This window comes from Salarias fasciatus, chromosome 20, assembly GCF_902148845.1.
Source record: "Salarias fasciatus chromosome 20, fSalaFa1.1, whole genome shotgun sequence".
Classification (NCBI taxonomy): Eukaryota; Metazoa; Chordata; class Actinopteri; order Blenniiformes; family Blenniidae; genus Salarias; species Salarias fasciatus.
In genome coordinates this window covers 1,960,011-2,021,315 of record NC_043764.1, presented here as the reverse complement: position 1 = coordinate 2,021,315, position 61,305 = coordinate 1,960,011, and the positions used below count along the sequence as shown (strand labels likewise).

The window sequence follows — 61,305 nt, the reverse complement described above, 5'->3', positions numbered from 1 at the left end:
GTGGATCATTGTTTGATGCTGTTTTAGGTTAAAGTCAACCACGGAGAATGTTTTTTAAGTAAATTGTGGAACTTCAGAAGACTGGATAATGTCTGAGTGCTTTGATTCTGCAACTCTAAAAGAAGACACAGTAAATTATTTACATAATTTGACCAAGCAATAACGTAAATTAAAAGCTAAACCTTCGGAACCGTCAATTCAATTTAAATAAAGTATAATGATGTTTTCGCCGCTGAAACTCTGTGATCTGCTGTAATACGCGCCTGTCCCGGAGGAGGCGCTGTGGTTCCATAACGCGCTGTGGCGCTCTAACGGCTGGAACCAGCGAAGAAGAGGAGGAGGAGCACCAAAAAAGCAGGAGGAGAAGAAGAAGAGAGCCGCCGTGGCGCCGGTGTCGGGAATCAGACGCTAAACATCCGGAACGATGAGCTCCGTCCAGGCGTTCAGAGACTTTATCAGCCAGAGGTTAACGGCGGCGGCGGCGGAGATCTTCACCGTGTTCCAGCAGACCGTCGTTCAGTACGAAGAGGAGCTCGAGCGGCAGCGGAGGCTGCTGGAGAACAGCTGGAGAACAGCTGGAACCAAGTCCCGAAGGACAGGTGAGAGACGGCTGGGCGACCCGAGGGGGTCAGGGGTCAGGGGTCAAGGCACGAGGACCGGAGATCAGAAGCTCTACTGACAGTTCCTCTGGTTCTGCTGACTGTTCCTCTGGTTCTGCTGACTGTTCTCTGGTTCTACTGACTGTTCCTCTGGTTCTACTGACTATTCCTCTGGTTCTGCTGACAGTTCCTCTGGTTCTCTGACTGTTCCTCTGGTTCTGCTGACTGTTCCTCTGGTTCTGCTGACTGTTCCTCTGGTTCTCTGACTGTTCCTCTGGTTCTGCTGACTGTTCCTCTGGTTCTGCTGACTGTTCCTCTGGTTCTCTGACTGTTCCTCTGGTTCTGCTGACTGTTCCTCTGGTTCTACTGACTGTTCCTCTGGTTCTGCTGACTGTTCCTCTGGTTCTGCTGACTGTTCCTCTGGTTCTACTGACTGTTCCTCTGGTTCTGCTGACTGTTCCTCTGGTTCTGCTGACTGTTCCTCTGGTTCTGCTGACTGTTCCTCTGGTTCTGCTGACTGTTCCTCTGGTTCTCTGACTGTTCCTCTGGTTCTGCTGACTGTTCCTCTGGTTCTACTGACTGTTCCTCTGGTTCTGCTGACTGTTCCTCTGGTTCTCTGACTGTTCCTCTGGTTCTACTGGTTCTACTGACAGTTCCTCTGGTTCTGCTGACTGTTCATCTGGTTCTCTGACTGTTCCTCTGGTTCTACTGACAGTTCCTCTGGTTCTCTGACTGTTCCTCTGGTTCTGCTGACTGTTCCTCTGGTTCTCTGACTGTTCCTCTGGTTCTGCTGACTGTTCCTCTGGTTCTACTGACTGTTCCTCTGGTTCTGCTGACTGTTCCTCTGGTTCTGCTGACTGTTCCTCTGGTTCTGCTGACTGTTCCTCTGGTTCTCTGACTGTTCCTCTGGTTCTGCTGACTGTTCCTCTGGTTCTGCTGACTGTTCCTCTGGTTCTACTGACAGTTCCTCTGGTTCTCTGACTGTTCCTCTGGTTCTGCTGACTGTTCCTCTGGTTCTCTGACTGTTCCTCTGGTTCTCTGACTGTTCCTCTGGTTCTACTGACTGTTCCTCTGGTTCTGCTGACTGTTCCTCTGGTTCTGCTGACTGTTCCTCTGGTTCTACTGACTGTTCCTCTGGTTCTGCTGACTGTTCCTCTGGTTCTGCTGACAGTTCCTCTGGTTCTGCTGACTGTTCCTCTGGTTCTCTGATTGTTCCTCTGGTTCTGCTGACTGTTCCTCTGGTCCTGCTGAATGTTCCTCTGGTTCTGCTGACTGTTCCTCTGGTTCTGCTGACTGTTCCTCTGGTTCTCTGACTGTTCCTCTGGTTCTGCTGACTGTTCCTCTGGTTCTACTGACAGTTCCTCTGGTTCTGCTGACTGTTCCTCTGATTCTCTGATTGTTCTTCTGGTTCTGCTGACTGTTCCTCTGGTTCTGCTAACTGTTCCTCTGGTTCTCTGACTGTTCCTCTGGTTCTGCTGACTGTTCCTCTGGTTCTCTGACTGTTCCTCTGGTTCTGCTGACAGTAATATGAGTGAAATCATGAAAGACATCAGGAATCTGCTCTTTATTCCCCTGCACTTCTTTAACACTGGTTTATTTCAGCATTAATTCGGTGCAGTCCTCTCCTGTACCATGGAGCAGTGGTTTGCTCTGCCTCCTCACGCTGAGCGGTGCTCCAGTCTGACTCCAGGCTTGGAGATGTTCTCTGCTTCGTTCTCCCTCAGTCCTCCTGGCAGAGCAGTGTGGTCTGAGGTTTTCCTGGTTCTGACAGTGTGTGAGGAACGTTCTCTGTCTTTATCACTGACCTGGTTCCTGCTGTTACTGAGGGACGAAACGCTGGACATCTGTTTCAGGAAAGTTGTTTTCCACCGTTCACACAGAGACGGGGTGTTCTGGAAACGTTGTCATCAGTTTTCTGTTTTCTCTTCAAAGTGTTGAGTAAACGGCATCAACTGATGGTTATTTTGTTAAAGTGATACTTCAACATTCTGGCAAATTGGCCCATTTAGTGCAATTATTTAGTCATTTTGAACAGCATACTTACTTTTCTTGTGAGGGCGAGCTGTTGTTTATCCAGAGGCGAGTCGGGGAAGGTTTTCGGGACGGACACAATGGAAGTGGATGGTATTTTGGTTCCCCCTCGTCAAACTCATCAAATACACAATCCAACAACCCCACAACACTTTGGTGGACACGTTATAATCCGCACATTCACTACGCTGTGGAACACCAACAAATAATATTGTAGCGTTACGACACTGAAGCAAATACTGGGAACTACTTTTTCTTTTGAAATCACTACGCCCAGACAAGTAGTTCCGTCTTAGCAATCTTCGCATAAACAACTCAATTTCGTAATTTTGCATTAATATTTCACAGCGTAGTGAATGTGCGGATTATAATTTGCCCACCAAAGTGTTGTGGGGTTGTTGGATTGTGTATTTGATGAGTTTGACGAGGGGGAACCAAAATACCGTCCACTTCCATTGTGTCCGACCCGAAAACCTTCCCTGACTCAACTCTGAATAAACAACAGCTCGCCCTCACAAGAAAAGTAAGTATGCTGTTTGAAATGAATAGTGAATTGCGCTAAACGGGCCAATTTGCCAAAATGTTGAAGTATCGCTTTAATCTATTAATCTGTTGAGTGTTTTCATGATTATTTGATTAATTAGACTTTTTCAACAAACATTTTATTTTTGCCTTTATTTACTCTGTTAAGTTATCGGGAACTTATTTTGTTGAAGAAGAAGGAAAAAACTGCATTTTTCTGCATTTTGTTGAAATAATCATTTAAAGTTAGGGTAGACGATGTTGTCCTAAAGCTCTTCTTGTCATACTGAGTGAAACGCTCCCTTCCCCCTGGGAGAAGTCAATACATTATGTGGACGGAAAAAGGTGCGGAAAAAGTCTGACCACTGTGGCGGCCACAGGAGTGTAAAAACTCCGACCAATCGTCAGGCGCGGACCGCTCTTCAGGAACCAATCAAATCCCTTCGCCGTTCTACCAGCCCCCTGCGCGTACATTTCAGTGGCGTGCACTGGCCCTGGTTCAGAGCGCGTTGCCAAGGCGCTCTCGGCGCTCGCGGCTCGCGTGAAAAATAGAAGGAAGGGAGCGGCGCGCTGCGCTGCTATGGGCGTTGTGTGCGGCAGTCAGAAAGGTTCATAACATTGGAGGCGATCACAAACTCCGTGCGCGCGGCGCTCCCGCGTCCAGTGCGTTCGCTGCCAGCGGGAGCTCCTCCAATGGGGTGGGAGCTGGGCGGAGCCTTGGGGGATGCTACATTCGTGCTACATGCTAGTTTTCCAAGATCGTCGACCCTCGCTTTAAAGGAACACATTGAGTGTCCCAGCTGTAATTAGGGCTGATTACCGCCACCTGCTGGGGAGATGAGGAAGTTCATTCTGGGTCTGAATAACCCATCGGCACACCGCTTCTGTCTTTCCTCCTCTCTTCTCCGTCTCTTCCTTTGCAGCTGCAGAAAGGCCACAGCATCACGCCGGCAGGGAGCAGCAGGAAGCGGCGCCGCCGGTGAAGGAGGAGGAGGAGGAGGAGGAGGAGGATGAAGCTCAGCCGCCGCAGATCAAAGAGGAGCTGCAGGAGTTCCAGTGTCAGCAGGAGGCCGAGCGCGGTGGCAGCGGCGGCGGCGGCGGCCCCGAGGGGCCGGAGCTCGTCCTGAAGCTGGAAGCTGATGCCGAGAAGCAGAGCAAGGCTGACCCTGAGCCGCCGCCGCCGCCCGGCCACGCCGACGGCTCGCAGAAGAGCATCCGCTGCGACATCTGCGGGAAGGCCTTCCGCTTCTCCTCCCAGGTGCAGCTGCACCGCCGCATCCACACCGGCGAGAAGCCGCACTCCTGCCAGGTCTGCGGCAAGCGCTTCGTCCAGAAGCAGCACCTGAAGAACCACACCAAGATCCACACGGGCGAGAAGCCGTACGGCTGCCAGACCTGCGGCAAGAGCTTCAGCGACCAGGGCAACTTCCTGGTGCACCTGAGGACGCACACGGGCGAGAGGCCCTACTCCTGCCAGACCTGCGACAAGACCTTCACCAAGTCGTCCACGCTCAAGTGCCACGCCATCATCCACACGGGCGAGAAGCCGTTCTGCTGCCCCGTCTGCGGGAAGCGCTTCATCCAGAAGCAGCACCTGAAAAAGCACTCCATCATCCACACTGGCGAGCGGCCGCACGCCTGCCGGGTGTGTGGGCGGAGCTTCACGCAGCAGGGGACTCTGGTTCGCCACATGAAGTCTCACGCCGTCTGAAGCGGAGTTGTGTTGGGGTGAACAGATCCTTCATGCTTCTGGGTAACGAGGCTCACATTCCAGACTGGATCCATGTTTTCAGCGAGCGAACTGTGAAACAGCAGAAGAAAAAAACCTTTTAACCTCAGAAAGCAAACCGAGACCTGGTTTACCAGACGTTTCAGGAGAAAACGTCGTTTTAGGGTTGCTGCCTTCACTCTGCTGTCTGTTTCCATGGAAACAGCAGAAATATTGTAGTTTTCCTGTTGGGGAGAGAACAGTCGCTGTAAACAAAGAACACTATGGACGGGGAGGAAAACCTGTCTGTCCATGACCGAACAGCGGTTTGCTACAGCCGTGGATCGGGACCGGGGTCAGGACCAAGGTCAGGGTCAGGACCAGGACCAGGACCAGCATCAGGACCAGGGTCAGCCTCTCTGCCATCTACGTGGAAACGGGCTGAGCATTTCCAAATAGTTGGATTTACAGCGTTACCGTGGAGACGGAACGTTATCGCGAAGTTCCACCTCGAGCAGAATTCATGATGTGAAACCTGATCTGTCAGAAAACCGAAAGACCTTTTTGGTTTGAAATGTCAGATTTTTTTAATTTAATTGAACAAATGAACATTAATGACAATATCACAAAACGATATCAAACATTTACGTTGCAGATATTGAATGTCAGAACAGACATTGGAGCATTACAGTCGACTGTTTCAGTCATTTAAGATGTAAAACTGGTCAATCTATGTTGTGGGGCTCATTCAGCAGGAGAACAGTTCTGAAAGAACCAAATTCATCACCACACTCTTTCACCGTTTCAGTTCATTAGTTGCTTAGCATTAGCATTAGCATCGGCGGTGGTTCTGCCCTCTGCTCCTCCTGCTCAGTGTTCGGGTTGTTTTCTTCCTCCAGCAGTGATGACGGTAAATGTTTTTAAAGGAATACTCCAAAGATTTTGGACCCACACCCTATCCCTATCATTGACAAAGTGAGACAAGCTCATAAATACCTTTTTTGTGTTTGTGCGTCCAGTGGCTGGATCCCAGCTGTTAGCATCGTGGTTAGCTTAGCTCAATTGCTGGAGGTGAATAGGAGACAGAGCCGGACTGACAAATATACCGGCGCACAGCGGCTGAGTCTACGGCTTCTACTGCTGTGCTCCGGTATATCCTTCCGCGGAGCACTGCGCATGCGCAGGTCTGTGTGTACCAAAACGTTATTTTAACGGATTGAAAAGAAAACACGTCTTTTAAAATGTTTTGTAACGATTCAGATTTACTTGATTTGCTAATACGCCGTCCCCTGGACCACTGGAAGGAGTACCGTATTGGCCCGAATATAAGACGACTCCGATTATAACACGACCCCTATTTTTCAAAGATCATTTTGTGAAAAAAAAAAAAAAAATGCTGAAGACAATAAGGTCACTCATAAAACAACTTTTTATTATACAATTATTATAAACTAAAAAACTCACAACTGAGATAACATTTCATGAGATACAAATGAAACAATATTACTACAGTATTGAATAAAAAATATATTCTCTCTCTCAAAATAACAAACAATAAGCAACAAATAAGAACCTCAAGGGTCCAAACTGCATAAATGATGTAAATAACTTCCCAGTGCCTTCAGCTGAATCAGGCTCTGGTGGTGGACATTCCGTCTTTCTGTTTTTCATTGACCTATTTACTCACCCTTCTATCAGTCTCTCTGAAGCTCAGTTCTTGGGACCACGGAAAGCTTTTCTATTTTTTTCTGTGCTCTCCAATAAGAAGGAGGCTCTGCTCCACCAGACCTCCTGGCAGCTTGGCAGCTGTTTGATGACTCTGCTGCGTTGATCACCATCAGTTTAAAGTTGGTATCATAGCTTCGCCTCTGTTGTTTGCTCAGTTGTCCAGCGTTCAGCCCCTTTGTTCCAGATGATCCGCCATTTTTCATCAGATCATTTGATCTCATTTCATCGCTCCACTCGCTCTCTGCTCAGTGATACTTTGGCTCCATCTAGAGGCGTGGATGCGTATTGACCATCTACCGTAAGTCTGCGATTATAACACCACCCCACTTTTGAGGATGCAATTTCTGGAAAAAAAACATCGTCTTATATTCGGGCCAATACGGTACTTTTGTGCAACAGGCCCCTGTTGATTTCTGCCCGTTGTAGTTTTACACAAACACACACACACACACACACACCCCTCTGCTGTTTCCACAGAAGAAGCCCGTTGTCTGGTTTTCGAATCGAGTTGCAGATCATGAATTCTGGTCGTATTTTCTGTTAAACATATCGTAAGAAACGACGTGAAGACCAGCATCATGTTGGAACATCGTCAGGTTTCCCAAATTGAAAGGACAATCAGGACAGGCCCTCGATGGCGGCTGTTTGCTAGAAGAAGCCTACAGTCGCTGAGCACCGTTGTCGTGGAAACAGACATCCAGAACGCTGCCACACTTCAGCGTTCTCACTGGAAGTGGTTATGGTTTGTTAGCAGTTTTTCAAAAGAGACTCTGAGTTAAAGGGGCTGTATCCTGCTTTTAGTCCAAACCCTAGAAATGGCATTAACATGGTAATAGTTTATTTTTGGCGCTAAGGAAAAGTCATTTTGTGTGAAATAAAAGATTTTCTGGGGCTAATTCTGAAACCCGGAAGAGAAAACGCTCTGTTTCACTGAAAATCCCGCCTCTCCCCCTGTGGACTTTGACTGACAGCGAACTTCAACCAATCAGCGCTTCAAAACAAATACGCTGGCTAGCTTTAGCTCTTTAGCTCTCGCTTCTCTACAGGCACGAAGGAAAAAACCTTTTGGGGTGTTTTTGGTGAGTACATAACTATATAACAAGGTTAAAACATACAAAAAGTGCATTTTGCATGATACAGCCCCTTTAAAGGAGCGGTTAACCCACAGACGCGGTTCTGCTTTTACTTTGAAGGGGTTTTCAGCCGATGTGGCTTCAGGCGTCTTGTCGGAATGTTCATGACCGTCAAAAAGAATTCATTCTGCCAGTGATTTGTTGGATTCCCACGGTTGGGATGCTCTTACGTCTGATGTTCCTGACTTGCTGATTCGCTCAGCCTCCTGCTGAATTTTCATCAAAGTGTTTCACTTTTCACATTAAAAGTCTGCACTCCGGGACAGTCGCTCTCCCAGCCTTTATTTTCCAGGTCCAGCCTTTTACCACAACAGGTTTTATCAGTGAACACAGCTGAACCGTGGTCCATGTCTGAGGAAACACTGGACAGTCTGGACGTGGTTGATGAAGGACTCTTGGTCGAGTTTTCTCCCAAGTAAAATCAACAACCTGCCTTTTAGATCCCATCCCCACCACTTTTTAAATCACTTTATGGATTCCTTGAGGTACAGTTTTTAAATATCATGAATTGCTCCCTTCAGACGGGTGTCTTCAGCACTTCCTTTAAAACGGCGGTGGTGAAGCCCCTTCTGAAGAAGAGCAATTTAGACCCCAATGTTCTTACAGGGTATCTGCGGGGTCTTAGAAAGTATTAAAAGTTGATAAATCAATTGTGGGAAAATTAAGGCCCTTAAAAAGTATTAAAAAGTCTTAATCGCAATTTTGTCAGGTATTAAAAAATATAAATGAATATTTATTTTCCCTCTCGCGACTACGACAAACGTGTCGAGAGCGTGATCGCCTCGCGGCTGCGCACGCGCTGATGCGAAGTGACGTGACGTGACAGTGAATTTTCTGGCGCTCAAACAGAAGACATCAAAAAGCGACATGGGGAAGTGCACGTTCTCGGAGTCCTGGCTCGAGATGCCCGATTTCAAAGAATGGATCAAGTCGGTAGAAAATAACAATCGAGAAGCCTATTGTACATTCTGTCTGAAAAAGGTAAGCGTTGCATCGATGGGCATCAATGCAGTCCGGTCCCATACGCAGGGTGCTAGCCACAAGGCTGCGGTTAGCCGCAGGCAGCTGCAGCAGTCAATGGCATCTTTCTGTGGTCCGCCACCAGCACGACCACCAGGGAACGTGACGCCTGAGCTAGCTAACACGGCTGCAGCAGCGACCTCAGCCTCGTCGTCTGCTGATATAAGAGCAGCTTTGGGCGCGGAGGTAATGTGGTGTCTCAGCACAGCGGTGAATCACCACTCGTTGAACTCAAATGAAGGAATTTCCGACATATTCAGGTCGATGTTTCCCGATTCGGATATTGCTAAGACGTTCACCTGTAGAAAGGACAAAACAGGATACGTCATTAAATTCGGATTAGCACCGCACTTTAAGCAGCAGCTTATTGACAGCGGTAACAACGCTGGCCGATTTGTGTTGATGTTTGACAAGAGTCTGAATCAATCAACAAAAAATAAGCAGCTGGATGTCCATGTGCGTTTCTGGGAGGATGGCTCTGTCCAGTCCAGATATCTGGGCTCTCAATTTTTGGGACATGGAACAGCTCAGGACCTGTTGCATCATATCAAAGTCAGTGTACAGTATGCTAGTCTACGAGGCTAGCATTTATCTTTTCATTTGTTTTAGTCTGTTTGTGTGTGCGGGGCCCGGCCGGGCTCAGCCCGAAGGGGCGACGTGGGCCGACCCTCCGGTGGACCCACCACCCGCCGAGGGAATCGTAGGGGCTGGGTGCAATGTGGATTGGGTGGCAGCCGACGGCAGGGTGCCCGGCGACCCGATCCTCAGACACAGAGACTAGCTCTAGGGACATGGAATGTCACCTCGTTGGGGGGGAAGGAGCCCGAGCTTGTAAGAGAGGTTGAGAGATACCGGCTAGATATAGTCGGGCTCACCTCCACACATAGCCTGGGCTCTGGAACCCAACCTCTCGAGAAGGGCTGGACTCTCCACTTCTCTGGCGTTGCCCGCGGTGAGAGGCGGCGGGCTGGTGTGGGTTTGCTTATAGCCCCGCAGCTCAGCCGCCATGTGTTGGAGTTCACCCCAGTGAACGAGAGGGTCGTATCCTTGCGCCTTCGGGTCGGGGATAGGTGCCTCACTGTTGTTTCGGCTTATGGGCCGAACAGCAGTGCAGAGTACCCGGCCTTCTTGGAGTCCCTGGGAGGGGTGCTAGACAGTGCTCCGACTGGGGACTCCATTGTTCTACTGGGGGACTTCAACGCCCACGTGGGCAGCGACAGTGAGACCTGGAAGGGGGTGATTGGATCGCATGGCCTCTCTGATCTGAACCCGAGTGGTGTTCTGTTATTGGACTTCTGTGCTAGTCACAGTTTGTCCATAACGAACACCATGTTCGAGCACAGGGGTGTCCATAAGTGCACTTGGCACCAGGACACCCTAGGGCGGAGGTCGATGATCGACTTTGTTGTCGTGTCATCTGACCTTCGGCCGCGTGTTTTGGACACTCGGGCGAAGAGAGGAGCAGAGCTGTCGACCGATCACCACCTGGTGGTGAGTTGGATTCGCTGGCGGAGGAGAAAACCGGACAGACTTGGCAGACCCAAACGTGTTGTGAGGGTCTGTTGGGAACGTCTGGTGGAACCCTCTGTCAGCATGGTTTTCAACTCCCACCTCCGGGAGAGCTTCTCTCATGTCCCGAGGGAGGTTGGAGACATTGAGTCCGAGTGGACCATGTTCTCCACCTCCATTGTCGAAGCAGCTGCCCGGAGCTGTGGTCGTAAGGTCTCTGGTGCCTGTCGTGGTGGCAACCCCCGAACCCGGTGGTGGACACCGGAGGTGAGGGCTGCCGTCAAGCTGAAGAAGGAGTCCTATCGAGCCTTGCTGGCTCATGGGACTCCCGAAGCAGCTGACGGGTACCGGCAGGCCAAGCGAACTGCAGCCCGAGCGGTTGTGGAGGCAAAAACTCGGGTCTGGGAGGAGTTCAGGGAGGCCATGGAGGAGGACTATCGGTCAGCCTCGAAGAAATTCTGGCAAACCGTCCGGCGCCTCAGGAGGGGAAAGCAGGTCTCCGCCAACACTGTTTACAGTGGAGGTGGGGAGTTGCTGACCTCAACTGGGGATATCACAGGACGGTGGAAGGAATACTTCGAGGACCTCCTCAATCCCATCGCCACGTCTTCCGTGGAGGAAGCAGAGGCTGAGGTCTCAGAGGTGGACTCGTCCATCACCCAAGCTGAAGTCACCGAGGTGGTTGGTAAGCTTCTCGGTGGCAAGGCACCGGGGTTGGATGAGATTCGCCCTGAGTACCTCAAGTCTCTGGATGTGCAGGGACTGTCTTGGTTGACACGTCTCTGCAACATCGCGTGGCAGTCGGGGACAGTGCCTCTGGATTGGCAGACCGGGGTGGTGGTCCCCCTGTTTAAAAAGGGGGACCGGAGGGTGTGCTCCAACTATAGGGGGATCACACTCCTCAGCCTCCCCGGGAAAGTCTATTCCAGGGTACTGGAGAGGAGGATCCGACCGATAGTCGAACCTCGGATTCAGGAGGAACAATGCGGTTTTCGTCCTGGTCGTGGAACAGTGGACCAGCTCTATACCCTCCATAGGGTGCTCGAGGGTTCATGGGAGTTTGCCCAACCAGTCCACATGTGTTTTGTGGACTTGGAGAAGGCATTCGACCGTGTCCCTCGTGGTGTCTTGTGGGGGGTGCTCCGGGAATACGGAGTCCGGGGCCCCCTGTTAAGGGCCGTCCGTTCTTTGTATGACCGGAGTAGGAGTCTGGTCCGCATTGCCGGCAGTAAGTCGGACCTGTTCCCGGTGCATGTTGGACTCCGGCAGGGCTGCCCTTTGTCACCGGTTCTGTTCATCATTTTTATGGACAGAATTTCTAGGTGCAGCCAGGGGCCGGAGGGGGTCCGGTTCGGGGACCACAGGATTTCATCTCTGCTTTTTGCAGATGATGTTGTCCTGTTGGCTTCATCGAACCAGGACCTACAGCATGCACTGGGGCAGTTCGCAGCCGAGTGTGAAGCGACAGGAATGAGGATCAGCACCTCCAAATCCGAGGCCATGGTCCTCGACCGGAACAAGGTGGCTTGCCCTCTCCAGGTAGGTAGAGAGACCCTAGCCCAGGTGGAGGAGTTTAAGTATCTTGGGGTCTTGTTCACGAGTGGGGGACGGATGGAGCGTGAGATTGATAGGCGGATCGGTGCAGCGGCTGCAGTGATGCAGTCGTTGTATCGGTCCGTCGTGGTGAAGAAGGAGCTGAGCCGAAAGGCGAAGCTCTCGATTTACCGGTCAATCTACGTTCCCACCCTCACCTATGGTCATGAGCTTTGGGTCATGACCGAAAGGACAAGATCCCGGATACAAGCGGCCGAAATGAGCTTCCTCCGTAGGGTGGCTGGGTGCTCCCTTAGAGATAGGGTGAGGAGCTCAGTCACCAGGGAGGAGCTCAGAGTAGAGCCGCTTCTCCTCCACATCGAGAGGGGCCAGCTGAGGTGGCTCGGGCATCTGTTCAGGATGCCTCCTGGACGAGGTTTTCCGGGCATGTCCCACCGGGAGGAGACCCCGGGGAAGACCCAGGACACGCTGGAGAGACTATGTCTCTCGGCTGGCCTGGGAACGCCTTGGGATCCTCCCGGAAGAGCTGGAGGAAGTGTCTGGGGACAGGGAAGTCTGGGCATCCCTGCTGAGACTGCTGCCCCCGCGACCCGGCCCCGGATAAGCGGCTGAAGATGGATGGATGGATGGATGGATGTTTGTGTGTGAATAAGTGTGGGTTAACATTTAGCAAGCATTGGTGGTGCAGTTTCATAAATGAATGTACTGCCATGTCATTTCACAGGAATGTGTTGCAAAACTGAGGCAGCTTGTCTCCATCAGTATGGCTAGAGTTGCCAACCGTTCCTTGAAAAACGGAATCGTTACGTATTTGGATGTTAAAATGTGCGTTCCGTATTGAGCTGAAAAGGAACGCACTTTGTTTTGTATTTTTGTGAGAGTCAAAACGTGAGCAATGGAACATGCGCTTTTTTATGAAAACTTATGGTAAGTTGTTCACCGGCTCTCTGACGTTCTGTGACCAATGAGCTGACAGAGATGGCTCGACAACGCAGAATCACTCTTATCTCATTGGTCAAAAAAAAGACCGTTCCTAGTAGGCTACTGCAGCTCATTGGCCAATAGTCAGTTTCATCAGAGCGCATGGGAAGAAGTAAATCAAAACATGAAAGCAGCAGCATGGCTTCCAGAGACATGTAAGTTTGTGCCATTTCCATATCGGATATATTATGTTTAGTTCATTGATTTGTGTCTGCTGCTGCAGACTGTGGAGTGTTTTCATAGAAACAGCATCTTGTTGGTTTTCTTGTTCAGAAGTTTTTTTAGTTTTGATTTTGCACTTTTTTAGTTGAAAATAAAAAAAGAACATGTTAAAATCCAGAAGAGACAGCAGCTGTTTGATGTTATTTTGCACATTTAGCAATAAATATAGAATGGAATAGAATAAAACAGAATAAAATAGAATAGAAGACCTTTTAATCTCACAGTGGAGAAATGTACAGGTGTATAGGCTCATAGTACCCACAGCGGGGTGCAAAAGTAATGAATGGTGCAATAATTAACAAGTAATAGTGCAAATCATAGATAATAGAAGCTAAAGACAATGAAGATCTAACTGTATGTACAACCTGAATCTTAAAAATATAACAGGAAATATATAATATATACAATACAATATGCAATACTGTATATGATGCAATATATAATTATACAGCATGATATACCGTATTGGCCCGAATATAAGACGACTCCGATTATAACACGACCGCTATTTTTCAAAGATCATTTTGTGAAAAAAAAAATGCTGAAGACAATAAGGTCACTCATAAAACAACTTTTTGTTATACAATTATTATAAACTCAAAAACTCACAACTGAGAACATTTCACGAGATATAAAATGAAAAAATATTACTACAGTATTGAATAAAAAATATATTCTCTTTCTCAAAACAAGAAACAATAAGCAACAAATAAGAACCTCAAGGGGTCCAAACTGCATAAACAATGTAAATTAAAGCCGCAAGCGGCATTGGTCGGGACCGAGCCTCCTGGCCGGCCCGCAACTGAGACATCCACCCATGAACATGCAAGTTGTTAGCATCTCCCTTCGTCTAAGATGTAGCTGTTAGCGTCTGTCAACCACTAACATGTAGCTGTTAGCATCGCCCATCCACTAACATGTAGCTGTTAGCATCTACCACCCACTAACATGGAGCTGTTAGCATTTCCCATCCACTAACATGGAGCTGTTAGCATCTCCCATCCACTAACATTGAGTTGTTAGCATCTCCCATCCACTAACATGGAGTAGTTAGCATCTCCCATCCACTAACATCGAGCTGTTAGCATCTCCCATCCACTAACATGGAGAAGTTAGCATCTCCCATCCACTAACATGGAGAAGTTACCATCTCCCATCCACTAACATGGAGTAGTTAGCATCTCCCATCCACTAACATTGAGTTGTTAGCATCTCCCATCCACTAACATGGAGTAGTTAGCATCTCCCATCCACTAACATGGAGTAGTTAGCATCTCCCATCCACTAACATGGAGTAGTTAGCATGTCCCATCCACTAACATGGTGTTGTTAGCATCTTCCATCCACTAACATGGAGTAGCTAGCATCTCCCATCCACTAACATGGAGTAGTTAGCATGTCCCATCCACTAACATGGAGTAGTTAGCATCTCCCATCCACTAACATGGAGTAGTTAGCATCTCCCATCCACTAACATGGAGTAGTTAGCATCTCCCATCCACTAACATGGAGTAGTTAGCATCTCCCATCCACTAACATGGAGTAGTTAGCATCTCCCATCCACTAACAAGTAGTAGTTAGCTTTTGCCATCTGCTTTTGACAGTCACTGAATGAAGGCACTGAGTGTCAGAGCTTGATTGACAGCTGCTGTCAGCTGTGTAACTGCACTGTATGCCCATATATGGTCATTTCAGTTAGAGTGGAGAGAGGTGAAAATAAAAGTTTCTGTTTGGGAAACAACTGGTCCTTGTTCCTTTGCTGTTTGGCAAAACTGAACAAAAAATATCACGTTTGATAGGAAAATTTGTTGTCTTTCAGGTGGTGGTGATTTCAGAGCAGTCAGACTTTTAGTTTGGACCGTAGAGGCCTCAGTTTGTGAGAAGCGCGAGATTTTTCCCCATCCGGCTCCATTATAACTGAGAGGCAAAAAAATGCAGAGCGCACACCCACTTATACCTGTGAAAACTTACAGATACATGATATTTTCCCCACTTATGTTACATCATCTTGTTCGGGAGAACCTGGTGAAACTTTGCGTGTGCTCGGTTTGTTGATAGGAGTCACGGTTTAGCCGCAGTCGCCACTTGTTCGAGGTGCTGAAAAAAGGCGACTTTTTTCCCTTTTTCCCCATTATAACGGATGAGGGCTGGAGCAAGGCAGGATTTCAGATTTCCAACTTTGAATGCTAATAAAATCCACACCGTTAGACTTTTGACAAAGTTGTGAAGTCGTTTTGTAGAGAAAGTTGTCCTCTTTCACGTCGCGTGACTCTTATGTCTGTACGACAAACGGTCTCGGAGGAGATAATTTTTTCGTGAGGAGTGATTTTGATCAAAATTTTACTTTGAAAGGGAAATAGCGGACTTCCTGTTGGATTTAGGTCAGGGGTGTCAGCGCGTGAAATGTAGATCATGATGAGACGAACGCGTGAGTTTTGGTTTGATCTCTCTGTGACATTCCTGCGGGCCGTAGCGACTGTTTTAGTTCTTTTTTGGGATACAGGTGGCGCTAGAGAGCCGATGGTGTTCGTTTTTGGATTTTCTAAAATTTTTCGCCGGTCATGATATGCGTGCCAAATTTGGTGAGTTTTCGTGCATGTTTAGGGGGTCAAATTTGGGTTCAAACTGTCCAGGTCCTTCAGCTGAATCAGGCTCTGGTGGTGGACATTCCGTCTGTCCGTCTTTCAGAGACGTCTTCACTCTCCCTTCTATCAGTCTCTCTGAAGCGTCTCTCAGGACCACGGAAAGCTTTTCTCATAGCGTTAGCATCTGTAGTGTTTTTTCTGTGCTCTCCAATAAGAACGAGGCTCTGCTCCATCAGATCTCCTGGCGGCTTGGCAGTAGTTTGATGACTCTGCTGCGTTGATCACCATCAGTTTAAAGTTGGTATCATAACTTCTCCTCTGTTGTTTGCTCAGTTGTCCAGCGTTCAGCCCCTTTGTTCCAGATGATCCGCCATTTTTCATCAGATCATTTGATCTCATTTCATCGCTCCACTCGCTCTCTGGTCAGTGATACTTTGGCTCCATCTAGCGGCGCGGATGCGTATTGACCATCTACCGTAAGTCTGCGATTATAACACCACCCCACTTTTTAGGATGCAATTTCTGGAAAAGAACATCGTCTTATATTCGGGCCAATACGGTATATGTACAATATGTTTTAGCGGAGTGAAAGGTGCTGCAGCCAGGAATCAGCATCTCCACCATCTTGCTTCGGGTTACCTAAGCAAGATGGCGATTTGACCCATCTAAGATGGCGATTTGAAACCCAGCACAGCCAATCCTGTCCTGTTTTCTCTGACATCACGCCCTTGCGCAAGTGAAGCCCCTCCCACAAGAACATGTGACGAACGCCCCTCGACCAATCACGGTTAGAGCCTCAGGGGCTCTTCTGATTGGTCAAAGATACCTGGAGCTGTGGAGATTCCTTTTCAGCTCAGAACAGAGACAGATGGAAACGCTGCGCCCTCGCGGTAGAGCAGTTATGCTACACTCCTAAAGGATTATCAATGGATACTCTAACATTTAATCCAAAGAAAACACAGAAAAATTAGCATTGACTAGCAAAATCCTGCCTACAGCACCTTGAATGGATACAGCAGAGTGAATGGATGATAAAGTGTTGCTGAATTTCTTTTGGGGGGGGTGCAGGATATTAGAATGTCCAGGATTATTGCACATATTCTTGTACAGTGTGACAGCGGTGGGGATGAGAGGCCTGTGGTAGCTCCTTCCTGCTCTGAGGGTCTCAGTCTCCTCTGAAGGAGCTGCTGAGCTGCTCTACCGTCCGGTGCAGTGGCTGAGAGCTGCTGTCCATCATGATGATACCTGAATGAAAACTTTCTCACTGTAGGCCTCAAATACAAACTGATCAAGCTGATCATGAGTTATTACAATCTTGCTACTGTAGGTGTAATGCAGTAGCCTAATGTGTTTTAACAGTCTGTAATAGGTATAACTGTGGCAAAATGCTGTTAGATATGTGTTTTTGACCCCCCAAAACCCAGTTTTTTTCAGCTGCCCATGAGAGGCGTCCCTTATTCCAATCTCTGGGAGTTGGCAACCCTAAGTATGGATGGCCCCAATGTCAATCTGAAGTTGGGAGACCTTCTTCAGAAGGAGCATGCAGAGCTGTATGGAGCGCAACTGGTGAAGACTGGAAGCTGTGGCCTTCACACCCTGCACAATGCGGTGAAGGCAGGCTTCACTATGTGGCAGCTGGACAAGCTCCTTCGGGCTCTCCACTTCCTCTTCCACAATGTTCCAGCTCGGAGGGAGGACTTCACTGCCTTGACTGGGTCCACCGCCTTTCCGCTGCCGTTCTGTGGCCACAGATGGGTGGAAAATCTCCCTGTAGCTGAGAGGGCAACTCGAGTATGGCCAATGATTTTGAAGGTATGAGGATTACTTCATGCTTCCCTCAATTTTAGTGCAACAGTTCTTATAAAGAGCTTTTGCGCTAAAATTGACTTGTAAATGTATTTTGTATTGTTGAGTTATGGAGCAAAAATATTTGAATATTTTTCAGGCGCTTGTATGATACTCTAATCAGTGGTGCAGGGGAAAAAGTACTTTGAGTTTCCGGCTAAAATATGTTAATAAAGCTCATGGTTTGGATTCAAATGCACAGGCCAGTGGTTATTTTTCCTACCTTGACATGTTTCGGCTGCCAAGCTGCAGCCTTCTTCACTGTTGTGAGCAGTTACAGGGTAGTTTGGAGATTTGTCCATGTTGTTTTGAAAATGTAATTTCGGTTTCAAGAAATGATCCAAACCAATGGAGAAAAACTTTAATATTATGCTTATTCACTGTTTTTATTTTTACCAACCAATGTAACATCTTGAAGCCTCTGAGGCAGCTGTTGTTGTGATACTGGGCTATACAAAAAATACATTGATTGTTTGATTGATTGATTGAAGGACTGGGCTTAGACAGAAAGGTAGATGAGGAATATTTCAGTGGTCCTCTGCCCTTAAAGACAAAACATCTAAACATTTTGACTGTCAGTGCTCACACGATGTCAAAAGGACAAAGAATTTTGAGGACATTGACCATTTGTTTGAGAAAGAAATTTAGTTTTTCCCCCTGAGTGAGCTGTTTTGGAAGAGATCTGATCTCTGACAGGTGAACCGTGGTTCTGCTGAACCGTCCAGGTTGTTTTTGACAAGAGAACCAAGAGAACTGAGAACGTCCGGTCTGTTTTGAAAAATGAGCCGAAGCTGTTGAGAAGAATCTTTACATTTTGGAGGCTCTGACTGTTTACATGGGAAAGAAATGAAGCTTTGAAACATGTGTGAACAGTTTTGAGAGAGAGATGAGCTTTTGCAAGTGAACTATGGTGTTGAGCTGAATTGTAAGACCATTTTGCCAAATGATCTTTGAGTTTTGAAAATGTAATTTCAGTTTCAAGAAATGAGCCAAACCAGTTGAGAAAAACTGTAATATGTCAAATTCACAGTAACGAGACAAAACGAAGCAACCACCGCCTTAGACCCTCACGTCCGGCAAGAAAAAAACTCCAAAAACCCAGTGGGAAAAGAAGAACTCTTGGAGAACCACAGTATGGAGGGATCCCTCTCCCAGGGACGGACAGCTTTGGCAACAGCTAGCATGAGACAATAAGAAGTAAAGCCTGGGACAATGTTGAGGACAGTCCGTTGGACGGTCCAGCACAAGAACTACGGATCCCAGAAGTAGAACCGAAGCCAGTCCGCGGGCAGCACCGACAGGAGTGTCCTCCCGGTCCGGCTGGAGCTTGTTCGTAGGCCCTCGTAATAGTGGAGTCAGCAACTGAAACTGGAGAAGACTCCCCCTCGAAGGGGGGGACAACAGGTGAAAGCAGCAGGTCCTTCATTCATAATGGTTTCTGTGATAGTTTTTATTTTCTTCTTTGGGTTTTTTAGCTAACAGAAAATGTTGTGTATAAGAAAATGAAGATAAAAAGCATTTTACAGTAAAAAGAACCTTCAAGTTCTGATTCACACATCGCTCTCATACCTCCAAGGAAACTGTTAGAATTTTTATTTACACACAAAGCAACTTCCGTCCATCGGAGTTCAATATCCTGTAAAATAAAAACAAAAAAAAAAACAAAAAAACAAAAAACTAGAATTTGACACTGAGAGAGGCACAGGCGCAGACCTCCGCCACAGCTCCAATCAGTCACCAACAACAATAAGAACACCATATGTGATAAAAAAAAAAAAAAACATTTTATATCTCCCCAACACAAACAACGTCTGGGAGAAAGCTGTTTGCTGCTTGTTCATATCTCAGTGTTTCCTCACAGTGACTGACTCTCTGGAACCCCCCTGTTTTTGTCTGTTCTGGATCCTGGGATCCGGAATACTTCCTGATCTGGATCAGCAGCTGATCTCTCTTAGAGTCCTTGAAGAACTTACTGTAATTTTTTGCTGAGCCTCCTTGTCATTTATTGTTGAGTTATGCCCAGCTATGTCAAAGACTCCCTATCTCTCAATGATAAAGAATCCTTTAAAAAATTCCTGGATCCAGACAGTGATCCAGATCGTCACCAAAATTTAATGGATTCTAAGTTAGCCCAAGACCCACCTTTCCACAAAGTTTCATTGCAATCCGTCTATAACTTGTTCCGTAATGTTGCTAACAAAACAACCAACCAACAAACCAACCAACAAACTGATGTGATTACATAACTTCCTTGGCGGAGGTAACAAAACAAAAAGGAAAATTGTCTGTAGCCCAATGTACTGTAAATGAAGCTGGAGTTTCACAGCTCTCTTCTTCACTGGTCTCCCTCCTCACCCTCCTGACTGTCCTCCTCACCTTCATGCAAACACATCCATGTCTGGTATTCATGGTATTGAAGTGTGTTCTTGACTGATTTTGACAGCTGAACAGATGATTGTGCAGGTGGTGACTGATACAATGAAATTAGGCTGATATGTTTTGGAGAGAACAACCATCAGACTGAGAATCGATCAATCAGTTTAGATCAACATGACCTATTCACTTGGGAATTGTGCTAAATCTATCCTTACTGTGTTTAATCATTTGCAAATATTTTCTGAGACATTGAGACATGGAGTAAGACATTTTAAATGTGATGACATGAATGAAAAATGCCGTTCTGTTGTGAGCAGTTACAGGGTCGTTTGGAGATTTGTCCAAGTTGTTTTGAAAATGTAATTTTGGTTTCAAGAAATGAGCCAAACCACTGGAGAAAAACTGTAAGCTGTAGTTGGCAACACATCTTTAACAGTTGAACTTTGCATTTTAACAGAAATGAGGTAAACGGAGAAGGAATAAAGCTCGAAAAGAATACATTACACTAAAGGCAAGTTTATTGACATTCCCCTCAGGCCACAACAAGTTACATGTTTTTGTGCAGCATTTTCAAAGCTCATTCGATCTGTGGAAAATCACAAACATGAAATTAAGAACATTGTCAGGGCTTGGCTCTGGAGCCCCGACAGAAAAAGACGAGGAAGCGCCGATGAGCGATTTAACGTCAATTTATGAGTGCAAACACAAAGGCCTTGGACGAGGAGGCTGGAGAGAGACGAGGGAGCCGAGGAGACGTGGCAGTGCAGGGCAGGCAGCGTCCACTGGTGAGACTCGTCAGCTTAAATAGCCGAAGGAGGAGGAGGAGCGAGGCGGGACCCAGACAGGAGGAGGAGGACCACAAGACGGGGACCGTCACACCCCCACCCATCAACGACGGGACCCGCAGGGGAGCGGAGCCAGACGTCAGGACACCTGAACAAGAGCAGAGCAGCAGGAACAGGCCAGACAGGACGGGACCACACTGAGACCCAACACAATTACCTGGACACCGGGGAGCAAGCCCACTGATGTACTCCATGAACAGCGCGATGAGGACCGTACAAGGCGCGACCCCCGGCGCACCAGTCTTCAGCCGGCAGAAGGATGAAGAAGCCGAGCCCAAGAACTTGTCCGGTTTGGGCGCTAAAATACCTGGAGAAGCCCAACTGGAAGCAGATGGAATCGCAACACCATTATCGACCATATAACGGACCTCAGTGTCCAGCAACCGGAGCTTCTCCGGGGACATCCGACAAAAGCGCTGCTTAATCGATCGTGCTTCCCCCACATCGATGTCTTGCACCGCCCACGTAGTGCGAGAAGGAACGTCACCAAACAATGATGGAAATCGTCTAATCAGCTCGGTCAACTCTGCACGCTGACTTGAGGACAAATGAGACAGCAAAGAATCCAGCTGATTAAGTGACTCGGAGTTTTTCAACCGGCCAGTCAGCACCCCGTCGTCCGGACCCGGCACGCCATCACTCTCAGACGCCACCATGCACGCATCCAATGCAAGCACCGGACCCACGTCACCCCCAGCCGAACGTTGGTAATAAGGCTTCAGCAGGTTAACGTGGACCAGCTGCGTAGGCTTCCGACGCCCTGGAGTAAACGGCACATAATTCAGGTCAGACACCCTCTCCTTCACAGTGAACGGCCCCGAATACCTCGCCTGAAAAGGAGAAGTCATTTGAGGAGTTAACGCCAGAACCTGATCTCCAGAACTAAACACACGACGCTCCGCATGCTGATCGTACTGAACCTTCATATTCTGCTGGGCTGACCGAAGCCTCTCTCGTGCCAAGCACCCAGCCGCGTACAGTCGGTGACGAAAACCGGTCACGTAGTCTATCAAATTAGCAGGCGCCTCAGCTGAAATGAGGCCACTCTTAAGCACGGTCAATGGCCCCCGCACCGAATGCCCAAACACAAGATCGTTAGGACTAAACCCTGTGCTGTCCTGTACGGCTTCACATGCAGCCAACATTAACCATGGCAGACCTTCCTCCCAGTCCCGAGCCATCTCCACACAAAATGCCCGCAACAGTGACTTCAGGGACTGGTGGAAGCGCTCCAGCGCACCCTGACTCTGCGCGTGATACGGCGTGGACAAATTATGCTTGACTCCCAGCACCTTCAGGACCTGAGCAAAAACATGAGATGTAAAATTAGTTCCACAATCACTTTGAATGACTTTAGGAATGTCAAAGATTAAGATGAACTGTGACAGAGCCTTCACGACCGCCTTGGTTGTAATTGAACGCAAAGGAAACGCCGCCGGGTATCGTGTAGTCTGACACATGACTGTTAGCAAAAATTTGCAACCAGATTTTGAGACCGGCAACGGCCCCACACAGTCAATCAACAAATGCTCAAAGGGCCCGTTGGACACAGCAATCGGCTGGAGCGGAGCTGGCTTAATCTCCTGATTAGGTGTACCAGTCAGCTGGCACACATGACACGACCTAATGTACGTGCCCACATCCTTTTTCATTCGTGGCCAGAAAAAATGCTTGAGAACTCCCAAATACGTTTTCCGCACCCCAAAATGTCCACCCTGATCATGGGCTGCCTTTAACACCTGCGCCCGAAACGCTTCAGGGACCACCAGCTGAAAAGTTGGAGCGCTCACAACATCACCCTGGCAACCAGACCACTTACGCACCAGTAGTGAATTCCGCTCAAAATAACCATGCGCCATGCTGCGTATTTCATCCTCTGACACACCCGACTCAAACAACGGAGCGAGTGTAAGATCAGCCTTCAGTGCTTTAACCCAGTCGTCCCTGTTCACAGCACCAGGTAACAAAGGCGACTGCACCGGCGCCACCGCCGCCTGCTCAGCGTCGCCACTCCGCCGAGCCTGAGTGCGTCACAGCGCAAACTGGGAAAACCCCATCTGAGTCAGTTAGGCTGGGCAGAACCGGCTCCTCCGCTGCCACCGGGGGAGGCGGTCCAGAAGCCCACACCGTGCTTCCACAAATGTCATTACCCAAAGCCATATCGATTCTCTCCAAGGGCAACCCGGGGCGCACAGCGACGGGAAACACACCAGACACAAACTCACACTCCAGCCGCACGTTATGTCGGGGAACCGGCACATGTCCCGACTCCATACCGCGCATAACTATGAAATCCCCGGTCTGGGACTCGTTCGAAAAAGGCAGCACGGACTCCACAAAAAAAGAGTGCTTGGCGCCCGTGTCACGGAGCACCCCCACACCAACGCACTCCGCACCCCCCGCCAGAGAAACACGCTGAGGTTATGAACGGCTCAACAAATTATTTCAGGCTCAATTTGGCCGCCTGACATTATGCACCCCCCCCCCCCCCCCCCCCCCCCATTAAAGAAATGATAAATGGCCCCTACAACAATTAATTACCACTGACCAGCAGGCACACACCCGACTTAAGATAAGATAGTGAACAAAGACCATTTTCTCCTTGGGGTAGGGTGAGATACATTCTTTATATACACATGAGTCAGAACTGTAAAGTATAAAACTAAAACAAATATCAAATAAATTAAATGAAAATAACAGAAACACTCAGCGTGCATAACTTTAGCTACTGCACAAATCCAACCTCAACAACAGGCACAGTTCTTTTATTCACATGCAACACAAAGGCAGCCCTGGTCTGTTGGTGGAACCACCTCAAGCAGGCCTCACACTGAATCTGGAAAAAAAATGCACGTTTGAAATAAGTTCTCCTTTTTTTTTTACAATACATTGCGTTTCATTTTTCTCTTTGACACATTGTCTCACCCAGTTGACTTCTGTCCCCTGCTCTTCCCCCCCACAGGAAAAGCAAATGTCTCTCAGGTTATCTAAGAAATATAATATTTCATTTTTTGGTCACTATTGCATATTTATCCATATTTCTTTACTTTTAGTGTAATTACATAGTTGTTTGAGGACATTTCTTGTAAAAGCCATTGGATAACAACTTCTTCATAACAGTATATTATTTACCAGTCTGTGTGTGCTGACGTCCCATTTTTTGGATGGGAAATCCTCAGCCTGTCCTTTCAAAATGTTTCTGCAAACTGAAAATATATTCAAGCTTTTTCAGGTTCATTCATGCACACCATAAATCAGAGACATACTTCTGCAGTCATTATTTTCCACTTTAAACACCAGAAATTTACACTTTTTAAATTACCTTTAACATTATTTACAGTTTTCCACGGTTCTTAACACACAGCAATCGATAATTTGGCACAGTTTGTAAAACCCTCACTTCAAGGACCAATTGGTTGGCACAATTTGCCACATTTAAACACTCCCTTATCTGCATTACAGTCAGCCTTCCTTCTTTACCTACAATGTCAAACACACATCACCTTGTCAACGCTGACATCCAGGTCTGTTGAGCAATTTTCAGTCATGACAAATGCAGCATAAAATGGCCTCGAGCCTCTGCTTTGTTTGGTGAGCACTGCACAATGGACAACCACCAGAGGAACCGCGGGGGGGGGCTCTGTTCTGATATCTGAGCTGTCTGTATCAACTGACTGCTATTTGTGTGTCACTGGAGAATATGGCTGTGTGTACCAAATGAGAACACGAGTTCCATTTTGTGGACAGTGAAGAGATCTGATGGCAAAGAGTCATCTTGACGAGGGAGTGTCAGGTTTAGCATTTTAGGCTTGTGAGTACAAATTGAAGGAATCCGTTAGTGTTTTGATGAACGTGTGTTAAAAATGATGAAAAACTGTAATACAGTAATGAGTAGAAAAGTGCACAGTTTCACTTACACCAAAAAACATACTTTCAAAACAAACAGTCCACATGAGGCACCGTCTGGCTGGTTCGGATGTGGAACAGTGTCACACTTCCACCTTGACACTTTGCAGCCCTTGCTCCGCATGAAGGCTCTAAATAAAGATAAAGAAGCATTTTAAAGCTGGTGTCCGGAGTTTCCGTTCGTTTCCAATGTATGTGTCATTTTTCAACAGAGCTTAAATGTGTCAGTCTGGTTCGATACTACAATATAATATTAGCATAAAGCAATATAAAGATTTATTTATGAGCTCCACCTTCGTCTCATAGACCCCCATGTTATCCGAAAAAGCGCCGGTCAGCGTCAGCCAATAGATTTCGAGCTTCCGCCTTGTCCTGCTGTCAGTCAACATGTGGAGCAGCCAGAGAGCACGTCGCTCGCCCAGCAGAGGAGAGTTAGCTCTGCAGCAGATATATCCACAGTCTGCTGAACATCCACCGTAAACAGCTCAACACGGAGGATGCTGCAGGACTCAGAGGCTCTCATTTTCACCCGACAGATAATTCACGTGCACAATTAAAGGGGCGTGGCTTGGTCGCTCATGAAAGCAGAGGGAGGCCGGAACCTCCAGACGTTGGATTGAAAAAAACCTCTCTCTTTCAAAACTCCGGACACGAGCTTTAAGTTAGGACAGCAGTTTGGTTTCATCAGTTTTTAAAACACTGAATTTCTCTTATACTTGATCTGTTCATCATAATACTATCATCCATTCATTCTTGGCTTCAAGCTGAAATGTTACAGGCCAACCTTGTTTCCAAACATCTTTGGATGTGTTGCTTTGACTCCCCCATGGGATCAAGGAACAAGGACATCTTTTCTTGTGGGTAGATCGCCTAAATATCCAATTAAAAAAGGACACATTAGTTTACTAAAGTAAATGATTATGTATGAAATTTGTGCATTTGTATTTGTTTGTTTTATGGTTTGATAGTAAATTATATATTTTACTGCAAGACTCCAGTGGTGATGGTCGTTGATAACTCCCCCCATTGTCTTGTAGTCCAGGGGATTTATCTGAATTTGAATGTGTGTGAGGGAATCAGATTTTTAGTGAAGTGTGTATGGAACAGTCCACTCATTTACAACATTTACATGAAGTTGCTGGAGTTATACAAACCTTAACTCTTTGTCACCTACGACTCCAAATTGCTGTCATCGCAAAGGAATCTATGAATGCTGCCTTCTGGGTGTTTTTCACATTGTGATCTCTCACAAGGACTGCAAGGTATGCATTAATGGACTGGGAAAAAAATGTAAAAAACAAAACTGACTAAATGGAAAGCCTTATAGCTGACAAAAGAGTAAAACTTCTATATTTTCTAACATTTATGATTGCACCTCGCTTTCCAACTCCATGTCTGCTACAACTTGATGAATGTCCCAGTAGGACAGCTGGTAGGTCCTATTTTCGACAGATGAACATGAATGTCCTGTCCTGCCAAGGCATCCTGTACGTCTGCGCAAAAGAAAGAAAGTAATAAGATAAGGGTCAACATAGCCAGCAATGTAAACATTGGATATGAGAAATATTTTGGGTTTCAGATTAATCATTGAAGTTTGTTGATTAATGTTTACAATAAATCTTACATTTCTTTGCAACAGCCTCTGTATATTCCAGAAATCCAGTGTATGATGGGTCTGCAGATGTTTCACGTCTGAGCATGACGCTGCTGCTGCTGGGGAGGATGCGGCTGCTGCTGGGGAGGATGCGGATGCTGCTGGGGATGGTGCTGGGGAGGGTGCGGATGCTGCTGGGGAGGGTGCGGCTGCTGCTGGGGAGGATGCTGGGGAGGATGCGGATGGTGCTGGGGAGGGTGCGGCTGCTGCTGGGGAGGATGCTGGGGAGGATGCGGCTGTTGCTGGGGAGGATGCGGCTGCTGCTGGGGAGGATGCGGCTGCTGCTGGGGAGGGTGCGGATGGTGCTGGGGATGGTGCTGGGGAGGATGCGGATGCTGCTGGGGAGGGTGCGGATGCTGCTGGGGAGGACGCTGCTGCTGCTGGGGAGGATGCGGCTGTTGCTGGGGAGGATGCGGCTGCTGCTGGGGAGGGTGCGGATGGTGCTGGGGATGGTGCTGGGGAGGATGCGGATGCTGCTGGGGAGGATGCGGCTGTTGCTGGGGAGGATGCGGCTGCTGCTGGGGAGGATGCGGCTGCTGCTGGGGAGGGTGCGGATGGTGCTGGGGATGGTGCTGGGGAGGATGCGGATGCTGCTGGGGAGGATGCGGCTGTTGCTGGGGAGGATGCGGCTGCTGCTGGGGAGGATGCGGCTGCTGCTGGGGAGGGTGCGGATGGTGCTGGGGATGGTGCTGGGGAGGATGCGGATGCTGCTGGGGAGGATGCGGATGCTGCTGGGGAGGATGCGGATGCTGCTGGGGAGGATGCGGCTGCTGCTGGGGAGAATGGTGCTGGGGAGGATGCGGATGGTGCTGGGGAGGATGCAGCTGCTGCTGGGGAGGATGCGGATGGTGCTGGGGATTTTTTTTGGGTGCCCCAGTGGGGCACTCTGGGGGCATCTTCAACAGATGCTTTTAGTTGGTCCACATTTACTTTTCTGAAAATGGCCCTTTTCTCATTCGTCAGGTCCACATTTTTGCTCTGGATAGCCAAAATGGTGAGTGGACCGAAAAAGTTGGCTTCCAACTTTCCTCCTTTTCTTTGTTGGCTCCGAATGTTTTCCCTGTAGACTTTATCCCCAACTTTGAAGTTTGGTTGCGTATCGGCAACCTGGCTTGTTTTGCTTTGAGTCTTCTGATGGCCTTTGGTAAGATTGCTCCTTACAGCCTCCATTAGCTCCCGCTGGTGCTTTATGTCCTGTGACACATCCTCCTGACCCACAGCAGCTTCAACATTGGCATCAACCTTTGAGTGAAGAGAGATTGCTTTCAGTCAGAGTTAGTGAGTCATGTTGCATGTCAAAATAAACTGCAGAACCTGTACTACAAGACTACATATGCCATTTTTACTAAAGTCCCACAACTTTTGTTCAATTTGAACTTATTAAAGTCAATCTTTACAGAGTCCGAAAAGGGACATTCGCAGAAAAAAATATGAGTATCTGGTGCACAACTAGGGCTGTCACGATATCAAATTTTCTCTTGACGATTATCGTGGGCAAAAAATATCACGATAACGATATTATCACGATATCAGCAAAAATTTAACTAATAATGGTACAAACATTTAGATTCATCTTTAATTTTATTTTTGTTTGTTTTCTCTCTTTTCCCAGATGAATTACATTCAGAATACCTGTCAAATGAGGTGTTGAAACAATATGAGAACAGTGACTGTACAACTGCACACAAAAAGTGTAGTTACACTCAACTAATTAAAATCTGATGAACTGATTAACAGAGGATCCACAGCAGAGGCATCATTTACGTCGGGTTGGTGGGTTATGAAAACCCACGGGCCCTATTGGGGTGAAATCCTGTCCCACTACCACACTGCCGAGGATTTTTGTTTGTTTGTGTGGCAGGATGGGTGTGTTTGTGGTTGGTCTCAGCCTATTGGCTGGGGGCGCTATAAAAACCCCTCCCACGTCTGTGCCGTCCTCTGGTTCTTGCACTTCCGGGTTGGTGCTGGCTGGTAGTGGTGGTTCGTGCGAGCAGGTAAAGGCTAATTCCCCTCATGAAATATATCGTATTGGTTTTGACGAAAGTTACGCTTTGCAGTGTCGCGATGGCTCCGGGGGGAGCGCGTCAAGCGCATGCCGCAGCAGCTGTAGATCGGGCGCGTGGGTTCCGATGGTCCGGTGCTGGTCCGAGCATTTGTCCCGCTAACGGAAGTCGGAAGCGGTATGTTATTGTTAAACTTTCTGGTAATCAACAGGTGTGCAGGCTGTAACAAATCCTCTTCCTATCAGGTTCTGCCCTGTTCGAGCCCCGTTTCCAGCGCAGACACACCACGGCTATCTTTGTTCTTTGTTTTTTTCTCTTTGTCTTTGTCTTTTGTTTCATCCTGAGCTGCTGTCGTGTTAAATGTTGATCCTGCGTCATGTCCTCGGTGCAGTGGCGTGTTGGTGTGGGCCAGCCCAACCGCGCACGGGACTTCGACTGGAATGAAGCGCTCATTTGTAAATTAAGTTTTTGTAAAGATATTTTAACCGAATTTCACAGAGAATAAATTATTTTCAAAAAGGAACCACGGTACTCCTTTTGTCAGCCAGTGAACCTGTGTCCTTCTGTGTGACTGGGGAAGCTGAGGAGATATCATCCAAATTGACCCCACACACCACTCTGTTACATTTGTTTGTTTAAATCCGAGGCGGAATGAGCAGCAGCAGCTTCTCTCCAGCCAGAGGCGCCGCTACTGGCTAGGGCCCCGAGCTGAAGGGGGTCCCGAGGGACGGCTGACATTAGTCAATTTCAATGACAGATTTAAGGCACTAAACTAGACGCTGCAACGACAACGTGTCGAAAATCCCCCGCATGGGGCCCTTTTCAGAGTGCTCACCGGTTAGTTGCTGGAAGGGGGCCGGCGGAGAAGACGGCGGATATCAGCGACACAACTTGAAACCCCCGGACACATTACAATGACACGTCTGGAACCTACCTAATGGGGCCCCACTACTACCCGGCTTGCATCAACGCAGTCAGTGCTGCTAAACACACTTTTTTCGGGGTAGGATAGAGCGTCTCGCTGTCGTTGTCGGCCACCGCCGACAATGTTTAGTTCACTCGTGACGCTCGCTAACTGGGAGCCATGCTAGCTAGGAGCCGTGCCGCTACCGCTGCTCTGCTGTGTTTACATTTGAGGAGAGGGGGAGAGGTGGGAGTGCTGCAGGAGGGAGACGAAGCAGGACGGAAGAACAGGAGCGGATTTTGAAAATACACGTTTCAAGTGGCACTAGATCCTCTTTATGATATTATCATGTGCGCATTTTGAACACGATATTGAAATTTCATTTTTTATTACCACGATTATCGTCAATACCGGTTTACCGCGACAGCCCTATGCACAACATAGTGTTTTGTGTGCACCACAGTATCTGGTGCACACTAGGTAGTTTGCCATCTTCATTCTCTTCTCCGGTGCCACATATTCTCATATTAACACGGACAGACCTCAGAAATGTTCCCTTTTTTGACACCTAAATTATTCAAATACAGCTAGCTGTTTCAGACGTATTATCCATTTGTTATATGGATATGCAGTTTTTGAGGGATAAACTAACCAATTGGGTCATGGTTTTACATCACAGGGAGTTTTCCAATCTTTCTTAATAGTGCTTTCTCTAAGTAAATGTCACTGAAGGAAGAAATAAGCATAAACATACCGTGTAGTGCTCTGGAATCTGTGAAGGATACCGTGCTTCTCAACCAAACATTATAAAGTAGGGGGAGTATTTTGTGGTCATCTGCTTCTTTGTTCTAAGACTGAACATAACCGCATCAAGGTCCTCATCCCATTGGTCTGGTCTGTCTCCCACCAGTCTGCTGAGGGCTCTGAGAACAATAAGACATATAAAATACTGTCATTATAATAATGAAATTGGCTATACGTGATTGGAGTTATATTTTTCCATTTGCAAGCTCAATGTAGCACCAAATACATAAATGTAAAACAAGTTTTCAAGGACAACATTTTACAAACTAAGAATTTTTTCGTTTGATCAAGACTTTTTTAAATCAAAAGTTGCAATCTTTCCGTGAATATGTGTTCCAGTGAAAGCCTTCCACATTAATGTGGGTCGAGTCTTTAGTTACACCTCTAAATACAGGGATATAGTTGAGAGAAAGCACAGCAGGTGCTGTAAAGCAACTTCAAGTATCCTGATATGAACGTTTCAATAGGCTCATAAGGTGGCAAGTTCAAAGGTCAAGCTAAAAAAGAAAATAAACTTTCACCGCTGAACTGTCCCGTTCATCTTCTCAACCAAACCATTTGTGTGGGGGTGGTAAGGTGAGCACAGGCTGCTCTTTATTCCAAGTAGTTCGCACACTCTTGTATTAATCTAAAGGAAAACATAAATAAGGACAATAAACATTTCTTGCATTTTCACAGTCGTCATAATACTGTGAGATATAACAATAAAAAGGACCATGTTCTGTAATTAAACAGTAACAGTCTTAACTGTTGCTTGTAAAAGTAACATGCAGCATTCATGTTGCCAATTTACTATATTACTCACAGAAATGATCAAATCTTTTCCTTGGTCGGTCGGATTCTCTTTGGTGACTCGAACTGGTGCTCAAACTTTATGATGCACTGCGACGCCTCACTGGCTGCCCTGATGCCCACCCTTTGTCAGAGTCAATTTACCGATGAGGTCCATGCTTAACAACTCAAACGGTTCAGTAACCTGAAATGCAGAAAAAGAAATCCCATTACAAATTAATAAACGAATAAACACAAACTGTCCCTCCAACCATGTGGTGTTTTCTAAGACTTAGTTCCATTTTAAACTTGTCAAAATACTATAACTGTCAAGGCTTTGTAACCTTAAAACTGACAAAACACAAGGTGGATGAACCAAGAGCAGATTAAATACAAAATCCTTTATATTAAACCAGCAAAAAAGGATCAAAACTCTAAAAGAGTCCAAAATACAAACCAATTTTTTTCACAAAATAAGACATCCAAACAGTCACTGAGAACTTCTAACAAAATTAAACTCTCACCAGAGAACTCTGTAGAAAACACTGGAGACATAATGACAAAGGAGACAAATCACCCACAGAAGAGACCAGAGAACACAGACACTGAATAAACTAGAGAAATATGACGCACAGGTGAGACAGTCACACAGGTGGAGGGAATAATCATCAGAGGACACAGAGGGGGGGGGGGCAGAAAAGCTCCACGGGGAACAGAAGGGATTCAGAGTCAAACAGGAAACACAAGACAGGACGCATCACGAACACAAAAAGGGTAATTTAATGGAACTCCACGAACACAGTCAAAGCAGCAAACAGAAAGCACAAGAAGTCCAAACAATGAACACAAAATAAAACAACTACATAACTCAAAAGAAAGCGAATCCTGACAATAACCTGGACAATAACAAACCTTTATTGGTACACCCTAAAACATGAATGGTAAGAAAACAACCCAGATTGGTTTATTTTTTAACCCAACAGTGAATCAACATTGGCCCAGCCCAACAGTAGTTTTTACCCAACAAAATGGGTTGGTCTTTTTAACCCAACAGATGGGTTCACAGATTTAATCCAATCTTTGGGTCAAATCAATTCTAGTCTGGGTCGATTCTACCGTATGACTGGGTCGACTGTTGAGCTCATATTTAACCCAAATGTTGCATCAAATTCATTTCAGCCCTGGGTCAATTTTACCATGTATACTGGTTGAATGTGGCCAAATTCTGGGTAAAATTAACTACAATTCTGTGTTAATTCAACTACACATTGGTTTAATCTTCCAAGAAGTGTTGATTCATCCATTTTCTATGCCGCTGCTCCTTCTCAGGGTCGCGGGTTGCTGGAGCCGATTCCAGCTGCTGCAGGCGAGGTGGAGTACAGCCCGGCCAGGGCAGGCCATCAGTCTGACACATCCAGACACCCACTCACACCGAGGGGCGATTTAGGGTGACCAGTTAACCTGACATGCATGTTTTTGGTCTGTGGGAGGAAGCTGGAGTAACCCACACACACACATGGAGAACATGCAAACTCCACACAGAAAGGCCCCGAGTCCCGGCCGGCACCTGAACCCAGGACCTTCTTGCTGTGAGGCAAGCGCGCGAACCACTGTGTCACCGTGCAGTCATGTTTCAAAGGTAAATTAAATACAAAAACAATATGCATAACTTGCAAACAGCTAATTTTCAAACCCTTTTAAAATTCAATCTATACTTGGTCATACAAATAAGACAGTATCCAATGACGCACTTGTCAACAATGTTTAAAGTATTTGTTTTGAATTTCTTTGGACCCGTTGACAACCCAACAGTGGTCAGAACAACCCATGAGCTGAGTTTAAAAGTCTATGTTGACTCTGATGGACTCTAACCCAACACATGAGTTGCAATAAATAACTCCAAACGCATCATAACAGCCCAAACTGGGTTACCGGTTTCATTACCCAGTTATTGGGTTAATAAAATAACCCAACATGTTTTAATGTGCAATACTGAGCTGGCTTCTTAATCGAAATGCCACTTGCCTGGCAGGCAGAACACTGGGAAACCTGGTGGTGAAAAGCAATATGGATATGATAGTTTATCATGAAGCACATGCACTGTTGTTAAAAAGAAGGGGTTTATCTTGTCCTTCAATTGGTATGACTCGAATTACACACCCTTTAAATTGTCTTAACTTAACCATTTGTTTACGTCCACTGACATTCCTGGCCAGTAAAACCTCAGCGATATGGCATCCCGAGTTTTAGTCTGGCCACAGTGGGCCGCAGTAGGGCTGGCATGACAGCTGTCAAAAATCTTGCTGGCTTCCTCTGCCCCTGAGACAACTTTTGTCTTGTGAGATTTAGCAGTCCAGCAACATTCAATCAATCAATCAATCAATCAATTAGTCATTTAGTTACATTATAATTATATATAAAATATATAGATATTACAAAGCTTCTTCCATGTACTACTTAGAAAAACAACATAGCTGGACCACAAAATAGAGATGTAATTAATGGTTTAGATGTCTTTTTGCTAAGTAGTGCATAAAATAAACTTTGTAACAACAACAACAACACACACACACACACACACACACACACACACACACGCACACACACACACACAAAAATATATATGTATGTATGTATGTATGTATATAATACATATATATAATATTATTAAAATGTGTATATCAAAGAACAATTGTATTAATGTACATTTTTATTCCGTCAAAAACAAAACTTCAGCTCTTCATTCAGGAAAAACCTGTGACAGTACACCGGCTGTGATAAGGGAGCCATGCTAATAGACACTTAATCAGCAGTGCAAGTGAATTTAACCTAGGAATAAAAAAGCCACATGTTGTCCACTGCAGTTTTGGCCTTTAGTGTTAATTGAATTTATTTATTTATTTTTTGACAATTGACAAGAAAACAGTTTAAAATAACACTAGGCCAATAGAGAGGCTTATTCAAGATTAATTTGCTTTACAAGACCGACAAAATGACTGCTATGATTTATTGGTACACAGTAGCGTCCATGTTGGCTCATTTGAGCCATGGATTTGTAAAATCATGACAGTCTTACCTTCAACTTCATCAAGGCCAGCCTTTCTGCGAAGAAGAAGTTTATCCCTCTTACTGAAAGAGTGTGGATATATTTGCTTTGTTTTGTAGTCCAGGATTTGGCAGTAATCCCTGGGGTCCATTTTTGGGGGTCAACCAGCTGATGCTCTGCAGCACTATCAGGACTCCACTGTGAGCACCCCTCTTTAGCGCCCCCTGTCGAGCCATAGTTGAATAACTGAACAGCACAGTTTGGAGTCAATAGGTCAAATAACCAGGGAGCTATTGAGAATAAACCCACCGTTTCTCATTAAAATATTAATAAAAAAATTTAGGAGCTTTACCATAGCAAACAACATAATAATGGGATTCACAAGTGAATTGAGATCTATCATTTTGTTGAGTTTCTCAAGAATGCTTTGATTGGCTCAACCTCAGAAAAGAACTGATTTACATAACTGAAGATGAAAGTATGACGTGTCCTATGATAGTGAAATTACGCCTGATGAAAGCTGGAGATTGAGAGGAAAAAGACAAATATACCCATTGACTTGATTTTTATATCTTCGTAAAAAAGAATTTTAAAATAATAGTAGAGGACATTAAGAAGAGGGTTAAGGGTTTGTGCATAGTGTTCATCTAAAATGCCGGCGAAATATGGGCTGAACTACACATCATTTCAGACCATATTGAGCCCGAAATTGTTTGTACCTCCCCTGTAACTTGGGGAGGGAGTGAGCTAGTCCTTTGAAACTCTCCAATATGATCAGTCTTAAACAGAAATAGTCACAAAATGAATGTCATGATGATGGCTTGTGATCTGACCATTCTCAGTGGGGGGATACAGTTTTTTTTGGCGAAATATGGCCTTAAATAAGGCCATGGGGTGGGGGTTTAATAGAAACGTGTTTTTTGCTGGAGTTCCGCCTCTGTCCAGCAGAGGGCGATGGAGACAGTGAGCTCTGTTTGACCCGCTGCTCGGCCTGACAGAAGAAGAAGCAGCAGCTGTCTGGATGTCAACAAGCTCAGCTGTCATCTCTGCTCGTTTCTCCTGCAGCAGCAGGTCAGGGGGCGGATCCCGGATCCCGGATCCCGGATCACCGCCGGTCCACCGACCCACACACACACACACACACACACACCAGCTCCCCACGCCTCTCCGCGCTCTCGTGTGTGTGATGTTCCTCCTGCTGCGGAGACCATGAGTCCCGCGGAGGACCTGAGAGACTTCATCCGCCAGAGACTCGCCGCCGCCGCGGAGGAGATCTGCTCCGAGCTCCAGCAGAGGGTCGCTCAGTACGAGCAGCAGCTGGAGCGCCAGAGGAGGCTGCTGGAGGGCCGCGGGGGGGCCGCCACGCCAGGTGAGGGGGGGCGAGGGGGGCGAGTGGGGGGCGGGGAGGGGGGGCCGCCACGCCAGGTGAGGGGGGGCGAGACCAGGGGAGGGGGGGGGCCGCCACACCAGGTGAGAACGCGGGAGCGGGGGTCCTCATGGGGGCTCCTGATGGTCCAGGTTTGGGGTCCTGGTGGTCCTGATGGGGGCTCTGGATGGGGGGTCTTGGTTTATGCTTTTCTTCTTCTTGAGCAGCGTCCCAAACACTTGATTGGTCAGAATCAGCTGATGGATGTGATGGATGTGCCCCCTCCCTCCCTGCAGCGTCCAGTATGAACCGGTGGATCCTGTCAGCTGGTTCTGAACCGGAGCTTTGCCCCTGCTGGGGTTCTGCAGAACCAGACGGGAACCTGGTGAACAGGGTCTCGTTCTGGAAGCTGCTTGGTCCGGTTCTCACCTCAGTCCTCCATGTGGTTCATTTCTCAGGGTCGAGCTCCGGCCTGGAGGTCAAAGAGGAGCCGGGGGCGCCGGCGGGCCCTGGGGGGCCGGGGCCCCCCCACATCAAGGAGGAGCCAGAGGAAGAGTGCGGCTCGCCGCCGGTGAAGCTGGAGCCCGACACCTTCATGGTGACGGTGACCGACGGGGAGAGCGACCTCAGTGACCCCGAGGCGGACGGCCGGCGGCCCCGCCCCCACGGCTCCGTCCGGAGCTTCGTCAGCGGCCGGCTCGCCGCGGCGGCGGCGGAGATCTTGGCCGCGGTCCAGCAGAGCGTGGAGGGGGGCCGGCGGTGGGACGGCGGCTGGAGGCCCGCAGGAACAGGTACCTGAGAACGGCTCCGGAGCGCCGCCGGAGCGCCGCCGGAACGCCGTCATGATGCTGTGTTGTTCTTACAGGAAGCCCAGCGCCGCGTTTCTACAACGGCATGCCTCTGGGCTCCGGGCCCGACCAGGACCAGATCCAGGACCAGGACCAGGACCAGATCCAAGACCAGGACCAGGACCAGATCCAAGACCAGGACCAGGACCAGATCCTGTCCGTCCAGATTAAAGAGGAGGAGGAGGATGAAGAGGGCGTGTCGTTTGCGCTGAAGGAGGAACCTCAGGCCTTCCTGGTGACTCCCGGTGAGTCGGACCATCCCGGCTCGCCGCTCGCCGCCGCCGTTGAGCAGCGTCCCTTCGTGGTCGTCAGCACCTCCCCCGCCTCGGACTCGCGAAGCGACGCGGACGGGAAGAGCTTCAGCTGTGAGACCTGCGGGAAAGCCTTCGGCCGCGTCCAGCAGCTGAGGAAGCACCGGCGGATCCACAGCGGCGAGAAGCCGCACTGCTGCCAGACCTGCGGGAAGAGATTCATCCAGAAGCAGAACCTGAAGACTCACATGAAGACCCACACGGGCGAGAAGCCCTTCTCCTGCGAGGCCTGCGGGAAGAGCTTCAGCCAGAAGGGACACCTGAAGAGCCACATGAACATCCACACCGGCGAGAAGCCGTTCTTCTGCCAGACCTGCGGCAAAAACTTCAGACACAAGATCTCCTTCATGATCCACGTGAGGAACCACACGGGAGAGAAGCCGTTCGTCTGCGCCGCCTGCGGGACGGGCTTCACCAGCGCCGCCGCGCTGAAGAAGCACGCCCTGGTCCACTCCGGCGAGAAGCCGTTCTCCTGCCAGATGTGCTCCAAGACCTTCCGGGTCCAGAGGAACCTGATCGTCCACATGAAGACTCACTCCGGCGTCAAGTCCTGCTTCTGCGAGACGTGCGGGAAAGGCTTCAGCCGGCAGGGCAACCTGCTGGTCCACATGAGGACGCACACCGGCGAGAAGCCGCACGCCTGCCAGACCTGCGGGAAGAGCTTCAGCCGGCACAGCAACCTGCTGGTCCACATGAGGACCCACACCGGCGCCAAGCCGCACGCCTGCGACGCCTGCGGGAAGAGCTTCAGCCAGCAGAGCTCGCTGGCCGCCCACCGCAGGATCCACACCGGCGAGAAGCCGTACGCCTGCGAGATCTGCGGCCGCGGCTTCACCGAGCACGGAAACATGCTGGTCCATAAGAGGACCCACACCGGCGAGAAGCCGTACTCCTGCGACGTCTGCTGGAAGCGCTTCAGCCAGCAGATCTCGCTGTCGGCCCACATGAAGACGCACTCCGGCCGGACGCTGCCGCCCTGAGCGGCGGCAGCGAGTCCGGACCGCCGCTCCGTCGCTCGCCTCGCCGTGTGACGGCACTGAGGGGAACCGCTGCGCGTCAGACGCCCTGGACGTCTGGACCAGGGGTGTTCAACCTGCGGCTCTGGAGCCTCATGTGGCTCCTCAGTCCCTCTGCAGCGGCTCCATGAAGCTTCACCACGAGATACCTGAAGAAACATTTAACTTATTTTTTAATTATTATATGATTCATCACTCTTGGTTCAAAAAGGATTCAATGAAGGTTCAAGGAAAATTAGGAAAAAAAACCCACAAGAAGTGGAGAAAAAAGTGATAGAGCGGCTTAAAAAATGTGGAACGTCGAGAATTTCTAAAAGAACATGAATATGTTTGGAGGGAGCAGAGCATTCCAAACTGCTTCAAAGGAGGAAAAACAGTTGAAACAGCTGAAATTTCCAAAATGTCAACAAAAAACACTCGAAAATAGAAACAAAACTGTTAAAATCAGGTCAGAAAACTGGTTAAATGTCATAAAATGTTCTGTACTCTGAACCCTAACTTCATAAATACATCATAAGGTATATTCTTTTGTGGAACCTCCTGAGCTGCATTCGCCTCGTTTTAAAGGTTAAATGTTGTTTATGGATCCAGATCAGCTGGACTCGGCTGAAAGTCACTGAAACGGTTCGTTTCCTCATAAAGCCTGCAGAACCCGGGTCTGGACCGACAAAACCCAGGAATGCATGAGCAGTTTTTACAGTTTGACTGAGAAGCTGCAGATGGGAGCCCTCGCCCCTGAATATTATTTATCTTGTTTTTTATGACATTTCTTTATTTCTATTCATCCCTTCTTGTCTTGTGAACAGAAATGCATTTTTTTTTTTATCTTATTATTACTTTAACTTTCCACGTGTGTCAGAATTGATCCGTTCTTCCAAGTGTGATTTTCAGTTTGTGGTTCGAGCCAAATAATCACTCATTTAATAATAAAAATTGTAATGAATTAAAGAATGTTTTGTCTTTCTGAAGCTCGGGGAGGTTACAGGAGAAGCGTTCCCGTTAAAGTCGAACGGAGAGAAAACAGAAGGATGTCTTTTGATTAAAAAACAAAAAACACAAGTGACTGCTGAATGTCTGGAAACTGAATAATGACAACAAATTATAAATTACTGAGCAGAAAACTGAGCAGGGTCGCTCTAAACTCATGCTGAGGGTCAAAGGTCAGTGAGATTTAAATGTGTGAAGCCTGTTGAGCAGCAGTGTGAAGGTGGATCAGTGTTTCCTCTCCGGTGAGCCGTCAGGACGAACATCAGCCTCATCACCGTTTATATTCTGTATTCATGCTGAAAACTCTGACTGCGAGGAATGGAATCCATTCTTTCAATATTTGAATAAAAATCCTTTTCTTTTGCTTGTTTGCGGCTGATTCCTGGAAAACTGCATGAAAGTGAAGAAAGTCTGGTTTGGTTGAAGGAAGACCCTGAAACAGCAGGATTTCTAGATTTATTTTCACGCAGCTTCAGATTAATCCAGTGAAACTGGAACGTCTCCCAACGTCTAGTTTAAAGACTTTTTATACCTTCTTTGTGTCGACAGAAAGTCTGGTTATATAACAGCCACAGTTTGAGAAAGGCTTCCAAGACACTCTAATATGCTTTGAATATTGTCTTCATGCGAAGTGTGTGTGTGTGTGTGTGTGTGTGTGTCTTTTAAGTATGAGCTGAATCATTTTGGCCAGGGCCGGCTCAAGCCTCCCTGTGGCCCTAAGCAAAGTTTGCGTTTGGGGCCCTCTCACTGCCAATATTGATCATTCACATACCTGCTATAACTCATTTCATGTTCTACTCTGTCATTATGAATACACTTGTAAAACTAGATGTCAGATCTTTTTGTTGTAGTTAGATTGTAATCCACAGGCCGTGGAAGCAGACAACAGATTAGCAAACTTGAAGAAAATTCTTTCATTTAATATTTGGCAAAGTCAGCAACTTCCCCTCCTGGCCACACGGGAATCAATGCATCAAACCTCAGAGAGCAGCCTGGCATGTTTTACCTGTGGTTTATAATCTGAAATGACAGGAAATTCAGACAAGAGCAGCCTGGGGCTGATTTACTTGATATTCAAAGTGATATAGTATTAGTGGGGTACTGAAAGTCATCTGTGCCAAATAAAAGCAACAAAATAAATCAGTCATTTACTGTAAACACAATCTGCTTCATTATTTTATTTTTAAATAAACTTCAACAAAAAAAGTATAAAAACAGACAGTATGAAATAAAATGTTCTTTCTGAGTCTGTCAAGAAAGAAGGCCACTCCGCTGGGTCTCCCGGCGGACCTGCTGGTCCCTGCTGCAAACTGGATGTTGCTGAATTAGTCGACGAAACATCAACCTCGATGACCAAAGATGAAGGACCTAGAAGGAAATTGATATTTTTTGACAAAATTATGAATCTCAGAATGTTCTGCAGTACACTGAGTATTTACAAAGGCTGTTTTGTTGTCAACTCACCAGGTAGAGCTGAGGTTGCAGCAGAAACAGAGGGGACAGTGGTCACAGATGAGGCAGAGGATGGAGACGGACCTTTTCGCTAAAAATTTTTAGCAAAAAAAAAAAAGCAGAAATGGTCTCTTGGTTCTATCTTAAAGTCTCCAGTTTCTCTTGATCATCTTTATTATCGACAAATGAAAGCCTGAACAGCCTTTAGTGAATTATTCTTTAATATTCTCTACTCTGGATTTTATTCTGTCTCCATCCCCTCGGAGCTGCTCTGGATGAGAGTCTGTTCTGCTCTGCTCTGCTCTGTTCTGATCTGTTGTGCTCTGTTCTGCTCTGTTCTGTTCTGTTCTGTTCTGTTCTGCTCTGTTCTGTTCTGTTCTGCTCTGCTCTGTTCTGTTCTGTTCTGATCTGTTCTGTTCTGTTCTGTTCTGTTGCGTCCTTCTGGCCGGTGGGGGGCGCTGTGGAACAGCCGGGGGGGGGGCTGGCCTCGCCCGACTTCCGGTCATTTTCCGGTTCGCTTCCGGTTACCTTCCGCGTCAGTGCAGCAGTCCCTGGCCCTCACCTTTCACTGCGAGCCGAACCGGGACTAGAGCCGCCGGACCGGGTCCGCGTCCCGCCGGGTCCATGAGTCCCGCGGAGGACCTGAGAGACTTCATCCGCCAGAGACTCGCCGCCGCCGCGGAGGAGATCTGCTCCGAGCTCCAGCAGAGGGTCGCTCAGTACGAGCAGCAGCTGGAGCGCCAGAGGAGGCTGCTGGAGGGCCGCGGGGGGGCCGCGGGGGGGGCCGCCACGCCAGGTGAGGGGGGCGGGGGGTACAAGACCACCGGGGCGGGGAGGTGCGACGACGAGGTGAGGGGGGGAGGAGACCACCAGGGGAGGGGGAGGAGGGAGGGGTGCTCCTGTTCCTGAGGGGGGTTCAGGTGGTCCAGAGGGTCCTGATTAGACCCCAGATGACAGTCTGACATGTAACAGAAACTACCGTCGGTCTTCCTTTTGGGAGTTGGGGGGTGGGGGGGGAACGTCAGAGATTTGCGATATTTTTCTATAGCAGTTGCGCTCTGTAACCGCTAGAGGGCTCCGTCTCCACTGAAACACAGTTCCTCATTTCCCAGTAAATCAGAGACGTTCCACTAGTTCCAGTTCTCAGACCACAGCGCCACCGTTTCAGCTCTTCAGTTGATGATATGTTCACTAAGCGTTTGGTCACATTTCCCGAATATAGGACGACTCTGATTATAAGACGACCCTATTTTTCAAATATCATTTTGTGAGAATAAAAATGTGTTGAAGACAATAAGGTTACTCTTAAAACAACTTTTTATTCTACAATTATTCTAGGAAAAATCACAACAGAGAAAACATTTCATGTGATTTAAGGTCAAGAAATACTGCAGTAAATATATTCTCTTTCTCAAAATAAGCAACAATTAAGTAGCCTCAAAGGTTCAATAACTGCATTAATGATGTAAATAACTTTATAACCATCAAATTCAAGTTCTGTTCAACTTCATGAACATTAATAATTCAGTCTAATATATCTTGACCACTTGGCAGTTGTTTGTTGACTCTGCTGTTGAACCATCAGTTTAAAGTTAGCATCAAAACTTCGCCTCTGCTGTTTGCTCTCTTGTTGCGTTCGAGCTCCTTCCAGATCCTCACTTCCTCCATTTTTCATCAGATCCTGCTTTAGACCTTTTTAGGAACATACAAGCATACATTCACTGTGACGCTCCATTCGGTTCCTGGTCGCCGGTACTTTGGCTCCCTCTAGTGACGCAGGTGTGTAACGACAATCTAGTCCTCGATTATAACACGACACCATTTTTGAGAAAACAATTTCTGGAATAAAATATCGTCCTATATTCGGGCCAATATGGTAGTTAGCTAAAGTTTTATCTGAAGCTTTCAGGAGACATCATCACCCCGATAAACATGAAATATATGGGTGAAAAAGAACAAAGAAGAGGAAGATGACGTGAACAGGGTTACTGATTTTCCTAAACGGGTATGATTTATTATCTGTGTTCATGTTTACACCTGTAGACGTTGACACTCGTCCTCTGGACCAATAGATTGATGGACAACTGGACCGAATGACTCAAGCCTTAACCAGACCTGGACTGTTATCAATTAATCCTTAAAAATACTTTTCATGAGTTCATGACAGACGTTTTCTTTATGTGTTTGTGATTGTTTGTGTTTTTTCTCACCGTTGCTGTAAGAAAAAAGAAAATAAAGAACTTTATTTCTGGAACGTCCTGAAAGAGTCCAGGATGGATGATCTCTCCTGTCTCCTGTTCTCCCAGAACCCCCCCGGCAGCAAGGCGGCCAGGACCAGGAGACGAGCCCCGGCCTGCAGGTCAAAGAGGAGCCGGGGGGCCCGGGGGGGCCGGGGGGGCCGGGGCCCCCCCACATCAAGGAGGAGCCCGAGGAAGAGTGCGGCTCGCCGCCGGTGAAGCTGGAGCCCGACACCTTCATGGTGACGGTGACCGACGGGGAGAGCGACCTCAGTGACCCCGAGGCGGACCCCCCCCACGGCTCCGTCCGGAGCTTCGTCAGCGGCCGGCTCGCCGCCGCCGCCGCGGAGATCTTGGCCGTGGTCCAGCAGAGCGTGGAGGAGGGCCGGCGGTGGGACGGCGGCTGGAGGCCCGCAGGAACAGGTACCTGAGAACGGCTCCGGAGCGCCGCCGGAGCGCCGCCGGAGCGCTGCCGGAACGCCGTCATGCTGCTGTGTTGTTCTTTCAGGAAGCCCAGCGCCGCGTTTCTACAACGGCATGCCTCTGGGCTCCGGGCCAGACCAGGACCAGGACCAGGACCAAGACCTGTACCAGGACCAGGACCAGATCACAGAGGAGGCCTGCAGCAGTCAGGAGCCGCTGCGCTTCGTCTTCAGGACAGACGACCTCCTGGTGACGCCGTCTAACCAGCTCCGCCGGTCGGATCAGGTCGACCGACGGCTCATCTCCGCGGCGGCGGCGGCGGGCGGCGGCTACGGCGACTCGCCGGCGACTCCCGGCGGCGGGGGGCGTCCCTTCTTCGCTCTGACGTCCACGAACCCGGGGCAGAGCTGCGCCCGGTGCGACGTCTGCGGCGCGGCGTTCAGACTGGCCTCCCAGCTGGAGAAGCACCGCGCCGTGCACGCCGGCGAGAAGCCGCAGTCCTGCCACACCTGCGGCAAGATGTTCGCGCACGTGCGCTCGCTGAGGAATCACATCAGAAACCACACGGGCGAGAAGCCCTACACCTGCGGGGAGTGCGGGAAGAAGTTCAGCCAGAAGGGCCACCTGAAGAGCCACATGAACATCCACACCGGCGAGAAGCCGTTCTTCTGCCAGACCTGCGGCAAACGCTTCTGCCAGAAGAGCAACCTGATCTCCCACAGCAGGATCCACACCGGCGAGAAGCCGTACTCCTGCGAGATCTGCGGCAGGAGCTTCACCGGACGCGGCAACCTGCTGGTCCACCTCAGAACTCACACCGGCGAGAAGCCGTACCCCTGCGCCGTCTGCGGGAAGTGCTTCAGCCGGCAGGACGCTCTGTCCGCACACACCAAGACACACACGGGGCACAAGCTGCACGCTTTAAAACCCGAAACGGCCCAGTCGGCGGGTGTGTGACGGCAGATCTTCACCTTCGAGCGCTGTTCACCTGTATTTCCTTCATGTGTGTGTTCCATGCATGTCAATAAAATGTGGTTTCCATCCAGAGTGAGACTCTGGTCTTCATCCTGTAGACCCGGTTCTGCAGCCTTCAGGACCAGAAGAACCGTTTCAGCGACGTTTCTAGTCCAGCTGTTCTGGAGCCAGAGAGACCATTTAACCTGTAAACCAGGAGGAGCAGCTCAGGAGGCTTCAGACAGAAACCAGGTCTGATGAAGCATCCTGAAGCTTTTACAGCTCAGAACACAGAACTTTTTATTACACTGAACCGGTTTTTGTTCCTGATTTTAACAGTTTTGTTCTTTTCAAGTTTGTTTTTTTTTTTTGTCGACAGTTTTGAAATTTTATCTGTTTTAGTCATTTTACCTCCTTTTAAACAGTTTTCGTTTTTTTTCTGTCATATTTCTTTTTCTTATGTTAGAAATTAGAGAAATTTCAGGTTTTTTAAGCTGTTCTATAATTTTTTTCCCTCATTTCTTGTGGTTTTTGCTGTTTTTCCCAGTTTTCCTTGAACCTCTCTTGAATCCCTTTGGAACCCAGAGTGAAGAATCATGGAATAATATAAAAGTCAGTTAAATGTTTATTCATGTATCATATGTTGAAGGCTTCATGGAGCCGCTACAGAGGGACTGAAGAGCCACGTGTGGCTGCAGAGCCACGGGTTGAACACCCCTGCTGGCGACGGTTCTGGGTTCTGAGCGGCTCCAGGAGCGTCTGGACCGGTTTGTAGAGACGCTGCTGCCGGTTTTCACTGCTGGGAGACCGTTAACACTCACAGCAGCACATCCAGACCCGAGTCAGCCAGACTTTATTCGTTCATTGTGGTTTTGTGGTTCATTGTGGACACAAAGTCCCTGTTTGACAGGAATCTGTCCCCGAGAGCTCAGAGCAAAAGTCACTGGGTCACTGTCCGTGGTGCTGAAGACGGTTTGACGCTTCGTTCAGAATGACCAGCGGGAGATCAACACGTCGCATACAGGGAGACGAAACGTCTGTAAAACAAAATTAAACATCAAGTTACCAGTTTTTCTCCACAACGGAGTAGCAACAGAGAACAACCTGCTTCCAGAGAACATTTTCTACAGTTATGATGAAGAGAACTGATTGTAAACCCAGAGACACGATTCAGAGTGAGGACCGAAGAAAGCAGGCGAGACACACAACCTTAGTGTGGAAAAAACCTCCTCCTCTGGGTCTGGTTCTGCAGGTTTCTCCCCCTGTGGTTCTGGTTCTGCAGGATTCTCCCCCTCTGGGTCTGGTTCTGCAGGTTTCTCCTCTGGTTCTGGTTCTGCAGGTTTCTCCTCTGGGTCTGGTTCTGCAGGGTTCTCCTCCTTGTGGTTCTGGTTCTTCGGGTGTCTTCCTGTTAAAACAGAGTGTCTTTCACAGTGAGGGACTGTCTGTTGTGTTTGATGCATTTGGAGTAAAACTGGATTTGTTGACTTTTCTTCCTGAATCACGTGCAGAGCTGCTGTGGTGTCGGACCGGTGGCCGGTAGGTGGCAGTGTGACCCGGATCCATCCTGAATACAAGAAGAAGACGGTGGATGTGTGTGTGAGTGTGTGTGTGTGTGGCTCTGCGCTGTGCTCGTGTCTCAGGAGAAACCCTCCTCCTGCCGTCTGGAAGCTCTCCAGAGCGGATCGTCCTCTGCTTCCGGTTCCAGCCGCTCCTCGCGCGCTCCGCGGTTCTCACGGCGAGCATCAAAAGACGTTCAGCTCCCAACAGTCTGCAGGAGCAGCGGGACCGGAAGTGGACCACCGGAAGAGAGATGGAGCTTCAACAGCAGCACACTGCCTGTGAGTACACGCTGCGCGCGCGCTCGTGTGTATGTGTGCACACACATCTCTGCTCCGGTCATGATTCTGGAGAAACAAGGTCCTAAACATTCAGTAAGCCCCTCGAGCATCAGCTCTCTGCTACATGTCTGATCTATTGATTCTGATCAGCTGAGTCTGGACTGGAGTTCCTGACAGGATCCAGAAACACACTGCACACTGCACACTACACACTACACACTGCACACTACACACTGCACACTGCACACTGCACACTGCAGAACCAGACTCAGAACCAGACTCAGAACCAGGCTCAGAACCAGGCTCAGAACCAGGCTCAGAACCAGGCTCAGAACCAGACTCAGAACCAGACTCAGAACCAGGCTCAGAGGAGACTTCCTGCAGAAGCAGACTGCATCACATGGTTCGGTGTTCTTCCTGGGCCTCACAGAACCAGAACCAGCAGCTTCCGGGCGTCTCCCATTCAGCTGTGATTGTTTGTGCTTTAGTGGGACTTGAACCGGGGTCCCTTCTGTGTGAGTTGAGAGTTCTCAGATTAATTCATTTCACCGTGTGGCGGTGGACAGCTGATCCGTTCCTCACGCCTTGTTCCGCTGTGTTGTTCTTTCCTCCCCTCCGCCAGACGACCCCCAGCAGCCGGTCTGTAAGGCGGAGCCGCCGTGTGAGCAGACCGCCGCCTCCCCCCTCCACCAGCCTCCACCCCTCCACATCAAAGAGGAACCGGAGGAACCGTGGTCCGTGGAGGACGGAGAGCCCTTCATCCTGAAGGAGGAGAGTGACTTCTTCCCCCGGGACGCCGCCGACCCCCCCGCGGCGGAGGACCCGTGCGACAGCTTCCCCGGAAAGCTTTGTCTGGAGTGCAGCTTCTGTGGAAAGGCCTTCCGGTTCGTGTCCCAGGTGGAGAAACACCACCGGATCCACACGGGGGAGAAGCCGTACTGCTGCCAGGCGTGCGGGAAGCGCTTCGTCCAGAAGCAGCACCTGCAGGCGCACATGCTGATCCACACCGGCGAGAAGCCGCACTCCTGCCAGACCTGCGCCAAACGCTTCAAGCAGAAGAAGTCTCTCCTGATCCACATGAAGATCCACACCGGCGAGAAGCCGTACCTCTGCAACACCTGCGGGAAGAGGTTCACCGATCCGTCCACGCTGAGGAAACACACCGTGATCCACACGGGCGAGAAGCCGCATTCCTGCCAGGTGTGTGGGAAGAGCTTCAGCCGGCACAGTAACGTCTTGGTTCATATGAGAACTCACACCGGCGAGAAGCCCTACCTCTGCACCACCTGCGGGAAAAGCTTCACCGACCCGTCCACACTGAGGAAACACAAGGAGATCCACACCACCGTGCTGGGTCCCGTCAACAAGCCCTACTCCTGCGAAACGTGTGGGAAACGTTTCAGCAAGGAGAGCAACTTCCTGGTGCACATGAGAACTCACACCGGCGAGAAGCCGTACCCCTGCCAGACCTGCGGGAAATGCTTCAGCCGGCACAACCACCTGCTGGTGCACATGAGGACTCACACCGGCGAGAAGCCGCACTCGTGCGACACGTGCGGGAGGCGTTTCAGCCAGCGCGGCAGCCTGCTGCACCACATCCGAACCCACACGGGCGAGAAGCCCTTCTCCTGCGAGGTGTGCAGCAAGACGTTCAGTCGGAACAGCCACATGCTGGTCCACATGAAAACCCACACAGGAGAGAAGCTGCAGGCTTGAAAGACGCGACGAAGTCAGAAACTCACCAGAAACGCCCGTTTGTACCACCAGGCTTCAGGCGAACGCGCATCTCTGGTTTTTGTCTCAGAACACTGGAGCGGTGTAGTTTCCATGTTGGGCCATGAGGTGGTGCTGTAGTTTGTTTTATGAGATGAAACCACACAGTCGCCTGCAGAGAACAATACGCTCTAAACATTAACAGTGAGGCTGTGTCCCAATGTCCACACTCTGTCCTCTACATAGTGGAGACATATTCATTACCAGTACCTCTAACAGCGCTAAATTGTCACTTGACAGTCACAGTGCCGGTCCGGCACCAGCATTTTTTGGGGAGAATTTGAAAGGAATGACGTAATGCGCGCTCCGGCTGGTTAGGTTTCGTTTTGTCCGCCATTACTCCGCCAGATGCTTAGTGAGCAACAACTGAGCAGGATCTTCCAGAAAGTCAGAACAGACTGGCTTCTAGCACTGCCACAGCTCCACACAGACTCCACCAGGGAAAAGAAACTTACATTTTACTGGAGCGCTACTAAACGAGTGAGGAAGGAGTTCCCCTCTTCCGTGCACGCGAGCCACAGGGACGATTTTTTCGCTAAGCTGCATTACGCCCAAGGCCTGCAGGGGGCGCTGTTTAAAACTTGTTCATAAAACTTGCAAACTCCTTAATGCAGCTTTAAAGATTACAAAGATGACAGGAAAGTGAAATGCAGAATAAGAGCACATTAAACAATATATATATTACAAAACGTCTGATTACCATGGTAACGGCCGGGGGTCACGTGATCAGCGCTGAGGGAAAAAATAGGGAGCTGCGAGTCCGAATCGCCAACAGATTCAGGGCTCTAGAAAGTCCACTATGTAGTCCAGCTCTATAGGGACTGAGGAGTTAGGGCAGAGTGTGGACATTCGGACACAGGCAGAGAGAACACGGACGTTCGTATGGACAGATGAACAAGTTGGACTGTGACTGTCAACTCTAAACCTACCAAGACTGGGACCAGGACCAGGATCAGAGCCAGGACCAGCAGGATCTGGACTGGGACCAGGACCAGGAGGATCTGGACTGAGCATGTGCAGAACTGTCGGTACTTCCTCGGCGCAGGCGCTGCAGCAGCGTTTTCTCCCGTCCACTCGGTGCCTCAGCGTTCTTGGAAAGTTCCACCCTGGGACCCGTTTCCATTCGGTCTCAGCGCCGTTGTGTAAACGGACCCCCATAAACATTTTGTAATTTCACTTGAAGTGGTTGCCGTGGCAACGGGCCGCAAAAATAAAACACCAGGCTTCTTTGAGCCACATTACGTGAGATTAGTCTTATTTATTATGTCATCATTCTTACATATCAAATATGTGATTGTCAAACTTGTACATGATGAAATATGTGACGCATGCTGAGATTTTTGAAACCTGCTCGTTACTTAATGCACTCTTTTGAAAACTTGTCACTTTTAAAAACTTGTGTGAACGAATGTAAACCGAGGAAAACAAACTGGTCTCGTCAATTCCATTCTGATTTCAGTGAGTTGCTTGTTTCACCGTGTGCATTGTGAGAAGTAAAACTTCACTGAAGCAACTGCAAGTGTCTTTTCATTCTGTCACATTGGGATTACTGAGATTACAGCTGTTAAATAACAGAAAATGGTATGAAATTCAATCAACAGTCAATCAGCACATCAGGTGAAATTGTATTGCCCTGCAGAAAGATGAAATGGATTTATCTCAGTATTCATTTGTTGTAATAATTTAAACCTTTAACCTTAACAGTCGGCGTGTTTCCCCACACTGTAACTCTTCTCTAGTTACCAGTTGGTTTAAGTTACCTGCTGCTGAGCTTCCATATATTGAACTGTAACTACTTTTTGTTGGATTAAATGTACTAGCTAATAATTTATGTAAAATTGGCTATGGTGGTGACTTGTACGCAGTGGGAATCGAACCTACGAACTCCACATCACAACTCTCCACCAGACGCTGGCATGACGTAACCTTACCGGCAAGCTGAATTCTCATTGTATTTGTTCACACACCCCTCTAGAATTCATCTTGTACCGTTCGCGCTAATGCGCTCGGGCTCGGACTTTTTTTCGGTCGGACCAATCACGTGTCGTTTAGGGCGGGACATGAAGCTTTGACGGAAGCAGGAAGCGAAGGACTGCTAATAGTATTAGCATGGCTAGCTAAAACAATGGATGTCCCGACATTGATTAAATCTGTTTTGGATGAATCCTCTATTGCGTTTTTGAAAAACGATCAGCCAGAGGTTTTTTCTTTGCAGTGATTGGCTGAAACCAAACATGGTTAGGCGGGCGCACTGTGTCCTTCCGTCCAATGAAGGCAAAGAGTTCTGCAGCAAGTCCCTCCTTCCCCGAACGGATTCGCCGAGTGAAATCTCAGATTGACGTGAAGCAATTCGTTGCTGCTCATGTCAGTAAGGCGTCTGCCAGGTTAGGCATGACGTCCCTTCAGCGGATGATGGCGCTCGCGCACAGCTCTCCACCAGCGCCCTTACAAATATGGCGGCGCCCGTTGCTGCCATATTTGGTGCTGCCTGTGCGTGCTGGCCCCGCCCCCTCACGTCATCCTGTCTATAAAAGCCCTCGCAGCGGCGGCCAGCCTCAGAGGAAAGCAGAACCGGAACCCGCTCCGACGTTGGAGGGTCACGTTTACCCGAAACTTATTTTCAAATGGGCCCCGTCGCCTAGCGTTAACCCCCCCCAGCCTCGACCGAGTTGAACCGGGTGCTTCCGAACATCGAGCACGACTGAGCCACTGAAAGGTGAGCGAGACAGCCGGTCCGGGGAGTGTTTACTGAGGAGGGGAGAGAAAATGGAGGGGGCGGGTGGAGACAGACAGGGGATTGTTGTTATGAGGGGGCCGAGGACACAAAGCCCCACAAGATCTCTGGAAATGTATGGAGATATTTTTGTTCATTGCACACAAATTGCACTCCGGGCGCCTTTGTCTGTCCTCTTAACATTAGTAGAGTGTCTAAAGGTCTCCCTGCCCTGAAAGGTCAGTCTATAGATCCCTTCATCTCACGGTTTATATATATTTTATTTCAATTTTGACTTTTAATTCCTGGAGGCAAATTCTTCCAGACGTCTTGACATGTCGGACAGACGTTATTTAAGGTTTATCTTTGCCTTGTTTGCGCCTAAAAATCCGTGATTTCCCCGCAGTTTTTGACAGGGTCCGGTTGTGTCAAAATGTCGGTTGGCGCAGTGGATGTAAACAAGCGCACCTCCGAGTGACGTCACTCTGCAGAAAGCAGCGAAAACGTAAACAAAACGGTGAAAAACGGCGCTGAAAACGAGACTCTGGCACCGGATGGAGGCTTTTGTTTGTGCAGAGAGAAGGTTGTTTTTCTCATCTTAACACCATTTATTCTTGTACGTCGACACATTTTTTTATATTTGAATAATTTTTTTTTCTGAAGTAAAAACCTGGGTTCTTTGGTACTCATTATTTCTTGTTTTTGCTGCAGCAGTTTATTGTTTTGTTAGAACACAGTGATCACTTACTGTTGTGTGCTACGCCATTCAAAGACCGAAAGTCTAAATAAATAGAATCCACAGACATCCTCTGTCTGGATCCATTTTTCATGTTCACTGATCATTAAAGTGTTGTACATACATAAAGTTTATTTACCTTGACAATATATTCTTACAGATCACATTAAAATAACTGAAATAAATATTTTCAAAAGATCACATTTTGAAATGTTGTCAGATTATCGGTTAACAGGAGCATCACAGCTCAGTGTTGGTGACAGCAGTGTGAATATCTTCAACCAGAAGATGTTTCCAGATCGTTTGGGGACGGTGTTTATCTCTCTGTTGAGCTCGTCACTGCAGAGTTTCTCTGTGAGGCTGAAACAGAAGGAAATCCTCCTGTCTGCTGTAACGTTTCTGCTTTTCCTCTGCTCTCCAGGTTTCCATCCAGCACAGACCACCTCGACCAGCGGCAGAAGAATGGCGGCTATTCCAGCAGGCGGTTCTCTCGTGGCGACCACCGACTACTACCGGAGTGAGTTCTCCTGCCGTGAGGCTGAAGCGGAGCGTGTTCCTCCTGAACAGGCTCCATGGAGAACCTCTGTTTTCTCATGAGGCCTTTCAGAGCCTCAGCAGAAACAAACAACACTGTTTATCAGGAAAATCTGCTGGAAATGGTGACACTTGCCAAAAACTGAGTTTCTCTTTTCACACTGTAGCGGTAAATCAGACCGGTACCGGACCATCCCTGATGGCGCCGTTTGGTCTGCAAACCGCTGTATTGATCATCCGAACAGCTGGAAGTGTAGTGCTGGAGCGCCGTGGGCCGCTGGGCCGGGGTGTTTGAGAACAGAAGATCCTTTAAGTGTCCCACAGGGGGGATTTACAGAGAACACGACCGTGAATTAAATAAGTAAGATGTGTTTGGAAAAACTGCCGATCACAGCGGAGGTTTCCAGAGCGCCGCATGGCCCTGTCGCCTGTCTGGGTGCGTTAAATCAAACGCACCCAGAGCGGGAGCGGCCCCACAGCAGGGCTTATATAACCGCAGGGCGGAGGGGAGCAGGAGAACGTGGAGCCTGGGTCAACAGAACCCCCCCCCCCCCCTCCTCCCGCTGATGAAGCTCTGCCTCCTCTTCCTCACAGGGCGCATCGGCTCCACCTCCAGCAGCAGCTCCTGCGGCAGCTCCGAGTTCAGCGGCGAGGTCATCCCTCACCACCCAGGTGAGGCTCCGCCCCCTCCCTTTGTGTTAGCCTGTGGAACCTGTTTCCCGTGCCTGAGGGTTCTAATCCAGCTGCGCTGCGACGGAGGAACGCCCCGGTTCTCCTGTGTTCTCGTCACGTTCTCCACCCGTTTCCTCCGCCACTCGCCTCAGACGTTCGCTCAGCTCCTCCGCCAATAGAATTCAGTCCCTGAAGGGTCGAAATGACACATTTCACTGCTTCATGAGAGTTTTTGCTCATTCCGAGTCTGAAGGCAACAGCAGGGATGCAGAGATCAATATCCCGATCAGCTGATCAGACCAGCTGATCGGAGCAGCTGAGGAAGTAAAGCTCCTTTCTGTGCTTTCAGGGATTGAAGACAAGTAGGTCAGGTGGTGGTATGTGAAGCGGGTTTGAGACGGGGGGCTTTACACACACACACACACTCACACACGTGTGTGACACAGATTCATTAACTTGACCCAGAAGCTAAATGTGTTCATGAGCCGTGGTGTGTAAATGGAGCCGAGCTGAATGTAAAGGCAGCTGTAAACACACACACACACACACTATATGTATGTGTGTGTGTCGGGACTGAGACGGTCTGCTGCGTCTGTCCCTGCAGGTCTCCCTAAGCAGGACTCTGGACACTGGTGGTCCAGCTTCTTCTTCGGGAAGCAGCCGGGGATGACGCCCCTGACCGAGGAGGCGCAGCAGCGGTACGCTCTCTCACACACACACACACCCCAACCCCGGATGTGGTTTCAGGTACTGCCACAGCTCCTCACTCAGATCATCCATGAAATAAAATCCATGCAATCCAAACAGAGTTCAGCCCAGACCAAGAGCTTTAAGAGCAGGATGATTTACACCGGAACGCCTGAACTTTAAAAAGAGAGACAAGAAAAACAGTAAATAACCTGACGGTGAGTAAAGATCACAAACAAAACAAACCAAAAAAAAGGTTCATTAATGGCATTTCCAAATTAAAGTAAAATAGAGAAACAGAAAAAGAGAGAGGATGAACATACACTACGTCTCAAACGGAGAAGTGTCTGGTTCCATCGGCTCACAGCCAGACAGCAGGAGACACGCCTGCCGCCGCTGCAGTCACGTTCTGATCCACAGACGTTCCACAGAATTATTAATCCGGCCCAGGAACGCGCCCCAGGTACTGTCTGGCAAAGACGGTCTAATCTGAGGAAATAAACCTCTTGCATCCAGCGGCGGTGCGGTGGGGCTCTTCAGGTTTCCAGTGTGTTAAAGTGAGTCTCCTGCTGAGCAGAGCAGCTAAAGCGGGACAGTCCTGCTGGGCGGGGACAGCGGCAGTGGTGAGACGCCAAATGAAGCCATCAATGAGTCTGGAGAGTCGCTCCGGTTACTTTAGAACAGGGTTCTTTAACCTCTATGACCAAAAGAACCGTTTAGTGATTTTCCATCAAGTCCAGCTGTTCTGGATCCATAAAGAACATTTAGCCTTTAAAACGAGGAGAAGCAGCTCAGGAAGATTTAAACAGAAACTAGATCTTATGATGCATTCATGAAGTTTTAACTACAGTTCAGAACAGAACGTTTTATTACATTTAATCTGCTTTTGTTCCTGATTTTAAGTTTTGTTCGTTTTTTGAGCTTTTTTGTTGGCAGTTTGGACATTTTAGCCATTTTCTCTGTCTGCTTTTTTCTTTTACTTATGTTAGAAATTGGAGACATTTCAGGTTTTTAAGCTGTTCTATCATTTTTTTCCCCATTACTTGTATTTTATCCTAATTTCACTTCTTTTGAATCCCTTTTGATCCCTGAGTGACGAGTCATATAATCACTTCAAAATCAATTAAAAGTTTATTCAGGTATCATGTGGTGAAGGCTTCATGGAGCCGAAACAGAGGGGCTGAAGAGCCACATGTGGCTGCAGAGCCGCAGGTTGAACACCCCTGTAGTAGATAAAGTGTCAGAACCTGTGACCAGTAGTCGGTCAGTCGTTGGATCGACTGAACAGATCTGGGCGGGCCAGTCTCAGGGTGAGCTCATTTCAACAGAATCGGACTGTCTTTAGCTCAGATGGAAGATTTGTGTATTAATTTAAGGATTTTTGTCCAAATTTCTTCAACTAAATCCTGTCCCACATCCTTTTCCCACAAAGCTGCCAACCTGGATAAGTCTGGAACAATCAGGTTTTGTGGCTCTTCAGACCCTCTGCAGCGGCTCCATGAAGCCTTCACCAGATGATACCTGAATAAACATTTCAGTTACTTCATTCTAGTTACACACCACAGTGCAGTCCAGAAGGATTTGACAATCTGGGTTCAAACAGTGTTAAACAAAAAAGGTAGAAGTAAAATTGGGAAAAATTGCTAAAATCACAAGAAATGGGGGGAAAAGGAAGATAGAGCGACTTAAAACACGGGAAATGTCTAGGTTTCTGAAAAAATAAACATGGATTAAAAAAAAAACATCCAAAACTGATGAAAAGGAGGTAAAATGGTTAAAACGGCTACATTTCAAAAACTGTCGACAAATAAACCTTAAGAGGAACAAAACTGTTAAAATCAGGTAAGAAATAGTTTAAACGTAATAAAATGTTCTCTGTTCTGAGCCGTGGTTAAAACTTGATGAATGCGTCGTTACGTCTAGTTTTTGTTTGTTCATCTAAACCAAGAGTGAAGCTTCCTGAGCTGCGTTCGCCCCGTTTTCAAGGTCAGACGTTCCTTCTGGCTCCAGGCCAGCTGGACGTGGCTCTCTTGGTCCTGAAGGCTGCAGAGCCCGCCCGGGTCCAGATCCTCCCGGTGCTGCTGGAGCGGATTGATGGCGTGTTGCAACGCCGCGCCGGTTGTTGATTGTGTTGTGTCTCCCGGACAGGGACCGGGCGGCGGGGGTCCCGGGGGCGGCGGCGGTGACCAACGGTCAGATCACCTGCGTGGCGAGGGAGATGGTGATGCAGCGGCAGGCGAGCGAGAGCAGCGAGGCGGGAACGCCGACGTCTCCGTGAAGCCGCCGCCCCGCCGGGGAGGAGGAACCAAACCAACGACCAACGCTAGGTGACGGGACGGCATCCCGTTGACCTTTTGTTTTATTTTTCCGTTGTAGGACAGGCTGCCTTGTTCCTTTGTTTGTGTAACATTTTTTTTTTTTTTTATGACGACCAAAAACAAAAAAATCCTAAAAACAGAAACAAGAAGCTCTTTTTTTTTCTTTTCTTTTTTTTTTTTTTATGATGACCAAAAACAAAAAACCCTAAAAACAGAAACAGGAAGCTCTTTTTTTTTTTTTTTTAACCATTTGTAACGTTGTGTGTTTGTAATATTGTGTCACATTTGTTAAACTTTTTCCACCTTGTGAACTCGCATTAAAGTCTCTGGACTCCTGCAGCCTAAACTCCTCAGCTGGTCTGGCCGCTCTGTTCCCGTCGCCACGGCAACCGGTACCACCGTCACCGTGTCAAAGCAGAGCCATAAATAACCTTCAGATTGAAACTCTGCAGGATTCATGAGGAAAACGTTATTTTAGTGAAAACCAGACGATTCTCGGTGTGAATCAAACCCTCCAGTGTGAAATGTCCAGGAGACTGTTGCATTATGGGTGTTTTTTCTAAAGTCCCCCTGACAGCACGGCTTCGAGGCTAATGCTAGTTAGCTGGTGTTCATGGCAGCATGGCTGATCGCTCTCGGTCTGCTCATCTGGAGAAACCTCTTTAGGAAGTCAAAGGTCTTAACGTTTCTGCAGTTGGTTCATTACTGATAAAGGAAATGATTTTTGCATCGATGACTGAAGATAAATTGGAGAAAAGAAAACTGGGTGGAGCCGATTTTAAATATCCACTAATCGGTAAAATGTTTTAATTGACACACCGCCTGCAATGGATGAAATAATGGAATATTTAACTGTAGAAATTCAGAATCAGAAAAAAAATGTATTAATCAGCTGCGTGACTGGACGGAGAAATAATTTACTGTAAACTAAAAACATTTATGTGGTGATTTCAGTATCGAAGGAGATAAAAGTAATCTTTTAAGTTGTTCAGGAAGCTAAAAATTAAACGGGACCTACTAAAGCATCAGGCTGTGAAATATTAATCAGACCGCTGGTGATGATAACATGAAGATCATTAACAGGATTAATAGGTTTTTTTGTAAATGTTAGCCTAGAGTTAGCAAAATGCTAGCTCTGACCAATGGGGTGAAAGTATTCAAAGGACTCAATACTCGGTTTCCTCTCAGCAACACGTGAACAGGAGGTGAAAAACATTGTTTAAAACATGTCAAATTAAACTACTGACTGTCATGACATTGACGTGAGCCTAACCCTCTGACCTGACCTTTAACCCCTGACCTGACTTGACCCCCTTGCATTTGGAATTTTATTGATTTCTAGAAAGACCTTGATACAATCACCCACTCAGTCCTGATCAATAACTTCAACATTCTGGCATCAGGGGCGTCGCTGGGGAGGGGAAGAGACGTTACTGAACAGGAGGAGATGTGTATGACAGTATGTCAGGATGGGACAGCTTCAGCATCTATATGACCAACAACACATTGAATGTTTGTCAGTTACCAAAAGTCAAACTGTTTGCAGACGACACCAACATAATCATAATGAACTGATCAATACGGTAAACCAGGGATTATGTCAAATGAAAAAGTGAATCAAGATTAAGTGATCATTAAATCTAAATGAGAGGAAGGCAGTCAGCTGATTAATGAAGGAAATGGAACGATTGACTCAAGTATTGAGTTTTTTCTTCTTTTGTATTATAAATATTTATTTACTGGAAATCTTAAATGATTGAAATGAATGAATGAAAGAAAACCGAGAAGACAACAGAGTGAATCCAAGGAGAAAACGGATTCATTACAGCAGCCAATAGAAAGAGGAGCTGCAGAAACAGCAGCCAATAGAAAGAGAGGATAAAGAAACAGCAGCCAATAGAAAGAGAGGATGAAGAAGCAGCAGCCAATAGAAAGAGAGAATGAAGAAACAGCGGCCAAACGATGGAATCAGACGCTTTGCTTCACTTCATTTCTTCCACTGCTACTCAAGCGGTTCGTCTCGTTCAGATCCTCACATAAACACAAACATCTGGACATAAATACTCAAATTATACAAAATAAAAGTCGACCGGAGCAGCACTGTCAAACATCAGGCTGGCGGGCCAAAACCGGCCTGCAAGAGATTCAACTCCGGCCCATGAGACGACGGCAAAAATGAGAAAAATTTCAAAGAAAAGATTTCCTTCTTAACCTTTTACATTTAATGAACGCTAAGCTAACTCACCGCGAGCTTCCACTGTATTGATTACCATTAAAATAGGTGAGATTATAGAAATGTTTCTGTTTTGATTATTTGACTTTTAAAAAAAAAAGACTGTTTTACTGATTTGGTACTGAAGATGAGACTCTCGGGCTCTTTCACAGCAGCCCTGTACAATCTGGATTTTAGAGCAAAGCAGGACTTTCTGGGAAAATCCTCATCATTCATGCATGTTTGAAGCTGAACTCAGATCCAGATCTTTCAGGTGAACCCTGGACCCCCGGGGTCACCTGGTGTCAGTGTGGACCTGCAGACTGTGGACTGGCTGCAGTGAGCGGACGTCATGTGGAGCTCAATGCATTGAACAGCAGAATCAAGCAAACCAGCGGCGCCAGGCAGGAGAAGCAGACGCACAAGACACAGAAACTGTCTGGAGGTCAGAGGTCAGACATGGAGTAGTGAGGAAGAGCAGGCGCTCATTGATAGATGGTTAAAAGACTACAAATCTGCACTCTGCAGGTGTGTGTGTTGCCATGGAGACTAGCTGGACCCAGCAGCCATGACAGTGAATCAGCAGTTTTTCATCCAGTTTGTATGGTTGAAGAAATGTCATTCCTCGAGAACCGAGAGTCGAAATTGAAAGGTGTTTTTGCACTGCGAGCGTCAGAAGCCTTTCCTGAATTTTTCCTGAGATTTTCCTGTCTGTAGGATCATTCATGTAGCCACGGCGAGTTTGTAAAAATGTGTGAACTTTTGGATTCAGGCGAGAAAATCTGTCTTCAAAATGCATCGGAGCGGATGGGAGAAAATTCTACGCTCTCTTTAAACAAATGCATCTGTAGAGCAAACTGTTTGAGGTAAAGACAAAATGGAAGCACTGTGAGAATCACAAGAAAAATACCTTCATTTTGAGGTATAATTTGCGAAGAATGAGCCAGAAATGTGGCCTTGGGGACCAGAGAAGAATTTATTTTTGGTTTGAATCGAGAGCCCACCGCACTCTAGCCTCTCCAATACACACCCATTATAAACTCCAGAAATGGCTGAAATTCTCATAATAATAATAATAATAATAATGATAATGATAAACTTTATTTATATAGCACCTTTCTAGAGCATAAAAGTCACAAGGTGCTTTACAAAAGGATAAAACAACAAGGCATAAAAACAGCAGAAATCAACATACAACAAAAAGAGCTGAACAACAAATCACACAAAGGCAAGTCTAAAAAGATGGGTGTTTGGCTGCTTTTTGAAAGTGTACTATGAAATACTTTGAAGCTCACAGTTTAAATCTGGGAGAAAATCTTGAACTGAGGTTTTCACATCTGGACAGAGGACAGAAATTCCAACGTTTTGATATTTTAATAGGAAGCACAAAGACTTTCATTCTGCAGGGACATGAAACCACTGATCGTCAGAGCGTCGGAACGTTCCTACTCGGTGTGGAACGGATCAGCTTGTGCGGCTCTGACCGTCTGGACATGTTTCACAATCCATTATGCAAATTACACAAGTTTTTATTTTTTAAACTCAGGATCTGAAAAGACCTTTACTTGTTTGTTTGGTTTTGTTTAATGTTTCAGACTGATTTGTTTTCACTGTACAGCCTTGCTAACACACACACACACACACACACACACACACACACACACACACACACACACACACACACACACACACACACACACACACACACACACACACATCCCCCGCTGTATCTGTGAAACAGGAAAGTCAAACAGACCGAGCGGAGCAGGTCTGCGGACGCTGCAGTTTTTCCAGGTGGCTGGGTTCTCGGTTCTCGGCGCTCGGCGGGGAAACGATCTGCTGCTGATCGACTCGCCGTCCTGAGAGGAGGCGTCCGGGGGGAGCGGGTGGGGGAGCTCCACCTGGAGAACCGGTCTGACAGCTCGCTCTCCAGGAATCAGAGTTCAGCTCGGTTCACGTCTGGCCTCAGCGAGAAAGCGCCGGTCGGTCCGGCTGATCCCCGAGGAGTCAGCTGATCATCAACCACAACAAACCCTTTTTCTTTTTCACTTTATTTGGAGAAAACATTACATTCGCTTCTCTTTTCCCCAGATGTTTGCAGATGTGAAGCTTTCCTCAGAGGACCCTCCGGTTTCCCCTCCTCTCTCAGACATTCCCAGCTGTCGGCTTTTTGCTGGCATGAATACAAAACGGCTTCAAGTGTAAAAACAGTGGAACAGAACGGGGAATCATCTGGTCTGCTTCAGACCTTCAGGACCTGCAGGTCCAGGGATGCACCGACACGCCGGTGCTGAGCAGAACGGACGGTGCCGGTTCTGATCCGAGTCCCGGCTCAGCGCCGCACCCTCCCCGCCCCCGCCTGCTCCCGGTACCGGTGCACTCCTGGTCTCCGGCGCATGTGTTTGACTTGGTTGAAAGGTGCCATTTCCCGTGATGCACCTCTCTTGTTTTGGCTCGAATGTTTCGTGCTGCAGTAACAGTCCAGTGTCTTTTCACTGAAGCATCATCCTCAGGGTGAAGATCCGGCGCTCCTCCTCCTCCTCTTCCTCCTCCTCCTCCTCCTCCTCCTCCTCCTCCTCTTCCTCCTCCTCCTCCGCCGCCGCTCTTCACCCTCTCTCAGTCTCTACACCAGAAGGGTGCGTTTGTTTCGGCTACTTGAGCCGGCGGTCTGCGGGGTTAGTCGGCTGGGTGGCCGAGGAGCGCAGCGACGACGGCGAGCGCAAGACGATGTTGACCTGGACGTCTCTGGTTCCCATGAGGCCTGAGGAGGGAAGACAGACGGTTTAGACCCGGGTTCTGCAGCCTTTAGGAACAAAAAAACCGTTTCAGTGACGTTCTGTCCAGTCCAGCTGTTCTGGATCCATAAAGAACATTTAACCTTTAAAACCAGGCGAATGCAGCTCAGCAAGCTTCACACAGAAACTAGATCTGATGAAGCATTCATGGAGTTTAACTACAGTTCAGAGGTTTACCGGCAGGCGCTGCGATGGCGACCCACAGGGTGACCTCTGACCTCTGGCGGTGTGTGCCGGACTGGTCCTGGCAGCTGCAGGGCGGCTTCAGCGGCTCTGCAGGCGAAGACAGAGCTGCAACGAGACGAGAGAGAAGCTCTGAGCTCTGCAGAACCCGCCGAGTTCTCCAGAACGCGTCCAGAACGGGTTCTAGAGCAGCAGAACGTCCCTGTTCCAGGAAGCAGTTCAGCAGCTCAGTGTGTGTGTGTGTGTGTGTGTGTGTGTGCGCGCGTGTGGACTCACTCCTGTAGAAGTTGCGAGCCAGCAGGCAGGCTGGGGAGTTGACGGTCGTCATCTCATCCGGAGTCAGTCGGTCAGTCGATACCCTGCAGACACACAGAGGTCAAAGGTCAGTCAGACTGGGCCCGGCCCGGACGGTTCTGGTTCCTCCTCCGGCAGACACACTCAGTCAGGTCCAATCAGCTGAAGGGCCTGATGGACTCAGCACCTTCCTCCTGCTGCTTCTTCAATAAATATGAACAAACTCATCATTTCAATTACAGAAACATGTGATCAATACAAACCAATAAAACCTCGTTTCTCCTTTTCAAAACTCCTCCTGAGGTGGAACTTTTGGAAAATGCCCTAACTCTGGCATCAAACGGAACTTTTCACTTGAAATGTTGTCGTGGAAACAAGGTCTTAGTTTGTTCAAACAGTTTGATCGCCGGTCGCTATGTTAGATTGTCCTCCTGATCATTCAGCGACGGAAAAGAACAGATCCGTGACCTTTGACCCAGAAAGGTGAAGACAGGAGTTCAGTCTGACCAGGAAGAGTTTATTCACCTCATCCTGTCAAACAGTGAAGCTGCTGAGCAGAAACTCCACAGCTGATCCTTTCAGTGATCCAGCAGAGATCAGGAAACCGACAGGAGAACTGGGAGGCTCCCTGCTGCTTCGGTCGGACTCGCTTTATTCTGAATTAAGTAATTCAGAATTATATTCCTGATCTTGGTGTTTTCATGGGAAAAACGAAGAATTAATTCCTCTCTCACGCCGGGGTCTGTGCAGCGTTCTGATTGGACGGGGCGGCCGTGACGTACTGACGTCTCCAGGAAGTAAACAGTGTTTTTCTCGTCTTTCTTTCTGGATTAACTCTGAAGCTGCAGCTTTGAAAATGTCTGCGTTGTTAAGCGTCTGTCAATCTGCTGGTTTCATTTTATCCAATTCTTCTATAACGGCCTTAAATAAATCGTCTCCATACGAGTCGAGAAGCGGACTGCGGGCCGCCATCTTGGAAAATTGCGACATCACGACAGAGCATGCGCAGAACGAGCAGAATGACGTCACCTCATTAGCAGATAATTCTGCTTCCAGAGTAGAATAAACCGCCTTCTACTCGGATTTAAACTTAATCCCGAATAAAATTTTCAGGCGTTTAGAAGATCATTTCAGAGCAGAATTAGGATTTATTCTGATTTATAGAGGAATAAAAAGTCCCATATAAACACACAATTCTCTCTCTCTCTCT

General features: G+C 48.0%; 3 protein-coding genes across 3 annotated transcripts; all 3 read left to right on the top strand.

Moving 5' to 3' along the window:
* Positions 1 to 424: 424 nt before the first annotated feature.
* Positions 425 to 5,770, top strand: LOC115408332 (zinc finger protein 525-like). Its single transcript, XM_030119031.1, has 2 exons — positions 425 to 634; positions 4,147 to 5,770. The coding sequence occupies exons 1-2, from the start codon at positions 425 to 427 to the stop codon at positions 4,861 to 4,863; spliced, it is 927 nt and encodes a 308-aa protein (XP_029974891.1). The 3' UTR covers positions 4,864 to 5,770.
* Positions 5,771 to 34,777: 29,007 nt separating this feature from the next.
* On the top strand, positions 34,778 to 47,246 carry LOC115408322 (uncharacterized). The gene is made up of 9 exons (XM_030119012.1): positions 34,778 to 35,115; positions 35,571 to 35,903; positions 35,978 to 37,244; positions 38,485 to 38,516; positions 40,196 to 40,522; positions 42,033 to 42,386; positions 42,472 to 43,335; positions 44,942 to 45,178; positions 45,801 to 47,246. The coding sequence occupies exons 1-9, from the start codon at positions 34,956 to 34,958 to the stop codon at positions 46,892 to 46,894; spliced, it is 4,668 nt and encodes a 1,555-aa protein (XP_029974872.1). The 5' UTR covers positions 34,778 to 34,955; the 3' UTR covers positions 46,895 to 47,246.
* Positions 47,247 to 49,501: 2,255 nt separating this feature from the next.
* ppdpfb (pancreatic progenitor cell differentiation and proliferation factor b) lies at positions 49,502 to 54,600 on the top strand. The gene is made up of 5 exons (XM_030119728.1): positions 49,502 to 49,667; positions 50,822 to 50,917; positions 51,529 to 51,606; positions 52,211 to 52,304; positions 54,442 to 54,600. The coding sequence occupies exons 2-5, from the start codon at positions 50,863 to 50,865 to the stop codon at positions 54,569 to 54,571; spliced, it is 357 nt and encodes a 118-aa protein (XP_029975588.1). The 5' UTR covers positions 49,502 to 49,667; positions 50,822 to 50,862; the 3' UTR covers positions 54,572 to 54,600.
* The last annotated feature ends 6,705 nt before the right edge of the window (positions 54,601 to 61,305 follow it).

Bases quoted from the DNA above. Each gene is read 5' to 3' on its own strand.
- ppdpfb (XM_030119728.1), top strand. From the start codon at position 50,863: ATGGCGGCTATTCCAGCAGGCGGTTCTCTCGTGGCGACCACCGACTAC. The intron at 50,918-51,528 runs GTGAGTTCTCCT...TCTTCCTCACAG, and splicing joins GACCACCGACTACTACCGGA to GGCGCATCGGCTCCACCTCC. The intron at 52,305-54,441 runs GTACGCTCTCTC...TCTCCCGGACAG, and splicing joins ACCGAGGAGGCGCAGCAGCG to GGACCGGGCGGCGGGGGTCC.
- LOC115408322 (XM_030119012.1), top strand. From the start codon at position 34,956: ATGAGTCCCGCGGAGGACCTGAGAGACTTCATCCGCCAGAGACTCGCC. The intron at 43,336-44,941 runs GTGTGTGACGGC...TGTGTGTGTGAG, and splicing joins CGAAACGGCCCAGTCGGCGG to TGTGTGTGTGTGTGGCTCTG. The intron at 45,179-45,800 runs GTGAGTACACGC...CCCCTCCGCCAG, and splicing joins TCAACAGCAGCACACTGCCT to ACGACCCCCAGCAGCCGGTC.
- LOC115408332 (XM_030119031.1), top strand. From the start codon at position 425: ATGAGCTCCGTCCAGGCGTTCAGAGACTTTATCAGCCAGAGGTTAACG. The intron at 635-4,146 runs GTCAGGGGTCAA...AAGGAGGAGGAG, and splicing joins GCGACCCGAGGGGGTCAGGG to GAGGAGGAGGAGGAGGATGA.